The sequence below is a fragment of the Apium graveolens genome, chromosome 7 (assembly GCF_009905375.1).
Source record: "Apium graveolens cultivar Ventura chromosome 7, ASM990537v1, whole genome shotgun sequence".
Taxonomy (NCBI): Eukaryota; Viridiplantae; Streptophyta; class Magnoliopsida; order Apiales; family Apiaceae; genus Apium; species Apium graveolens.
In genome coordinates this window covers 22,880,489-22,952,577 of record NC_133653.1, presented here as the reverse complement: position 1 = coordinate 22,952,577, position 72,089 = coordinate 22,880,489, and the positions used below count along the sequence as shown (strand labels likewise).

Here is a 72,089-nt window from a genome sequence, read left to right as displayed (position 1 = left end):
GCTGCTCTAGTTTGACTGTATTAGAAATAACGGAGAATGTTGTATTTAGTTTAATGGTGAGGAAGAAGTTGTGATGGAGAAATCTAACTGGGATAAAATGAACCAAGGAGATAAAATTGAAGAGAGTGGAGATTGAATTGAAGAGAGCGTAACTTGTAAACTTGTATATATATGCACACACATGCAGGATTTGATGAATTGATGGACATCAATATAAAAATAAGCATGGGTGTCGCAGTTTTTTCTTGAAAAGGAACGTTTCTACGTCAATATATGTTGCTGAAAGTGTGTAATGGTCCAAGGGGTATGACCGAGGGTATGATGGCCCCCATGACTCTTCTTCTCACCTGCCCTGTGATTTGTCATGTAGATCCTAGTTTTGATTGAACTAGGCTGTGCTTTATTTTTTTTGTCCGACGGATTAAATCGAGTCCATCTTTTTTCATTGACAAAAAGTTTGTACAAGCTCGGGTTGGTTAAATATTCAGCTGCACGAGTTTTTATCAAACACAAATGAGCCAAGTTGAATCGATCCGAAAATGAGCCGAACACGAGTTTTATTCATCAAAATGAGTCGAGCCGAAACGAGCCGAGCTGAGGTAAAAAATTCTGGTAAAACGACGATTGACTGTTTAAATAGAAAATCAAATGCATTTATTGTTTTTTTCTATATTTTTTGTCATATTATTAAAATATATAAATCTAATATTCGTATGGTTGGATCATTCAATAATAACTAACTCTTTAACCCGTGCAGGGCACGAGTTTGTTTAAAATATGAATAAATTGTGTGATAAATAAGTTACATGATTATTGATCTTGGCGAAAATTTGTATTGTGAGATTAATTATTTTCGAGGAGTTTGTGTCGTATGATTAATAATTCTACAAATTTGCTCAATTGTTTTCTTATATACATGAAAGTTCGATATTTGTCATATATAAATATGTTTAAAACTATTAGCACTATATCGTATATATATATATATTTATATATATATATATATATATATCTTTCGATCTAATATTTGTGTACATTTGGTCTCAGTCGTATGATGACAACTATGCTTTCTTATAATAGTTTCTTACAATATTCGCATAAAAATAATTTGTGCTACTCACCGTGAAATCTTCGTATTGTGGTAACTCACCCTGAAATCTTCATATTGTGGTATTAATAATTTCCGAGGAGTATATGTCACAAGATTAGTTACCCCACAAATTTGCTCTAACTGTCTTTCTTATATACATTAAAGTATTTATATACGTTTAAAACTTTCAGCATTATATCACGTATATCTTTCAATCTAATATTTGTGTGCGTTTAGTTTTGGTCGTATGATGACATCTATGTTTTTTATAATAGTTCCTTGTACCTTTTATATAAAAATAATTTGTGCTCTTCACGCAGAAGTCTTAATACACTAAGCTATTTTTTTCTTAAAAAATAGTTTTTTATATTTAATATATTCACTCAAAATAATAAATTTTTAAAATTGTGTTATAATTATTATAAATTGTTTTAAATAATGAAATAGTAATAAATATATGTATTAATGAGTTAGACTAATTAATACATTCAAATTAGTGGTAATTAATACGTGTATATTAAATGAAAAGTTATTAACATGTATAATTATGAGGGGTATTTTAGTAATATTAAAAATAATAAAATGTCTCAATGAACCTCCTAGTTGCTCTATTATATATATAATAGATGTAAAAAAATTGAAACATGGACTAAATACTAGTTAAAATACTATTCAAACCATTAGTTTATTGTTAAAATAACAAACAAAATAATTTTTTTCCTGAAAATTTTGTCATATTACGAAAAAATAAAAATCTTGACAAGTGTAAGGTTGTATCATTCCTAGATATTTCTAAAAAAATTAAAACATCAATATGGGAGTAAAAACTAGTAAAAAGTACTTGTAAAACTATTGACTGACAGTTAAAATAACAAATTAAATACATTTATTTTTTTCTAATTTTTTTTATCATATCACTAATATATATATATATATATATCTTGATATCTGTATGGTTGAATCATTCTTAAATAATTTTAAAAATCGGAACATCAAACTGGTAATAAACACTAGTTACAAGTAGTATCAAATCACTTGTTAATTATTAAAATATCAAATTGAATAAATTTATTATTATCTGAAACTTTTTTGAGATCACTAAAATATATATCTTGATATCTATACGGTTCAAATAATTGAGAAATATTTATAAAAAATATGATTAATATTCATAATAATCCGATATATAAAATATTATATTTTTTGAATTTTTCAAGCTGAGTTCGAGAATCGAGCCGGGCCGATTTCGAGCCAATATCAAGTCGAACATGCCAAAAAGTCGTCTCGATCTTATTTTCTTAACGAACATATTTTTGTGTTCGAACTCCAACTCGAGCCCTTAACGAGTCGAGATCGAATTTTTTGTTGAACAGAATAACTTAAAAGATGTATACCCCATGCGAAACATCTAAAAGTGTAAAACTTGAATTTAAGGGCAATTAATTTAGCAAAAAAAGGTTTAAGTGCAATTGAACATATACTTTTCGTCAATAAAATAAAATAAAATTAACATATGCTAGTGGACAAATTCAATGACTAAGAACAACTTGAAACTGCGCAAAATACTTGTTTCTGATTATAAATTATTAACAAAATTAATGAACATAAAACTTGATATTTTTTTGCATACATGCCAAATTTGTAGTGAAGCTAACCTCATTGAGGTTTGATTGCTCAAAACATAAAATTATATTTTGAAATCTAGACCCTAACCTAACCGTTAATAATAATATATGCATTATTATAATTTTTTAAATTTTCCTTTCTCACCACACTTTCAATCTTTTTAAGATATTCTAATACTTTTTTTTTATAAATTTAAAACTTCTTTATTATTGTTTCTTAGCCTACATACCTGGTGCATGCTCTAACGAGAACATATATTAGCATAAAAATATAAGAATATTGCTATTCTGCAACAAAATAATGCAGTATTGCGAATATCAAAAACATGAGAAACAATTGTTCACTTTAAAATAGTGCATAAGAATTGTTCTTATTGTCGTCAAAAAAATGTCTTCACCTGAATCATACTATATTATTATTATTATTATTATTATTATTATTATTAATTTTTTTTCCACGAATATCCCAATATATTCAAAGAGTAATAACCATCTTTCGTTTATTTTTTTAATTGATATAGTATTATTTAAAAAAGTAATATACTGAAGGAAAAAATCAATCACGTATATCGAACTGTGAGAGGTTTAAAGCTACGGAGAAAGGGCACAGAGAAAGACCACATAAATTGCGACTCACTTAGGATTTTGGTAGGAAATGACCTTATTTGATAGTAAAAGAGGCCAATTAGTACGAAGTGACTTGGTGGAAATTGCTCCGTTAGAAATTACTATTTGGTAGAAATTGATGCCTTTTATTTAAATGGCTCTACTTGTCAAGCACATGGCCTGTCATGTTACCAGCCACGTCATACAAATATGGACCCCATTTGTTGAGTTGGTATGTGAGACCCATCTACAAGGCGATTCACTTGTCTTTCGACGTAGCAGTTGACTCAGTAAAGGTCTTTAGTCTAGGGTAGGTTTTGATCGAGTATTTTCTACTAGAATTTGTAGGTTTTTTTTGAAGAACAATATATTTAATTCAATAAAAAAAAAACATACGGCATCTACACAAATGATCGAGTTGAACAAATATAAAATGAATCAAATTGTCGGTCTTCATGCAAGTCTTCGTGCAGAGACCATCAAACGATATATTGAAAAAGATATATTTACATGTACGTGTTTTATCACAATCGCAACACGTTTGAGCTATCGACCATAAATGTAACCCAGTATAAACCTTCATCACTACAATAAAGGAGAGAACAAACACACTCTCACCAAGGTGGGAAAATAAACTGATAATATAAATAAAAAATTCAGACCTGAAAATAAAACTTAAAAAGAGATAATCATTTCACACTTAAATCCAATATGTTCAGCTTGAATTCAAGATGAAAGAAAACCCAAACTCTAACAATTAGATCTAAACAACAAGCTAAATAGGTAAAAAAATTCTTCTGTGAAAAGAAAGATTATTGAAAGAAACAAAAGAAATAAAACAAATCAACGAATTTGGGACTTTCCGTCGGATAAACCGACGGAAGCCCCATTAAAAGGAGGCTGATTTTTTAGAGGAGGCTAGGGTTTTTAGAATTTGTAGGTTTTAATTAAGAAATGATAGGTTTTGTACCGGAAGTCATGAAAATGGGCATATTCTACCAAACATTTTATGATCATTTAGCTTGAATGCGGTAGGAAATTGTTTAAATATGATAGGAAATGACCTGAATGTTGTAGGAACTGGACATTTTTTTTTTCAAAAAATTTATTTCGTTGATATCATTGTAGAACAAATTGCACATAAATTAATATCTAAATCATAAGCATGCAAAAATAACCAAAAATGAAAAATGCATCATAAACCACAATCCGGTCATATCAGCATATAACATAAAAAGTTAAATTTACATCTCCGTACACTACACCATATATGACCTATGGTAACCCCCTCTCGAGAAATGTTACCCGAATATGTTACTTGAGCTATGCTACTTATGCTCTAATATAACATTATATTTTTTGTGTTACCTTAGCCAAAAACCCGATGTTACATTAGTTACAAAATGTTGAAACTTGTAACATATTTGTAAAAGTGTTAGTTTAGAGTTCCAAAATATAAATATAATAATTTTTAAGCTTAAATATTACTTTAAATTAATTTTATAAGAATGTTAATATAAGCACTCATATATAATATGAAATATTGTAAATATATGAATTATATTTGTATTAAAATATATGTAAGTAATTAATTTTTTATTAAAATAACTTTTTAACCTTTTATTATAGAAATACTAATAAAATAATAAAATATAAATATATAAAATATAGAAACATTTGGATAGAGTAGCAAGTTATTTTGGACTGAAAAGCGGCAAAATTATTGGGCTCTAGCCGCCTAATATTTCGGACTATTTGAAATTTTTCGAATACACTGAGACTCTCTCTCACTTTCTCACAATTCACACACTCAAATTCTCTCTCTCTCACCTCTCTCTCTGGTTAACCTCTCTCTCACTAAACTCTCTATATTATTATCAATCTCGCTCAAGTTTATCTTTCACTCGTCACCATTATCAATCTCTGGGAAGTAAATAGGGATTTTCTGTAACCAGCTGCTTAACAGAAATGGAATAACACACAAGAACACAATAAACTAGACTGAAATCGAAAGCTTTAATTGATAAACCCTCAGGTGGCTTACAAACAAGGAAATAAAAAATAAAATAAGAGCAAAACAGTACAATCTTCACACATAGTGATCCACCCTCTTCTCCCTTTTATCAACCCACTTGCCACCTGTCAACTTAGCATTGGTCAGACTCATAACGGATTGCACACGATCCAAGACTGATACGCTATAATGGGCTAATAACATTTGGCCCAAAGGATAATAGTAACGGTAACAATAAGTAAAAGTCCTTACCCACTACAGATTATTAAATAACTAAGACAGGTTACAAATACTCCCCCCATAAACAATCCTTGTCCTCAAGGATTAAAATCTGGATATTGTTCTTGCAATGCTGCTACGTCCTCCCAAGTTGCATCTTCTGGTATGGTGTTTGACCACTAGATTAGCCATTGAGCCACTGCACTGTTATTTTTCTTGACCATCCTTCTCTGTAGTAACTTAGCTGGGTATACCAATAACTGTCCTTCACTTCCCAACCTTGGCAATGATGAAGTGACCGTATACTTGGAACCTACTTTTTTCTTCAGTAAGCTTATGTGGAAAACATGGTGAATTTTGCTCCCAGGTGGAAGTTCCAATCTGTAGGCCACTGTTCCAATCTTCTCCATTACTTGGTAAGGTCCAAAGTATTTATGGGATAGTTTCAAATACCTTCTCACAACTACTGACAATTGCTTGTAAGGTTTTAGCTTTAGGAACACTCAATCTCCCACACTTAGTGAAGTTTCCTGTCTCTTTTTATCAGCAAACTGTTTATACTTATGCTGAGCTGCTTGGATGGCCTCCTTCAGTAGATGATTCATAGCTTCCGTTTGTACTTGAAATCCCTCCACAGAGCTCACTGCTGATCTGTTGTCTTGGTTTGACACCATACAAGGCTTCAAATGGTGTAATTTTGATAGTGCTGTTGTAATTACTGTTGTATCACCATTCAGCCAACGGCAACCATTGTGCCCATTTGGTTGGCCTTTGACTGACCATAGCTCTTAAATAGTGTTCCAAACATCTATTTAACCTTTCAGTTTGGCCATCACTCTCTGGGTGGTAGGCAGTACTCATGTGAAGCTTAGTGCCTACTTCCTTAGATAGCTCCTTCCAGAACTGGCTAGTGAACAGTTTATCCCTGTCTGACACAATGGTATGGGGCATACCATGTAGCTTGTACACATTATCAAGGAACATTTGTGCGATGGAAGTAGCAGTGAATGGATGAGCAATGGCTAAAAAGTGACCACTTTTGGTTAATCTGTCAATGACAACCATGATACAATTTTTATCTCCTGATTTTGGAAGACCCTGTGAGATATCCTTCCATATCTGGTCAGGAACTGGTAAGGGTTGTAGTAAATCATAAGGAAAATGATTTCCAGTTTTGACCCTCTGGCAGACATCACAAGACCTTACATATTCAATTACTTCCTCCTTCATTGCAGGCCAGTAGAAAAATTGGCTGATTTTTTTAAGTGTCACTTCCTGACCAGAATGTCCTCCTATTGGTCCATCATGAAGCTCCCATAAAGTTTGGTTCTGCAGTCATCATGCTTCCCTATATATATTCTATTACCCACCTTGAGTATTCTATTTATATTGGGGATCTTGTTAATCTTAAGGAACAAGAAACATACATTATTAAGTTCATCCGGGATAATATGAAATTTTTCCATCTGAATATGGTTAAAATGGTAAATGGAAGGTCAATGAAGGTATTCATATGACCTTGAACCAGATCCACTATGGTTCCCTTCATGTATCTAGGGAAGTTAAGGAGAAAAGACAGCTGAAGAAAAGCCTTCCACCCAGCTGAATAACATACACTCTAATTGAAACTCAAGAGTCTCTAATATTTTTAATGGAACTCCCACTGATGAGTTTTTCCTAAAGAGAGGAATTAGGCAAAGTTGTATCCCATCCTCTTTATTTCAAAATTATCGGTGAAATATTGGCTAAGCTTATTCAATATGTAAAATCAATGAGCATTATATCATGGTTCTAATAACCTAATAGCACTTTGGAATTGACTCGTATGCAGTATGATGTCATCCTCTTTCTTTACAATAACTCTAACTCCATTTTGGGGGCTACACTGCTTTCAAATTCTTACTAGCATGAAGATAAAGCTTAGGAAAATTAATTTTTATGGCTTTAGAGAGGATTTAGGTAATATCTAACATTGGGCTTCAAATTTGGGTTATCAAGTTGGGACATGGCTCTTTAAGCATCTAGGAACAATAGTAGGGTTGCCGATTGGGATCCTCTAGTTGCAAAACTCAAACACAAGCTGGAGATTGGAAATCAGAACATCTGTCAATAGTTAGTCATTTGGTGCTTTAAAAAGCTGCTATTAACAGTCTTCTTTAATATGTTCGATGTGCATTCCACCATTTATACTCGTTTGGAGAAATATAGAAGGTAGTTTCTTTGGGTACCAAACAAGATTGGTCCTTCACTGTTAAAGGATTGATGAAACTAATAACTAATCAAACCCTTTTTACTCTTTCAAGAACTCGACTTCAAATAGATAATTGGGAATGATAACACTGTCTCTTTTTGGGAAGATTTTCGGCATAAAGATTGCCATGTTATGTCTCTTGTTCCTAGACTTTTAAAGAATCTCGAACTTGAAGTACTGTTTAGTAAATATCAATATGGTCTTGTTCGGCATGCCTGTCCCCCATTTGGAGCAGAAATTTCTTCTCTAGAGATAACCTGCAACTGAGAAGAATTATGGAAATTATGGGTTCCTTCATATTAAACCACCTAAATGATGCTTTATACAGATCCCGACCAATGGTACTTTCTGTTAACGTAATTGTGTGACTCTAGTTTATTATTTTAATCCAACTATGTAGTTACTATATATATGACTAATTAAAGCAGAGAATATAGAACTCATATAACTGGAAAAGACTATTGCTTTTTATTCAACTGCAATACAATAGATAAATAAACAAAACACCAACTACTGATCCTACAAAGTAGGACATTACACCCATGAACTCCTAATACTACTCTACCACTACTAACTTTATTCAACTCCTATAAACACGACTAAAAACCAGAGACACTAACTGGAACCACAAACACTAGCTGACTACTTCAAACTAGCCGTTAGAAAAACAAATCACATAATTAAACATGTTTGAGATTATTTTCCAACAATTTCCCCCTTCAGCTCAAACATGTCCGTTCAAGTCCTTAACCCCCAGTAACCTCCTCATGCTTTCAAACTTAACCTTCATCAAAGACTTAGTCATAATGTCCGCCCGTTGCTCACTGCTGCTCACATGCTTCAAAATAACTTTCCCACGCTCCACACATTCTCTAATAAAATGGTAGGGAATATCAATGTCTTTACTTCTTCCATGAAATATGGGATTCTTGGCCAAATCAATGGCCGATTTGTTATCTATGTAGACTACAACCGGTCCCAGAGTTTCTGAAGTAATTCGACCAAGAACATTTCACAACCAAATTTTCTAACATGCGGTTGCTGTAGCTGCCATGAACTCTGCTTCGCACGATGACAGAGCCACACACCTTAATTTATTTTTGAGAAACCCACGTAATGACACTGTCATTTAAGTAAAATACCATGCCTCTTGTGCTGCGACGATCATCCAATTGCCCTGCTAAATCACTATCCAAAAATCCTGTCAAGATATTGTTCCTGTTGTCTTCAGAGTATACCAGACTATAATGCACATTCCCTTTCACAAACCTTAAGATCCCTTTTACAGCATTAAGATGAAGTTTCGTTGGCCTTTCCATATGTCGACTAACAATGCCTACACTGTAAGCTATGTCAGGTCTTGTATGAACAAGATACCTTAAACCACCTATTATGCTTTTAAACATTGTTGAGTTCACAACTTCCCCCTTTTTATCACGTGTGATCTGCTCCTTTGGATCCATAGGGTAGCTTTTAGAATTACAATCTGACATTCCTGCTTTCTCGAGTATCTTACGTGCATACCCAGACTGTTTAAGAACAATGCTACTGCCATTTTGTTCAACTTCGATGCCTAAATAGTAGCTCAGCTTCCCTAGATCACTCATCTGGAATCTCTGATTCATCTCCTCCTTGAACCTTACTATCATTGCAACATTCAAGCCCGTCACTAGAAAATTGTCCACATACACAACAATTATTAAAATTCCCTCGTTTGTCTTCCTTGTGTACACAGCAGGCTCATGAGGGCATCGTTCAAATCCCAGTTCTTTGAGACACGAATTTAACTTCGCATACCAGGCACGCAGAGCTTTTCTTAAGCCATACAAAGCCTTTTTCAACTTGTACACAAAATGACCCTTTCCAGCTTTCTCAAACCCTTCCGGTTGGGCTACATATACATCTTCTTTAATATCTCCATTCATAAATGGCGTCTTAACATCAAGGTGTGTACCTCCCATTTATTTTTTATTGACAATGCCAATAGCAACCTCACAGTTTCTATGCATGTGACATGTGCATACACCTCATCATAATCAACCCCATACTCCTGCACATATTCTTTCGCCACCAGATGTGCCTTGTACTTAATTATTTTCCCGTCTGCATCTCATTTGAGCTTGTAAATCCATTTTAAACCGATAATTTTCTAACCAGGTGGCAAAGGCATCAATTCCCAAGTCCCGTTATCTTCAATTGAATTCATTTCTTGCCTCATTGCCTGCATCCAATTCTGATTTCTAGCAGCTTGTCTAAAATTGGTTGGTTCGTCATCCCCCATAAGATTCAATTCTTCACTCAAATCCACTGGCTCAGTTTGACCATATAGTTCACTAACAAGTCTAGATCTCCTTGGCTTTTTTGAATCATCATAATTTTCTGGATTGAGGCCAACAATAGTTGAATGTCGTACTGGAGAACCTTCCAAAAATTCCTCACCTCCATGTGCATCTTCTTCAACATGTGCATCTTCTTTAACATGTTCTTCTTCGTCTATTTTAGACTCACTTGAAATATCAAACCAAGTACCTTCAGCCTCCTTTTCACCATGTTCAGACCATGACCACGACTGTGTTTCTTCAAAACTTACATCTTGACTTACGCACACACTTTTGCTCACAAGATCATAGAGGCGATAACCTTTAGTATCTGGCTCCTTTCCCAGATTAAAAACCCTTTTACTTCGATCCTCCAACTTACTAATTGAGCTTCTAGTCAATTTCATGTATGCTACACACCCAAACACCCGTACATAGCTCAAGTTTGGTTTTCTTTCATACCACACTTTATAAGGTGTGTTTCTAGTGAGAGCACGAGTTGGAACTCAAAAAGTAAACCCACATAAATCGACTGAAATTATCAACCAATAAAAAGAAATACCTGTATCCCGAGGCCGTTTCCGGATCAATTGGTCCACAAAGATCTCCATGAACTAGTTCGAGAACCTGGCTTGCTTCATAGCTCGCCTTCCTTTGTAATTTCTTTCTAGCATGCTTCGATATAAGACATCCATCACATACCCCACTCGACATTTTGATTTTTGGCAGCCCCTTTACCATGGTTTCCTTAGACATCAGGTGTATTTCCTGATAGTTGACATGTCCGAGGTGCCTATGCCACAACCGGGAAACCTCATCCACTTTATTTAAAAAAACACTTGGATTTTTTTCTCGATAACAATTTTGTAAAGATGATTTGGTGAACGCTTTACCTTCATCAGCAGTCGATCATCTTTATCGCGAACCCACAAGTATTCCCTTCTGAGTATTACCTCATTTCCGTCTTCAGACATCTGCCCCAGACTCACAATATTGTTATACACATCGTATAACATCCTTTTTTTCTCCATTTCCGCACATCATGATCACAGTTCCTTTTCCTTCTATTTTAACTATAGAACCATCTCCGAAGTGAACCTGCCCAGTAATATTTTCATCAAGTCTTGCAAACTTCTCCTTGAAGCCTCTCATGTGGTTGCTTGCGCCGTTGTCAAGGTACCACACATTGATTTCTCCACCACTCCTTGACAACAATGCTTTTACTATCTCACAGCCATTCACCCTTAATTCTTTTGGTTCCTCTTTGATACATTTTGCGAACAATAATGCTGGCTCATCATCCTCCACGTGCGCTATATTAGCCTCATGCTTCATCTCTCTGGATTTCTTGGGTTTTCGACATTCTGCCGCGAAGTGGCCATATATTCCACAGTTATAGCACTTCACATTTCCTTTGTCTCTCCCCCTCGATTTCTAGAGCCCGAGGATCCTTCCCTATTCGTCTTCTTGAGCCACTCCCCCCGAGTCAACAACAACCTTCCTTCAGTTTTCTACCGTTTGGCCCATGCCTCCCAGACCTACTTTGCCATCTCTTTTTCTGCGAGTGACAGCAAAAACTCCTCAGGAATCCCCTGATAAATCATGGCCATAGCAACCTTGTCAGTCTTGTCTTCGACCGCATCTTTGGACTCAATGGCATTCCACACTCCTTGTGCCTTCAAATACACTTTCATCTTAAGAGCCCAAGTGGTGTAATTACTTCTTGTGAGTATTGGGTAACTCAACCCTAACGACCCACTCTTCCCTTTGCCGGTGTCCATCCTCTGTTGCCTCTTCCGTTCACCCAGAACTCCCCGCTCTGATACCAAGTGCAGTTACTATATATATAGAATAATTAAAGCAGAGAAGATAAAACCCATTTATCTGCAATAAAATAGATAAATAAACAAAATACCAACTACTGATCCTACAAAGTAGGACATTACACCCATGAACTCCTAATACTACTCTATTACTACTAACTTTATTCAACTCCTATAAACACGACTAAAAACCAGAGACACTAACTGAAACCACAAACACTAGCTGACTACTTCAAACTAGCTGTTAGAAAAACAAATCACATAATTAAACATGTTTGAGATTATTTTCCAACAAACTACTTCTCCACTATATTATTCTTTGAAGATTATTTGGAAAGGCAAGGGTTCGTCCAAATATCAAGTTTTTTCTTGGAAACTACATAGGGGCATTCTTCCAACTCATCCTTTTCTAAGCAAAAAATGCCTCTAGATAGTGAACTTTTCTCTCGGTGTCGTGTTGCTCACAGTCTATAGTGTATTTATTCTGGCTCTGGAAAGTAGTATGGTGGTCCTGGGATTTCAAAGGCAATTGGTGGTGCATTATTAATAAAATCAGTCGTTATCATCAATTTAACATGCTTGTAATTTTTATGATTCATTCAGGACCAACTTTCATTAAAATATGGGAGATTGTAGTTTCTGCTGTGCTATGGACAATTTTGCTTTCAAGAAGTGCAGTGTTTTTTTCCAAAAAATGAAATTGAAAAAGATACTGCGTCATTTTTGATATAGGAAAGGATTAACAAATAATGTAAAGCTTCTAACATTCTTCTGTTTAGTAATGGCCCAATTTAGTAATTGGGCATTTTAGAATTAAAAGTTTTATAATTGAATATTAGAATAATGGTTAATATGGCCCATTTGATGGAACATTCTAGAATTATATTTAGGGTATATAAATTCAAGTAATTACTGATTAGCCAAGATATAAGAAAACACACAAAAACTCAGCCACCTCATTGATGGAGTAGAATGTTTCACTAAGTCAAGCTTACCCAATTATTTGTTCTATTCACAATCAAGCAAATAGGTAGCCATATTGATTTGATATATGTAGTAATATTGATATTTGTCTCTTAGATTTTCCTAATGATTAATAATTGTAGGTGTTACCATTTTTCTAATGATTAATTATTGTAGGTTCAAGATGTACAAACGTGATTTATGATTTTTGCTCATAATCTTAGTTAAATTCCATTGTTTGATGTATTTTCATTTATTTATAACATAATTATTAACTGGCTTAATTATAATCTCGCCCTTAAAGTATAACACATTGTACACATAAACCCTTAAACAAAATTTTTTTACATTTTAACCCCTTAACTATAGGTGTTGTACATTTCAATCCTTTTGTTAAAAAACATTCCAATATTACCCTCACAGTTGTATATTTTCGCCCCTTAACTACGAGTTTTGTATATTTTTGCCCCTTAACTATTAATTTTGTACACTTTAACCCTTTAATAATTTTATCATAATATCATAATATTGTTTATCATATTAATTAATTCATACAATAAACTAATTTAAATAATTTATCATATTCTAATTTTGAATTTTTTATTATAAGTAGTAATTTAAATTTCTATTGGGATTCATAAAAAAGTAATATATATATATTAATAATAATAAATAGTTGATTGGATTTGAAATTATTTATATCTTAAAAATCAAAAATATAAATATTTAAATAATATATAATAGTATGTAATATATAATGTAAGTAAAAATTGTGTAGATTGAATTTTTTTCAAAATATCAAAAAATTGTAAATAAAGTTAATGAAGGTGGTATATCAAATAAAAATTCATTACTTAATAAATCCTTAAAATAACAATTAATTTGTGGACATTTGTCACTTCTTAATATACAATCATTTTTTTAAATAATATTATTTTTTGATAAATAAAAAGGGATAAGAAAATGATATGCACTATGTTGCCCTTGAAGTATACAATTGCGAACATTATAACCCTCGAGGGTGATTTCGGTAAAAATTTAAGAAAATGGTTAAAGTGTACAAATCTCATAGTTGAAGGTTTAAAATATACAATTTTTTTGTTAAGGGGTTTATGTGTACATTGTCTGATACTTTAAGGACTAAGTTATAATTAAGTCTTATTAATTCCATCAATTTAGATGTATTTTCATTTTCTATTTACAAGACATGTTTTACACCATTCTCATAATTTGGAATTGTTTAAAATTTGGGAGTCCATTACAAATGGTTGAATTAAGGCCCGACTCCTATTAGATCTAAATATGTTGTAATATTTTTGGGGTCATTCAATTATATTTGAAAAATTTCAGAAAATAATGAATAAATTGCTCCAAGAAGTTGATAGAACAAGCAAGGGCCAATCCTTAGATATTAGAGAATTATCTGAGCCCTGCCACCTGTCACGTTCATTTAACAAGAAATGATAGACTTGATGGTGAATGTATAGTAAAGGGATAGTACACACAAAGCTGAGGAATAAGCCCAATTCATGTCCTGGCTCTGTTGCTCTCCACAGACTTGCTCTTAAAATTTTCTCAGGACAATGTGAAAGCGAAGTCCATGACTGTTCATCACTAGAACTTCTTATGATAACACAAACTGCTGTTAGTCTTTTGTACAGACTCATCAAGTTGGTTCTTGCTTGAATAGATGACATCATCAAGTTGGTTCTTCTTTTGATCTGGTAGAGGGCGTTTTTAAGCTGGTTGGCAATAATTGCCTTTGAGTTTGAGATGTTGAGCTAAGCATGTAGGTCAGGTTTGCAAGAATTTGATGAAAACAGTGAGAAGGCAGATCGAGTACTCTTGTTGAATGTTACTAGTACCCCAAACTAGTGCAGGATTTGTGTTGATTTCATTATTGAAAACAATTACATATCCAACAAGGATGTATAGGGATCATCGATGAATGAGCTGTACCTAACATGACTTGGCCAATAACTACTTGGTCTAGGGAGGTGTGGTGGTAACCTGATTTTCATCACAGTACAATCCAATATACCATGATCATTTAAAATTACATGAAGTTTGCTGAGGATCAACATGTCCAGGAAAATGGAAGGCAATGGAGAAACGTGCAGGTGGAGGAAACTCCTATATTTTCTTCTCATCCAAGAAATCAGCATTTGCAAGACAAGTAGTACCTGTAACCACACCTTCTATTCTCACAGTCCCGTCCTTTCCAATCCCGATGACCATATCACCTAACACATTGAAGGGGATGTGGATTCCAATGGCGCATAATTAACTTGACTTGGTGATGGTTGCAACTTATAAGTGGTGGAACCTTAATATATGTCACACTAATTAATATGTTAAATGTAGAGCTGCAAATGAACAGAGTCGAGTCGAGTTTTGTTCGAGCCGAGCCGAGCTTAATTTTTTTTAAAACGAGCCGAGCCAGTCCGAGTTTAATAATCGAGCAGAAAGTGATGTTCAAGCTCGTCTCATTTATGAATGAGCCGAGTCCGAGCCGAATATGAGTTTGTTATTGAGCCGAACTCGAGTCGAGTCGCGTCGAGTTGTCCACTAATAGTTTGCAAATATTTTTCAATAGAACAACCTTAAATTATAATTTATAATTTTATAAGTTATATCGAGATCAACTACTAGTCTTATCTTACAATTATGTACGCGCACACTCACACTCTACACTTGTTCGTAATCTATATTATTTTATTTTTCAAGACGAGTTTTAAAACTATATACAATTTTAATTTTTGATTATTGAGATATTCATGACTTTATAAATCGCACATTACTTTTTAAAATGATGATGTCAAATTTTATTATGTTTACTGTTATATGTAAATTTGGTTTATGTAAATTTTAAGTTATTTAGTGGTGTTTATGAAATATGAAGATTTGGATATAAATGTATCATGATAACAATTTGATAGTTTCCTTACGAAAAAATCAAGTGTTAAATTCAGAAAAATAAACAAAACTTCTAAAATAATTTATTTTTTAATAAATGAAGAAAAAACATACTTATAAAAGAATTTAATTGATTAGTAATCATTTATAGTTGTAATATATATAAACTTTATCCGAGCCTAGCCGTGTTAGCGAGTTCGAGTCGAGTCCGAGCCGAGCTCGAGCTAAATGAGTCGAGTCCGAGCCGAATAGAAAAAAAGTTCGGCTCTCCTCGTTTATTTATCCAAGCTCATATTCATGTTCAATACCAGCTCATTTAAGAAAATGAGCCGAGCTGAGCCGAGTTTACTTAAACGAGCCGATCCCGAGTTTTATTCACGAACAACTCTGTTCATTTGCAGTCCTAGTTATATGTAAGCATGAAATATATAGTTGACATAGTAAAACAATTATTATTGAGATTGCACCAAAGTTGTGAGAGCACTAACTTGAGCTGAGAGAGAATCATTTGAAACTTGAAGAGAGGAGACTTGAGCGTGTAGAGACTGTATTTGCAGGTGTTGGTGGATGTGGATAGTATCGATTGTGAACTGTGAGAGAGAGAGATGTGCCAAAAGTGGCTTGCACTGAATTCCTGATTTTCTCCATCAATAAGGCTGAAAGTTCATATCTTGCTTGATGAAGTTGCTTCAACTTGACCTTTGTGTCATTGTTGCTTGTGATTTGCTGTTGGACAACCTCATGCAAGGCAATAAATGATTTCCTTAGATTCTTGATGTTGGTCTCTACACCAGTTAGTTTGAAATTGACCATCTTTTCTGCATACTTGTTGAATTTATTCTTGATCTCAACCTGAGATGGAAGAAGTGCATCAATCTTATCCATAAACATCTTTATAATCTTTTCTTGATGTCTACCCAGAGTTTGTTCCAATGCTTTTCCAAGGAAGTGAAAAGCCTTTAGCTGTGCCATGCAGACCTCTGTGATAGCATCATACACCTCCTGTGGAGTGAGGGCCTTACCGTTGCTACTCAAAATAGTTATTTATTCTTCCCTGAATCTAACCAAGTCTTCATCCATGGTAACAATGAAATTCTTAGACAATCAGGCATCAACGTTCCCATCCTGTTCAGCTTCATCAGCTATCTTGGTCTGTTGAACTTCAATTTCTTCCTTGTATGACAACAAGATGGCTTGATAATCCTGATTTGATATGTCTGATGCGAGTAACTGTTGGGTAATGTTGGCCAATCCTGCTAACTGTTCTACTAGAAGATCATCCATAGTTGTTGGTTGAGTTTCCGCATCATGTAGCCATTGAGAGATTAAGTGTTAGGTGGATGGTTGATTTGAAGTGTTTAGGTTTGGTGTTTGGTGAGATGTGTTTGAGGTAGAGGGTATGGTGACATGAACATCACCTGTAATAGATGTCACAGTTGTACTCATTATTGAAACTATGATTGTGACAGTGTGTTGTTCACCAAGAATGGAAACCTCCATTTGAATTGAAGGGGATTTGACCAGGTTACTGTCATGTACCATGGAATCAAACCATTATTCTTCTTATAAAGAAATGGCACTTGAATTTGCTAAACTTGCCTCCCCAATAGCTGGATCATTGGCAATTGTACTCCCAGCTTCAATTGACATTGTAATTTCAGCTAGGATTTTGAGGGGATTTGTTCGTACTAGAGGAACCTTCAATTGAATGGGAGAGGATTTAGATAGCTACCACCAGAAATACTACCCTCAAACCTGTCAATCTGTGAAGATTGTTTGGCACATGAAGGTGCTAGAGTGTCTTACACAGGGTCTTCAGTTAAAACTGATGAAACATCTATGTTTGTGTTGGTGTCATCAAGGTCTACCCCAACATGTAGCCTCTCACCAACTGAATGTAGTTTCTAAGTGGTGATCATATTTTCTTGAACTTTGTCACTTAATTTTGGAAAAACTTGAGATGAGGATTCAAGTTTTTCATTGTAAGAAAAAGAAATTTGTGAAATAAGATTTGTGAGATCAAAATTGATTATTGGCAACTCCTTCTGAGTAAATGAGGGAGTTTCAAATGATGTGCCATCTTTGTGTGTGCCAACCAAATCCTTTCTTTCACCAACTTGAGAGTGCTCAAGTTGGGGTGCAGACTCTTTACATATTGCATTTGGGAGAATGCTTGATTCAATAGAGATACCTTGTTGAGAAGATGCCTCTGGAGTCTGTTTATTTCCCTATTTTACAACTATATCCTTTTGGGAAGATACAGAGGTGGTTTCTTGAGTGGTTAACTCAACTGTCTTTTTCTTCTTTGGCTTTCTGACCAGGTTAGATTCTAGTTATGTTTGGTCCTCACCACTCTCAGAAATTACAGTCAATGGTGCATTATTTCTGTTCTTTTTACTCACTTCATTCCATTACGAGGTTGAAATTGTTGGTTTCCTAGCTTCTAATGATCATAAAGAAGTGGCCTCAGTTGTAGAAGGCCCCTGCTGGTTCTCCTGTGTTTGTACTTCCACATGTATATGAGCCATAACTATACTAGGTATGGCACTAGACCTCATGTCAGGCATAGGGTAAGGATAGGTTCTAAATCTCTCCAACATAAAGATAGTGAGATTTAGGCCTACCTTCACCTTATTCTTTGTAATTAGTGACCCAAATAAAATATTGGACACTTGCTTACAATTTCCTATTTTAGTTCTATCAATACCATCAAGTAAATGTATGTCTACAACTTTATGATTTAAAGTAGACATAATAAACCTAGGAAAGAAGATTTACTTACCTCCATTGGACAATGGAATTATGAGCCTAGTGCTGAGTTCTTCCAGGATCAATAGCCCCATATTATGGTTCTTGTTGTAGGCCATGGAGAACACCAGATTTTGGACCACACTGGATATATTGTCATACCCAGTCTTCCTGCAGGTGAAGGTTCTAACAATTGAGTCAAATAGAAAAGACCATTCCCTCACGAGATGCTTCTTGCACAAGCTGGCAAGGTTGATATTCTCACTATAGTTTATGAAATCCATAAACTCAGCTAGCTCCTATTGAGTTAGCACCTCCACCATGCTGTCTGTAAGGATGCCCAATATTGTTATGTTGACATCATTGTCATCAAATTCCACATGCTTTCCTTGAATTGAGCAGTTTACAATCAAGGACACAACATGATTCTCATGCACAACAGTTTGACCACAGCTGAGTTCCAAAACTCATTGAGCACATCCAGGTACAAGATAGGATTAGCAGTCAAGGCACCTGCAAGATAGGACTCAGACAAAAACTTAACAAAACTCTTGAAACTATTAGGAGCTTGGTTAACATCAGTAAAAGCTAGGTAGTTGGTACCCTCATTTGGAATAGCAGCCCTAACATTGTTTGCAGCCATTGTAAGTATATGGGTTTGAATGGGTAAGAAATTTGAGAGAAAAAGAACTTGAAATGAGAGAGAATGGTGAAGATTTGTAAAAGCCAGGTCAATTAGGATCTCGAAAGTGTAAAGAGGGGTTATGTAGATGTCTGGGTATTTATAGAAAAGATAAATGACTTGTCGAGAAGTAGGAATAAACGGTTGGGATTTGCTTATCGAGAAGTCACGTGAATTACAACACTCATATCGAGATGTCACTATCATGACTCTTATCGAGATCTAGATAGTGACTCATACAGAGAATTCTGAAATATTTATAAATTATATTTCAGTTAATTTCTAATTAATTTAAATTTAATAGAAATTAATCAGCTGCAACAGATTAGTTGAGTTCTTGCTATTAAGATGAAGAATTTAACATTCCAATTTCACTAACAAGTCTTGTAAAAGTTGCTTCATCCAAAGTTTTAGTGAAAATATCAGCTAATTGTTTTTTTATTGGAACAAAAATGAGCTCAATAGTACCATTTGCAGCATGTTCTATAATAAAATGGTACCTTACATCAACATGCTTAGTTCTAGAATGATTAACTAGATTAGCAATAATAGATATGGCACAAGTATTGTCACACATGATCGGAATTTTGTGTAACACTAGGCCATAGTCCATTAGTTGATTTCTAATCCAAAGCACTTGAGCACAATAACTTCCTTCAATTATATATTCAGCCTCAATTGTACAAGTTGACAAAGATTTCTGTTTCTTACTGTACCAAGATACAAGGCTTTGTCCCAGAAATTGACATCTTCCACTAGTACTCTTCCTATGAACACTGCTTCCAACAAAATCTGCATCTGTGTATCCAACAGCTTCAAAACCAGTTCCCTTAGGATACCACAATCCCAAGTTTGTTTTCCCTTTCAAATATCTGAAAATTCTCTTTACTTCCATCAAATGTTATTCTTTGGGATTTGCTTGAAATCTAGCACACAAACATGTTACAAACATTGTATCTGGTCTAATGGCTTTAGAGAGGATTTAGGTAATATCTAACATTGGGCTTCAAATTTGGGTTATCAAGTTGGGACATGGCTCTTTAAGCATCTAGGAACAATAGTAGGGTTGCCGATTGGGATCCTCTAGTTGCAAAACTCAAACACAAGCTGGAGATTGGAAATCAGAACATCTGTCAATAGTTAGTCATTTGGTGCTTTAAAAAGCTGCTATTAACAGTCTTCTTTAATATGTTCGATGTGCATTCCACCATTTATACTCGTTTGGAGAAATATAGAAGGTAGTTTCTTTGGGTACCAAACAAGATTGGTCCTTCACTGTTAAAGGATTGATGAAACTAATAACTAATCAAACCCTTTTTACTCTTTCAAGAACTCGACTTCAAATAGATAATTGGGAATGATAACACTGTCTCTTTTTGGGAAGATTTTCGGCATAAAGATTGCCATGTTATGTCTCTTGTTCCTAGACTTTTAAAGAATCTCGAACTTGAAGTACTGTTTAGTAAATATCAATATGGTCTTGTTCGGCATGCCTGTCCCCCATTTGGAGCAGAAATTTCTTCTCTAGAGATAACCTGCAACTGAGAAGAATTATGGAAATTATGGGTTCCTTCATATTAAACCACCTAAATGATGCTTTATACAGATCCCGACCAATGGTACTTTCTGTTAACGTAATTGTGTGACTCTAGTTTATTATTTTAATCCAACTATGTAGTTACTATATATATGACTAATTAAAGCAGAGAATATAGAACTCATATAACTGGAAAAGACTATTGCTTTTTATTCAACTGCAATACAATAGATAAATAAACAAAACACCAACTACTGATCCTACAAAGTAGGACATTACACCCATGAACTCCTAATACTACTCTACCACTACTAACTTTATTCAACTCCTATAAACACGACTAAAAACCAGAGACACTAACTGGAACCACAAACACTAGCTGACTACTTCAAACTAGCCGTTAGAAAAACAAATCACATAATTAAACATGTTTGAGATTATTTTCCAACAATTCCCCCCTTCAGCTCAAACATGTCCGTTCAAGTCCTTAACCCCCAGTAACCTCCTCATGCTTTCAAACTTAACCTTCATCAAAGACTTAGTCATAATGTCCGCCCGTTGCTCACTACTGCTCACATGCTTCAAAATAACTTCCCCACGCTCCACACATTCTCTAATAAAATGGTAGGGAATATCAATGTCTTTACTTCTTCCATGAAATATGGGATTCTTGGCCAAATCAATGGCCGATTTGTTATCTATGTAGACTACAACCGGTCCCAGAGTTTCTGAAGTAATTCGACCAAGAACATTTCACAACCAAATTTTCTAACATGCGGTTGCTATAGCTGCCATGAACTCTGCTTCGCACGATGACAGAGCCACACACCTTAATTTATTTTTGAGAAACCCACGTAATGACACTGTCATTTAAGTAAAATACCATGCCTCTTGTGCTGCGACGATCATCCAATTGCCCTGCTAAATCACTATCCAAAAATCCTGTCAAGATATTGTTCCTGTTGTCTTCAGAGTATACCAGACTATAATGCACATTCCCTTTCACAAACCTTAAGATCCCTTTTACAGCATTAAGATGAAGTTTCGTTGGCCTTTCCATATTTCGACTAACAATGCCTACACTGTAAGCTATGTCAGGTCTTGTATGAACAAGATACCTTAAACCACCTATTATGCTTTTAAACATTGTTGAGTTCACAACTTCCCCCTTTTTATCACGTGTGATCTGCTCCTTTGGATCCATAGGGTAGCTTTTAGAATTACAATCTGACATTCCTGCTTTCTCGAGTATCTTACGTGCATACCCAGACTGTTTAAGAACAATGCTACTGCCATTTTGTTCAACTTCGATGCCTAAATAGTAGCTCAGCTTCCCTAGATCACTCATCTGGAATCTCTGATTCATCTCCTCCTTGAACCTTACTATCATTGCAACATTCAAGCCCGTCACTAGAAAATTGTCCACATACACAACAATTATTAAAATTCCCTCGTTTGTCTTCCTTGTGTACACAGCAGGCTCATGAGGGCATCGTTCAAATCCCAGTTCTTTGAGACACGAATTTAACTTCGCATACCAGGCACGCAGAGCTTTTCTTAAGCCATACAAAGCCTTTTTCAACTTGTACACAAAATGACCCTTTCCAGCTTTCTCAAACCCTTCCGGTTGGGCTACATATACATCTTCTTTAATATCTCCATTCATAAATGGCGTCTTAACATCAAGGTGTGTACCTCCCATTTATTTTTTATTGACAATGCCAATAGCAACCTCACAGTTTCTATGCATGTGACATGTGCATACACCTCATCATAATCAACCCCATACTCCTGCACATATTCTTTCGCCACCAGATGTGCCTTGTACTTAATTATTTTCCCGTCTGCATCTCATTTGAGCTTGTAAATCCATTTTAAACCGATAATTTTCTAACCAGGTGGCAAAGGCATCAATTCCCAAGTCCCGTTATCTTCAATTGAATTCATTTCTTGCCTCATTGCCTGCATCCAATTCTGATTTCTAGCAGCTTGTCTAAAATTGGTTGGTTCGTCATCCCCCATAAGATTCAATTCTTCACTCAAATCCACTGGCTCAGTTTGACCATATAGTTCACTAACAAGTCTAGATCTCCTTGGCTTTTTTGAATCATCATAATTTTCTGGATTGAGGCCAACAATAGTTGAATGTCGTACTGGAGAACCTTCCAAAAATTCCTCACCTCCATGTGCATCTTCTTCAACATGTGCATCTTCTTTAACATGTTCTTCTTCGTCTATTTTAGACTCACTTGAAATATCAAACCAAGTACCTTCAGCCTCCTTTTCACCATGTTCAGACCATGACCACGACTGTGTTTCTTCAAAACTTACATCTTGACTTACGCACACACTTTTGCTCACAAGATCATAGAGGCGATAACCTTTAGTATCTGGCTCCTTTCCCAGATTAAAAACCCTTTTACTTCGATCCTCCAACTTACTAATTGAGCTTCTAGTCAATTTCATGTATGCTACACACCCAAACACCCGTACATAGCTCAAGTTTGGTTTTCTTTCATACCACACTTTATAAGGTGTGTTTCTAGTGAGAGCACGAGTTGGAACTCAAAAAGTAAACCCACATAAATCGACTGAAATTATCAACCAATAAAAAGAAATACCTGTATCCCGAGGCCGTTTTCGGATCAATTGGTCCACAAAGATCTCCATGAACTAGTTCGAGAACCTGGCTTGCTTCATAGCTCGCCTTCCTTTGTAATTTCTTTCTAGCATGCTTCGATATAAGACATCCATCACATACCCCACTCGACATTTTGATTTTTGGCAGCCCCTTTACCATGGTTTCCTTAGACATCAGGTGTATTTCCTGATAGTTGACATGTCCGAGGTGCCTATGCCACAACCGGGAAACCTCATCCACTTTATTTAAAAAAACACTTGGATTTTTTTCTCGATAACAATTTTGTAAAGATGATTTGGTGAACGCTTTACCTTCATCAGCAGTCGATCATCTTTATCGCGAACCCACAAGTATTCCCTTCTGAGTATTACCTCATTTCCGTCTTCAGACATCTGCCCCAGACTCACAATATTGTTATACACATCGTATAACATCCTTTTTTTCTCCATTTCCGCACATCATGATCACAGTTCCTTTTCCTTCTATTTTAACTATAGAACCATCTCCGAAGTGAACCTGCCCAGTAATATTTTCATCAAGTCTTGCAAACTTCTCCTTGAAGCCTCTCATGTGGTTGCTTGCGCCGTTGTCAAGGTACCACACATTGATTTCTCCACCACTCCTTGACAACAATGCTTTTACTATCTCACAGCCATTCACCCTTAATTCTTTTGGTTCCTCTTTGATACATTTTGCGAACAATAATGCTGGCTCATCATCCTCCACGTGCGCTATATTAGCCTCATGCTTCATCTCTCTGGATTTCTTGGGTTTTCGACATTCTGCCGCGAAGTGGCCATATATTCCACAGTTATAGCACTTCACATTTCCTTTGTCTCTCCCCCTCGATTTCTAGAGCCCGAGGATCCTTCCCTATTCGTCTTCTTGAGCCACTCCCCCCGAGTCAACAACAACCTTCCTTCAGTTTTCTACCGTTTGGCCCATGCCTCCCAGACCTACTTTGCCATCTCTTTTTCTGCGAGTGACAGCAAAAACTCCTCAGGAATCCCCTGATAAATCATGGCCATAGCAACCTTGTCAGTCTTGTCTTCGACCGCATCTTTGGACTCAATGGCATTCCACACTCCTTGTGCCTTCAAATACACTTTCATCTTAAGAGCCCAAGTGGTGTAATTACTTCTTGTGAGTATTGGGTAACTCAACCCTAACGACCCACTCTTCCCTTTGCCGGTGTCCATCCTCTGTTGCCTCTTCCGTTCACCCAGAACTCCCCGCTCTGATACCAAGTGCAGTTACTATATATATAGAATAATTAAAGCAGAGAAGATAAAACCCATTTATCTGCAATAAAATAGATAAATAAACAAAATACCAACTACTGATCCTACAAAGTAGGACATTACACCCATGAACTCCTAATACTACTCTATTACTACTAACTTTATTCAACTCCTATAAACACGACTAAAAACCAGAGACACTAACTGAAACCACAAACACTAGCTGACTACTTCAAACTAGCTGTTAGAAAAACAAATCACATAATTAAACATGTTTGAGATTATTTTCCAACAAACTACTTCTCCACTATATTATTCTTTGAAGATTATTTGGAAAGGCAAGGGTTCGTCCAAATATCAAGTTTTTTCTTGGAAACTACATAGGGGCATTCTTCCAACTCATCCTTTTCTAAGCAAAAAATGCCTCTAGATAGTGAACTTTTCTCTCGGTGTCGTGTTGCTCACAGTCTATAGTGTATTTATTCTGGCTCTGGAAAGTAGTATGGTGGTCCTGGGATTTCAAAGGCAATTGGTGGTGCATTATTAATAAAATCAGTCGTTATCATCAATTTAACATGCTTGTAATTTTTATGATTCATTCAGGACCAACTTTCATTAAAATATGGGAGATTGTAGTTTCTGCTGTGCTATGGACAATTTTGCTTTCAAGAAGTGCAGTGTTTTTTTCCAAAAAATGAAATTGAAAAAGATACTGCGTCATTTTTGATATAGGAAAGGATTAACAAATAATGTAAAGCTTCTAACATTCTTCTGTTTAGTAATGGCCCAATTTAGTAATTGGGCATTTTAGAATTAAAAGTTTTATAATTGAATATTAGAATAATGGTTAATATGGCCCATTTGATGGAACATTCTAGAATTATATTTAGGGTATATAAATTCAAGTAATTACTGATTAGCCAAGATATAAGAAAACACACAAAAACTCAGCCACCTCATTGATGGAGTAGAATGTTTCACTAAGTCAAGCTTACCCAATTATTTGTTCTATTCACAATCAAGCAAATAGGTAGCCATATTGATTTGATATATGTAGTAATATTGATATTTGTCTCTTAGATTTTCCTAATGATTAATAATTGTAGGTGTTACCATTTTTCTAATGATTAATTATTGTAGGTTCAAGATGTACAAACGTGATTTATGATTTTTGCTCATAATCTTAGTTAAATTCCATTGTTTGATGTATTTTCATTTATTTATAACATAATTATTAACTGGCTTAATTATAATCTCGCCCTTAAAGTATAACACATTGTACACATAAACCCTTAAACAAAAATTTTTTACATTTTAACCCCTTAACTATAGGTGTTGTACATTTCAATCCTTTTGTTAAAAAACATTCCAATATTACCCTCACAGTTGTATATTTTCGCCCCTTAACTACGAGTTTTGTATATTTTTGCCCCTTAACTATTAATTTTGTACACTTTAACCCTTTAATAATTTTATCATAATATCATAATATTGTTTATCATATTAATTAATTCATACAATAAACTAATTTAAATAATTTATCATATTCTAATTTTGAATTTTTTATTATAAGTAGTAATTTAAATTTCTATTGGGATTCATAAAAAGTAATATATATATATTAATAATAATAAATAGTTGATTGGATTTGAAATTATTTATATCTTAAAAATCAAAAATATAAATATTTAAATAATATATAATAGTATGTAATATATAATGTAAGTAAAAATTGTGTAGATTGAATTTTTTTCAAAATATCAAAAAATTGTAAATAAAGTTAATGAAGGTGGTATATCAAATAAAAATTCATTACTTAATAAATCCTTAAAATAACAATTAATTTGTGGACATTTGTCACTTCTTAATATACAATCATTTTTTTAAATAATATTATTTTTTGATAAATAAAAAGGGATAAGAAAATGATATGCACTATGTTGCCCTTGAAGTATACAATTGCGAACATTATAACCCTCGAGGGTGATTTCGGTAAAAATTTAAGAAAATGGTTAAAGTGTACAAATCTCATAGTTGAAGGTTTAAAATATACAATTTTTTTGTTAAGGGGTTTATGTGTACATTGTCTGATACTTTAAGGACTAAGTTATAATTAAGTCTTATTAATTCCATCAATTTAGATGTATTTTCATTTTCTATTTACAAGACATGTTTTACACCATTCTCATAATTTGGAATTGTTTAAAATTTGGGAGTCCATTACAAATGGTTGAATTAAGGCCCGACTCCTATTAGATCTAAATATGTTGTAATATTTTTGGGGTCATTCAATTATATTTGAAAAATTTCAGAAAATAATGAATAAATTGCTCCAAGAAGTTGATAGAACAAGCAAGGGCCAATCCTTAGATATTAGAGAATTATCTGAGCCCTGCCACCTGTCACGTTCATTTAACAAGAAATGATAGACTTGATGGTGAATGTATAGTAAAGGGATAGTACACACAAAGCTGAGGAATAAGCCCAATTCATGTCCTGGCTCTGTTGCTCTCCACAGACTTGCTCTTAAAATTTTCTCAGGACAATGTGAAAGCGAAGTCCATGACTGTTCATCACTAGAACTTCTTATGATAACACAAACTGCTGTTAGTCTTTTGTACAGACTCATCAAGTTGGTTCTTGCTTGAATAGATGACATCATCAAGTTGGTTCTTCTTTTGATCTGGTAGAGGGCGTTTTTAAGCTGGTTGGCAATAATTGCCTTTGAGTTTGAGATGTTGAGCTAAGCATGTAGGTCAGGTTTGCAAGAATTTGATGAAAACAGTGAGAAGGCAGATCGAGTACTCTTGTTGAATGTTACTAGTACCCCAAACTAGTGCAGGATTTGTGTTGATTTCATTATTGAAAACAATTACATATCCAACAAGGATGTATAGGGATCATCGATGAATGAGCTGTACCTAACATGACTTGGCCAATAACTACTTGGTCTAGGGAGGTGTGGTGGTAACCTGATTTTCATCACAGTACAATCCAATATACCATGATCATTTAAAATTACATGAAGTTTGCTGAGGATCAACATGTCCAGGAAAATGGAAGGCAATGGAGAAACGTGCAGGTGGAGGAAACTCCTATATTTTCTTCTCATCCAAGAAATCAGCATTTGCAAGACAAGTAGTACCTGTAACCACACCTTCTATTCTCACAGTCCCGTCCTTTCCAATCCCGATGACCATATCACCTAACACATTGAAGGGGATGTGGATTCCAATGGCGCATAATTAACTTGACTTGGTGATGGTTGCAACTTATAAGTGGTGGAACCTTAATATATGTCACACTAATTAATATGTTAAATGTAGAGCTGCAAATGAACAGAGTCGAGTCGAGTTTTGTTCGAGCCGAGCCGAGCTTAATTTTTTTTAAAACGAGCCGAGCCAGTCCGAGTTTAATAATCGAGCAGAAAGTGATGTTCAAGCTCGTCTCATTTATGAATGAGCCGAGTCCGAGCCGAATATGAGTTTGTTATTGAGCCGAACTCGAGTCGAGTCGCGTCGAGTTGTCCACTAATAGTTTGCAAATATTTTTCAATAGAACAACCTTAAATTATAATTTATAATTTTATAAGTTATATCGAGATCAACTACTAGTCTTATCTTACAATTATGTACGCGCACACTCACACTCTACACTTGTTCGTAATCTATATTATTTTATTTTTCAAGACGAGTTTTAAAACTATATACAATTTTAATTTTTGATTATTGAGATATTCATGACTTTATAAATCGCACATTACTTTTTAAAATGATGATGTCAAATTTTATTATGTTTACTGTTATATGTAAATTTGGTTTATGTAAATTTTAAGTTATTTAGTGGTGTTTATGAAATATGAAGATTTGGATATAAATGTATCATGATAACAATTTGATAGTTTCCTTACGAAAAAATCAAGTGTTAAATTCAGAAAAATAAACAAAACTTCTAAAATAATTTATTTTTTAATAAATGAAGAAAAAACATACTTATAAAAGAATTTAATTGATTAGTAATCATTTATAGTTGTAATATATATAAACTTTATCCGAGCCTAGCCGTGTTAGCGAGTTCGAGTCGAGTCCGAGCCGAGCTCGAGCTAAATGAGTCGAGTCCGAGCCGAATAGAAAAAAAGTTCGGCTCTCCTCGTTTATTTATCCAAGCTCATATTCATGTTCAATACCAGCTCATTTAAGAAAATGAGCCGAGCTGAGCCGAGTTTACTTAAACGAGCCGATCCCGAGTTTTATTCACGAACAACTCTGTTCATTTGCAGTCCTAGTTATATGTAAGCATGAAATATATAGTTGACATAGTAAAACAATTATTATTGAGATTGCACCAAAGTTGTGAGAGCACTAACTTGAGCTGAGAGAGAATCATTTGAAACTTGAAGAGAGGAGACTTGAGCGTGTAGAGACTGTATTTGCAGGTGTTGGTGGATGTGGATAGTATCGATTGTGAACTGTGAGAGAGAGAGAGATGTGCCAAAAGTGGCTTGCACTGAATTCCTGATTTTCTCCATCAATAAGGCTGAAAGTTCATATCTTGCTTGATGAAGTTGCTTCAACTTGACCTTTGTGTCATTGTTGCTTGTGATTTGCTGTTGGACAACCTCATGCAAGGCAATAAATGATTTCCTTAGATTCTTGATGTTGGTCTCTACACCAGTTAGTTTGAAATTGACCATCTTTTCTGCATACTTGTTGAATTTATTCTTGATCTCAACCTGAGATGGAAGAAGTGCATCAATCTTATCCATAAACATCTTTATAATCTTTTCTTGATGTCTACCCAGAGTTTGTTCCAATGCTTTTCCAAGGAAGTGAAAAGCCTTTAGCTGTGCCATGCAGACCTCTGTGATAGCATCATACACCTCCTGTGGAGTGAGGGCCTTACCGTTGCTACTCAAAATAGTTATTTATTCTTCCCTGAATCTAACCAAGTCTTCATCCATGGTAACAATGAAATTCTTAGACAATCAGGCATCAACGTTCCCATCCTGTTCAGCTTCATCAGCTATCTTGGTCTGTTGAACTTCAATTTCTTCCTTGTATGACAACAAGATGGCTTGATAATCCTGATTTGATATGTCCGATGCGAGTAACTGTTGGGTAATGTTGGCCAATCCTGCTAACTATTCTACTAGAAGATCATCCATAGTTGTTGGTTGAGTTTCCGCATCATGTAGCCATTGAGAGATTAAGTGTTAGGTGGATGGTTGATTTGAAGTGTTTAGGTTTGGTGTTTGGTGAGATGTGTTTGAGGTAGAGGGTATGGTGACATGAACATCACCTGTAATAGATGTCACAGTTGTACTCATTATTGAAACTATGATTGTGACAGTGTGTTGTTCACCAAGAATGGAAACCTCCATTTGAATTGAAGGGGATTTGACCAGGTTACTGTCATGTACCATGGAATCAAACCATTATTCTTCTTATAAAGAAATGGCACTTGAATTTGCTAAACTTGCCTCCCCAATAGCTGGATCATTGGCAATTGTACTCCCAGCTTCAATTGACATTGTAATTTCAGCTAGGATTTTGAGGGGATTTGTTCGTACTAGAGGAACCTTCAATTGAATGGGAGAGGATTTAGATAGCTACCACCAGAAATACTACCCTCAAACCTGTCAATCTGTGAAGATTGTTTGGCACATGAAGGTGCTAGAGTGTCTTACACAGGGTCTTCAGTTAAAACTGATGAAACATCTATGTTTGTGTTGGTGTCATCAAGGTCTACCCCAACATGTAGCCTCTCACCAACTGAATGTAGTTTCTAAGTGGTGATCATATTTTCTTGAACTTTGTCACTTAATTTTGGAAAAACTTGAGATGAGGATTCAAGTTTTTCATTGTAAGAAAAAGAAATTTGTGAAATAAGATTTGTGAGATCAAAATTGATTATTGGCAACTCCTTCTGAGTAAATGAGGGAGTTTCAAATGATGTGCCATCTTTGTGTGTGCCAACCAAATCCTTTCTTTCACCAACTTGAGAGTGCTCAAGTTGGGGTGCAGACTCTTTACATATTGCATTTGGGAGAATGCTTGATTCAATAGAGATACCTTGTTGAGAAGATGCCTCTGGAGTCTGTTTATTTCCCTATTTTACAACTATATCCTTTTGGGAAGATACAGAGGTGGTTTCTTGAGTGGTTAACTCAACTGTCTTTTTCTTCTTTGGCTTTCTGACCAGGTTAGATTCTAGTTATGTTTGGTCCTCACCACTCTCAGAAATTACAGTCAATGGTGCATTATTTCTGTTCTTTTTACTCACTTCATTCCATTACGAGGTTGAAATTGTTGGTTTCCTAGCTTCTAATGATCATAAAGAAGTGGCCTCAGTTGTAGAAGGCCCCTGCTGGTTCTCCTGTGTTTGTACTTCCACATGTATATGAGCCATAACTATACTAGGTATGGCACTAGACCTCATGTCAGGCATAGGGTAAGGATAGGTTCTAAATCTCTCCAACATAAAGATAGTGAGATTTAGGCCTACCTTCACCTTATTCTTTGTAATTAGTGACCCAAATAAAATATTGGACACTTGCTTTCAATTTCCTATTTTAGTTCTATCAATACCATCAAGTAAATGTATGTCTACAACTTTATGATTTAAAGTAGACATAATAAACCTAGGAAAGAAGATTTACTTACCTCCATTGGACAATGGAATTATGAGCCTAGTGCTGAGTTCTTCCAGGATCAATAGCCCCATATTATGGTTCTTGTTGTAGGCCATAGAGAACACCAGATTTTGGACCACACTGGATATATTGTCATACCCAGTCTTCCTGCAGGTGAAGGTTCTAACAATTGAGTCAAATAGAAAAGACCATTCCCTCACGAGATGCTTCTTGCACAAGCTGGCAAGGTTGATATTCTCACTATAGTTTATGAAATCCATAAACTCAGCTAGCTCCTATTGAGTTAGCACCTCCACCATGCTGTCTGTAAGGATGCCCAATATTGTTATGTTGACATCATTGGCATCAAATTCCACATGCTTTCCTTGAATTGAGCAGTTTACAATCAAGGACACAACATGATTCTCATGCACAACAGTTTGACCACAGCTGAGTTCCAAAACTCATTGAGCACATCCAGGTACAAGATAGGATTAGCAGTCAAGGCACCTGCAAGATAGGACTCAGACAAAAACTTAACAAAACTCTTGAAACTATTAGGAGCTTGGTTAACATCAGTAAAAGCTAGGTAGTTGGTACCCTCATTTGGAATAGCAGCCCTAACATTGTTTGCAGCCATTGTAAGTATATGGGTTTGAATGGGTAAGAAATTTGAGAGAAAAAGAACTTGAAATGAGAGAGAATGGTGAAGATTTGTAAAAGCCAGGTCAATTAGGATCTCGAAAGTGTAAAGAGGGGTTATGTAGATGTCTGGGTATTTATAGAAAAGATAAATGACTTGTCGAGAAGTAGGAATAAACGGTTGGGATTTGCTTATCGAGAAGTCACGTGAATTACAACACTCATATCGAGATGTCACTATCATGACTCTTATCGAGATCTAGATAGTGACTCATACAGAGAATTCTGAAATATTTATAAATTATATTTCAGTTAATTTCTAATTAATTTAAATTTAATAGAAATTAATCAGCTGCAACAGATTAGTTGAGTTCTTGCTATTAAGATGAAGAATTTAACATTCCAATTTCACTAACAAGTCTTGTAAAAGTTGCTTCATCCAAAGTTTTAGTGAAAATATCAGCTAATTGTTTTTTTATTGGAACAAAAATGAGCTCAATAGTACCATTTGCAGCATGTTCTATAATAAAATGGTACCTTACATCAACATGCTTAGTTCTAGAATGATTAACTAGATTAGCAATAATAGATATGGCACAAGTATTGTCACACATGATCGGAATTTTGTGTAACACTAGGCCATAGTCCATTAGTTGATTTCTAATCCAAAGCACTTGAGCACAATAACTTCCTTCAATTATATATTCAGCCTCAATTGTACAAGTTGACAAAGATTTCTGTTTCTTACTGTACCAAGATACAAGGCTTTGTCCCAGAAATTGACATCTTCCACTAGTACTCTTCCTATGAACACTGCTTCCAACAAAATCTGCATCTGTGTATCCAACAGCTTCAAAACCAGTTCCCTTAGGATACCACAATCCCAAGTTTGTTTTCCCTTTCAAATATCTGAAAATTCTCTTTACTTCCATCAAATGTTATTCTTTGGGATTTGCTTGAAATCTAGCACACAAACATGTTACAAACATTGTATCTGGTCTAATAGCAAAGATCAATCATTCCTCTATAGCCAGATATGTCTCCACTTTTTCCTTTTTTATCTTCTTCCAACTTGGTAGCTGTAGACATTGGTATAGATGCAGGTGAGCAGTCAACCATTCCAAACATCTTCAATAACTCTTTAACATATTTGGTTTGACTGATGAAGATGCCATCACTTCTTTGACTAACTTGAAGGCCAAGGAAGTAATTGAGCTCTCCCATCATGCTCATTTCATATTCACTCTGCATGAGTCTTGAAAAACTTTGAAATAACTTTTCATTAGTAGAACCAAAAATGATATCATCCATATAAATTTGAACTATGATAATATCATTACCATGCTTCTTGTAGAGTAGAGTCTTATCAATTATCCCCCTTGTAAATCCATGTTTGATCAAAAATTCTGATAGTGTGTCATATCATACTCTAGGTGCTTGCTTTAAACCATAGAGAGCTTTTAACAATTTATAAACAAAGTCTGGAAATTCTGGATCTTCCAAGCCAGGTTGCTGTTGCACATAGAATTCCTCTTCCAATTCACCGTTGAGGAATGCACTTTTCACATCCATTTGATACACCTTGAGGTTTGAGTGTGCAACAAATGCAAGGAAGATTCTTATTGATTCAAGTCTTGCAAATGGAGCAAAAGTTTCATCATAGTCAATTCCTTCTTCTTGTGAGTAGCCTTTAGCAACTAGTCTTGCTTTGTTTCTTGTCACAATTTCATTTTCATCCATCTTGTTCCTATACACCCATTTTGTTCCAATAATTCCGTTTCTTGGTGTAGGAACTAATTCCCAAGTTTTACTTCTCTCAAACTAATTTAATTCTTCCTGCATGGAAGTTATCCAGTCAAGATCAAACAAGGCCTCTCCAGTTTTATTTGGCTCAATTTGAGACAGAAAACATGCATGCAAACATTCATTTGCAGCAGCACTTTTAGTTCTCACTCCAGCATTGGGATCACCAATTATTGCATCTGTAGTGTGTAATTTCTATCTCACTTCCTGGTGTGATCTTGTTGACTAGAATTGTTCTCATCATTGGCATGACTTGCAAAACCACCATCATCTTCTTCCCCTGAGTTTGTGCCATCAAACTCAGATAAAATCCTTTCTTGATTAGAATTTTCATTTTCATGGATCACTTGTTCAGTTGTTTCTGGTTCCATTCTATTTTCTGTGTTGATCTCAGCATCATCCTCCGAATCACTGTCAATCCTGAGATTTTTAAACTTCAAAGTTTCAGCTTCATTTTCATGAAGGCATTCCAAGCATGGACACTTGTCATAATCAAAAGTCACATATGTGCTTTCCATAATTTTCTTCTGTTCAAGCACATAAGCTTTATAGGCAGTTCTTTCCAATGAATATCCCAGAAAAATTGCTTTAAAAATCTTAGAGTCAAATTTTCCCACATATACAGAGTTGTCTTTGACCACAAAGCATTTACTTCCAAATACATACAGATGCTTCACATTAGGCTTTCTGTTTGATAGAATTGAGTAAGGTGATTTGTCATGGTTTTTTTGATCAAATATCTATTTTTAGTGTAGCATGCAGTATTCACAGTTTTTCCCAAAAACATGTTGGCATATTTTGTATCTTACATCATTGTTCTGGAAACTTCAACTAGAGTTCTATTTTTCCTCTCAACAACACCATTTTGGTGATGTGTTCTTGCAACTGAAAATTCTTGAACAATGCCCTTATCTTTGCAGAATTCACTAAATGTTGCATTCCTGAAATCTGTGCCATTATCACTTCTCAATCTCTTTACACAATTTTGATCTTTAGCCTTCTTTTCAACTTTCTTTATGTGTTCAATGATGATGTGTGGAGTTTCTCTCTTTGAATGCATAAACTCTACCGATGTATACTGTTAGTAGTCATCCACCATCACCAGTGCATATTTCTTTCTAGAAATTGATAAGACATTAACTGGTCCAAACAAATCCATGTGAATAAGTTGTAATGGTGCACCTATGGAATTCATAGTTTTTCTCTTGTGACTGGACCTCTTCATTTTTCCTTTCTAAAAAGCTTCACAAACTTCATCTTGAGCAAATTTCAAATTTGGAATGTCTCTCACTAATTCCTTTTTCACCAAGGTATTAATTACTTTATAATTCAGGTGAGAGAATTTCTTGTGCCATAGCTTGCTTTACTCAACAGATGCCTTGGTATAGAAGCAACAAATTCCATCCTTGTTTGCTGAACTTAGAGCTGCAATAAACAAGCTTCCTTTTTTTGGCTAAATTGAATATATATAAAGACTAAAGAATATACAGGGATTACCCTGGCTCCAGGATAGGCCCTAGAGGGGGCTATCTATCAGCAATTTACAATCCAGATTGTAGATATAAAGAACAAAATAGGGAGTCCATCTAGTCTAGCCAGATACCATAATGATGTATACATGTCTATTTCATAAACCAGGGGAGGAATGAAGTATTGTTTTAATATCAATGAACATGCCTTCAAAAAGCTTTGCAGGCCCAAAGTTTCCTATGTTGTGAAGTCTCATATTTCTTTCACGCCATATGTGATAGGCAAAAATCTAAAGAGACTGGAAAGCCAATTATCGAAGAGGAGCTAGGACAAGGGATGCCCAGTGATGCATGATATCTATCCAAGAGAAGCATTGGTTATTAGTGGTGCCTACCATATAAGCCAAACGATCCAAATATTATGGCTATAGGGGCATTGCACAAATAAGTGATTTGCCATTTCTAGGCCTCCCGGGAATAAGAGACATTGTTGAGACAAATCAATGCCAAAAGAAGCTAGTCTGTCAAAAGTATACAATTTTCCCAATGCAAGAATCCATTCCAGGTGAGCATACCGAGTGATAACTAATCTGCCAGACATATGAGTGCCAATGGGTAGTTGGGAAACGAGTTTTCAATAAATCCCAAATATGCCAGGTTTTGAGTTTTTTTAGAGGTCTATTAAGCCACAAAATATAGTCTTCTTTATGTAACTCGACTTGAGGGAAATCAAAATTCTGCAACCAGAATTGAAGGAGCGGCCGCCTGTGGTGGAGGCGGAAGCCGGGACTCGGTAAAACCCAAGAGTCCAAAGTGAGAAGGGAGTGAACCATAGCTATAGAGGTTGAAATTGCTTGAGATATAATAGGATCAATAGATGTCTCAGCAAGGCATATATTGTTCCACCAGGGATCAAACCAAAGAGAAGTGCGTCTCCCATTACCAATAGTATAACAAATATAGTGCCTAGCAAAGGGACGAAGCTGCAAAACTGTTCTCCAAATCCAAGAGCAATCTATAGGTTCTTTCATAGTCCATAAATGCTGATGCTTGAGAGCTGTTGAGTGAATCCAGGAGGCCCACAGAGAAGGGGCCTTTATGATAATATGACAAAGATGACTCATGAGTTGAGCTTTGTTCCACTCTTTTGTGTTGCGAATGCCAAGACCCCCCTCTTCTTTAGGCATTGAGATTTGGGCCCACGAGACTTTAGCCCCTCCTTTAGAAGAAGCATCTCCTCTCCAAAAAAACCTGGTCATTATAATTTGCAATCTACTATGAACAACTCCAGGAAGAAGAAAATGGTTAGTCCAAAATCCAATAATCGCATTAAGAACAACCTTGATGAGTTGGGTTCTACCAGCTAGAGACAAAACAAAAGTAATCCAAGAATTCAGCCTGGTGGTGACTCTATCAACAAGTGGCATGCAATCATTGTATGATAGCTTGGAAGAAATAAGCGGAACCCCTAAAAATCTCATCGGGATGACACCGTGCAGGAAAGCAAAATTAATATCAAACCAAGTGATGAAATCACTTGTGCATCCCCCAAAAAAGTCCGTACTTTTTCTAATACTAGCATAAAGACCACTCTAAGAAGAGAACAAATCAAGGTACTGCATATTATGCTTCACAAAAGCTTCATCACCATGAGAGAAAAGAAGGACATCATCCACATAGAAGAGATGAGTGAGTTTCAGCTCCTTGCATTTCCAATGAAATTTAAAAGCATCAGGGGTCTTCAAGAGTAGACTTGACAAAACATTCATAGCCACAGTGAAGAGGTAGGGAGACATAGGGTCTCCTTGTCTAAGCCCCTTTTTTCCTTTAAAGTATCTTGCCAAAGCACTATTGATCTTGATCAAGTACATTGCAGTAGAGATGCAAGCATAAATCCAACCCAAGAATTTAGAGGGGAAACCCAATCTATGCAAGGCTTTTATTAGAAAATTCCAATCTAAAGAGTCAAAAGCCTTGTGCAAGTCAACTTTCAAAGCACACTTGGGCACCCCAGTTTTTCGAGAGTAGCCACGAAACAGCTCCTAAGCCATGAGAATGTTATCCGAGATATATCTTCCTTTAACAAAAGCAGACTGAGATATATTAATGAGAGAAGGAAGTACATGCTTTAACCTAGCAACTAGGATATTTGCTATACACTTATAAGCAATATTGCAAAGAGAGATAGGTCTAAAGTCCTTCATGTTGGTAGGAGTGGCCACTTTAGGGACCAAAGTAATCCCCGTGCTATTGAGACCCGAGTGCATGACAGAAGTGCGGAAGAAATATTCAACAGCCTCACAGAAAATAGGCCCTACAATATCCCAAGTTGAGAGATAGAATTCCACTGGAAACTGATCAGGTCCCGGGGACTTGTTGTAATATCCGGGATATCGCGTGTAATTATTTTATCAATAAATGATTTCTATGTAATTATTATGTGAATTTTGGTGAATTATTTGCTGATTGATAATAATATTTAGATGCAAATATGTGATAAAACGTGAGTGTGTTAATTTTATTATGTCCAGAATAAAATATAGATACTTAAAGAATTTCTCTGGTAAATTTTTGGAGTATTATAGGATTTTATATGGATTTATGAATTTATTAATTATTTTCGGAATAATTACAAAATTATTTTACAAAGCCGGGAATCGTCCAACCTCAACCGTTTTTATGTTTTTACAACCTGAAACTCTTCCGAAAACTCCTTCCTAACCTAATCTGGTAATTCCAGACATTTTCCGTATTTTGACTTTTTCGATCCGGATTACGGTTTGACCCGTACGAGTCCCGGCGTACAATGTTCGATACGATAATTGTTTCGATACATCAAAAAATCCCGTATTCTCGAAAGACGGGATAATATTACATTATTTTCATATAAAGTGTTTTATAAAAAGCCCTATTGGGATAATTATCCAATACGGGTATTAAATCAGATCGTTTTTGCAGTTACTTAGCGGCTAAGTAACTAATTTAACGATCCAAAACGATCCAACACGAACCAATATTCCATAAATATATATAGCCCTTTTATTATTTCCTTTTATTCTTAAAAATCATAACCAATCTGTAACGAATAAGAAATACAGAGAAAAACCCTAAAAACGATACGTTCTTGAGAATCAAACGTACGAACGAAGGCGTTATCGAATTCCGATTCGGGCGTGCAACATATCAAAACGAAGCTCTCGAAAACCTCTTCCTGAATCCACCATCTATTTTTGCCCAGATAATCAAGGTATTTTTCTAATTTAATTATTTTAATTCGAATTATTTATGAACTAAATTATGAATTTTTGTTCTTGTTGTTCTTGATGTGATTTGATGGCATAATCGGGTAGATAATCTTTTTTTGTCATTTTGATATATTATACTTCAAATTTGGAGTCCAATAACATATACAAATTGATGTTTGATTCTGTAAAAAAATGAAATTAGGGTTTATATTCATAAATAATTTCAGTTAAAACTTAGGATTTTTAGTTTAGCTGATTCTGGGTATGTTTGAGGTGCGTTAATCGATAGATCGTGTAAAAAAACACGATTCATGTAATTATCTGTGTTTTTGGACGCCTTAATCGTTTTGTTTTTATTCTGGTAGCCGTGTTTTGGGGAAGGGGGCGGCGGGTATGGCTTGTTCTTCGTGACCCGGTTCCTGACCCGTCCGTGACCCGGTTTTGATTCTTTGGGATCCAATTTCAACTTCTGAAAATTGTTTCTGGTTTATTTTATTCAAAATTCTATTTTTATTTACAAAAATTCATAATTAATTCTGGAAAATCCCTTTTAAATTCAGAGAATTATTTTAATTATTTATTTATGTAAAAATAAATCGAAATGATTTTATTAATTAATTTTAATTAATTTTTAATTAATTTTAATTAATTAGTTAATTTAATATTAATTGATTAATTATTTTAATTAACTATTAATTAATTTTAATTGATTTAATAATTAGATTTAATTATTTAAAATTGTTTTAAAAATTCTAAAAAATAGTTTCGAGCTTTAAAATATTATTTAAAATTATTTTCAAGGCTCAATAAATATTGTAAAATTATTTTAAAGTTAGATTTGGGTGTTTGAACCCTATTATTTAATTATAAAATGATCCGGAGTCCCGTTTAAATTCCGTAAAATGTTCAAAAATTTATATTAAATACCTGAAAAATCATTTTAACCCCGAACCTTCTTTGAATAATTATTTTAATTGAATGTCTTACGTGCTATGTGTCATATGTGATCTTATTGATGTATAAAATGACTATACGTGCATTGCTTGACTGTTTTATTCATAACTTGCAATCCGTATGTCAGATTTGGGTGAAACGAAGGGCAGTTAGAAGCTTGTAACGAATAGAACGAAATGAGAATGAGTATTGATAAGTACATGTGATGTTTAACAGAGGAAGCGAGACGTAGAAAGGGAAAGCAGGTAGTCAGTGAGTGGGAATCAATTGATAAGTGCTAGTAAAGTGAAAGAGAATTGATAAGGCAAGTGTTTCTTTCCTCGTAATTATATTGCAAGTATTTTGTAACGCTTTTTATTATGATGCAATTACTCTAAATGGTTATTATTCTATATTGCAAGTACTTTGAAGTACATAAGCCAAACCCTGATTTGTATTGATCTCGAGCCATAAGCCTGTTTCTTCATAAACCGTTAATTGTTGAATACACATATATAAACCACACCTATACGATACTACTCCGCAAATACATACCTACCACATACTGATTCCTGATATGAAATTGCCTATCATACCAACCCCTATATCTTGTAGCTCTTGAAGCCTTGGGTCTTCTTCTTTCTTTTTTTTTCTTTCATTGAAAACTAACCTTTATAATTTCCTAGTTATTTTATGGAAATACAGATCATCCTATGTTTCAAAGTAAATGTTGTTTATGATTCAACTATTGAGTTACATTGCTTATCACAATGTGATTCTAGAATTGGATTGTTTTTAAATATAGACCAGATTCGTGGTCGAACCAGATTCGTGGTCGGACCAGATTCGTGGTCATAATAGGCCAATGCGTGCCTTGAATCAGTATATAAAGTAAATATGGGAGCCTTGCTCGGGGTTAGTGCGTGACTGATCAGCAACATAACCTTGGTTTTTAAAATGAAAATGAATATCCAATTCTAATCATTGCTTATCAATAAACTTGATTCCTTATATCATGTCAATTGATCATTGTTAATCTCAGTTACTATCTTTGTGACTTGCTGAGCTAGTTAGCTCACTCTTGCAAAACTGTTTATATTCTTATCCAGTGAAAAAGGAAACTAGTGGTAGTGAGGATCCCCAGACAAGTGTGCGAGCTAGGTATCCAGGTTGAAATGGAATAGACTAGAAAATGATGTTTGTCTTGGTTGTGTTGATAGTTTGTAATAAATTTTAAACTTCAATTGTAAGATAAATAAACTGGGATTTGGTACGTTTGTGTAATAAATAAGATTGTGGCTTGTGGACATACTTTAAACTGCGTCGGTCCATGGATTATGGTAAGTAAGGTCCCTGCATATATATTATTATATTCATAAACAGGTTTAAATATGGTGTATATGTGTTGTGGGCCCCAAACTTCTGACCCGGGTTTGGAGGGCGTTACAGTTTGGCATCAGGGCTTTGGTTTAAAGTCACTGCCACAAGCCTAGATTGTCATGAAGGGGTAGAGGGTTAAGATTAGTATTAGGAAATAAAGAAATAGAATGTCGAGAAGTTGAGTACGACTAAATATTTGGTTTTAGTATGATTCGTGTCGAGATTCGAGATTTTTATTTAGCAACGTGATTTTCGGATAGCAGCGATGGCAGATTCCTTTATTTCGATATTGTTTACTCGGAGCCTTTCGTCGGAAGACTGTCATCTGATCCACGTCCTGCTCTTCCGCCGGTGTCAGCCATAATACCTGTTACGACGGATGCACCAATGCAAATTATTCTACCTCTAAGTGTGAAATTACCTATTCGAGGACCCCCACCTGTTGATTCCGACTTTATTGGACATTCGGCTGCGGGTGCGTCTTAGGATTCTGTTGATGATTCCACTATAAATCAGATTCTCTCCTTCCCTACTTGTGAATTTTTCTATCTAAACATTGTTTCTTTTCTCGGTGATTCTATTGGACGATTGGGACAAAAAATGCATATGCGCCGACTATTTGTCTATGTGACAAAAGGGTCTGGTGGGCCACCACTGAATTATATGTTGTGAACTATCGGTACTAAGACTGGCCATCTTATGTACTTGTATGGTTGCTCTCAGTCATACCTACATCTTCATCACTATTCTTTCTCATTCAATTTCCTTGATTTTGAAATTTATTTGGTATTTCATGCTAATGAATTTCTTCAGTAATCTCTAGTATGAGGCTATTCTTTTGGAACAAGAAGCCCTGTTGGCACAGGTCCAGGGATTTCAACAGAATATCAGGACTATAGATGTCGACCGAAATGTGAAGGAACTTCGGAATGAGATACAAGTGACCCGAGAAGTACTTGAAACTAGAAAATGGAGATGATGGGACATTTGATATGTGTATAATAATGTGGGATATGTAAAATCATACTTTTGGTAGGAATATAAGTAAATAAGACTTGCTGACTAATGGATAGGACTGTTTTATCTTTGCCTTCAATAAAATGTTCCGCGCTTGTACCACCGAACTTTGATATACACCAATACCTTTCCTTTTCAGTATGGTCATCTACTTTACTATACTTGTTTTATCTTACTGCACCCGATATGAACTTTTGTGATAACATGTACCTTTTCCCTTAACTGTTTACATTCTGTAAAGAAGCATGCAATTTACTTAGTTCAATGACTGAAAATGTTTTCAAAAAGAGATATTTCTGTTTTACAAAAATCTTTTCAAAAAAAAAGAATTTGATTTAAAGGCTAATTAAGTTGTTTGATTCTTTACAGAAAATGCCTCATAGAAGAAACACCCGTGCTACCAACCAAAATGAAGAAACCAACAACAACAATACCCAAGACAGCAATAACCAGAATATGAATCCAGGTCCTATAGACCCAGATGTTGCCCAGATTCTTCAGATCTTGACCCAACAGACAGTCCACCTGACTCAACAACAGTAGAGGTAGACTAACCCTCAGGTAACCTTTAAGACCTTTCAGGCGGTGAACCCACCCGAGTTTAAAGGTTCTGTAGATCCGATTGAGGCTAGGGTCTGGTTGAAGGAGATTGAGAAGGCATTTGCCTTAGTCAAGGTGAAAGAGGAGCAAAAGACTGAATTTACAAGTTACTATCTGAAGAATGAAGCCACCTACTGGTGGGAAATTGTTAAAGTGTTGGAAGGAACTGATAATGTTGCGTGGGATAGATTCAAGGCGTTGTTTCTAGAGAAGTATTTCCCTCAGTTTGTTCAGGACCAGATGGAATTGAAATTTCTGGAGTTAAAGCAAGGGAGTATGTCAGTGACAGATTATGAAAGAAAGTTTGAGGAGTTGTCCAGGTTTGTGCCATCCTATGTGGACACTGATAGGAAGAAGGCTAAGAGATTTCAACAAGGACTCAAGCCATGGATTCGTGGGAAGGTGGCCATATTTGAATTGGACACGTATATGGGAGTTGTGCAGAAAGCTATGATTGCGGAGACAGAAAGTGAAATGTTTCAGAAAGAGAGGGAAGGTAATAAGAGGAAGTTTGAACGGAATGAAGGAAACTCCCAGACAGGGAAGTTTCCAAATTTCAATCAGACAAAAGATAGGTTTCAGCCCGGAAGAAATATCAACAGATATAATACAGGAACCAGATGACAAGGTAACCGTCCGGCCACTGGGAACTAACCAACCCAGCAGAGGCCAGCTTTACCAGATTGTCAAGTCTGTGGAAAGAAGCATGGAGGAGTTTGCAACAAGTTGAATGTGGTCTGCTACAGATGCAACCAGAGGGGGCACTATTCAAGGGAATGTCGTAACTAGCCAGCCAAAGAGCCAGCTAATAGGGATCAGCATACCAGGAATCAGGAAGGAAAAGTTCTAGCAATTGGGTATACGTGTTTCAAGTGCGGAAAGCCAGGCACATAGCAAGGGATTGCAAGGCACCAGTTTAAGTCAATAATACACTGCGAATCATGGGAGCCCCTCCAGTGGTAAATGAACCTCCCAGAGCTAGAGTTTATGATATGTCTGTGAGGAATGTCGTAACCAGCCAGCCAAAGAGCCAGCTAATAGGGATCAGCATACCAGGAATCAGGAAGGAAAAGTTCTAGCAATTGGGTATACGTGTTTCAAGTGCGGAAAGCCAGGCACATAGCAAGGGATTGCAAGGCACCAGTTTAAGTCAATAATACACTGCGAATCATGGGAGCCCCTCCAGTGGTAAATGAACCTCCCAGAGCTAGAGTTTATGATATATCTGTGAAAGATGCGATCATGGACACAGATGTCGTGGCAGGTACGCTTACTGTGAATTCCTTATGTGCTAAAGTGCTAGTAGATTCAGGAGCAACTCGATCATTTATTTCTCGAGATTTTGTTGATAAGTTAAATTACCCAATTGAATTGTTAAGTGAGATTATGACGGTAGAATTAGCAAATTAGGAGCGTGTATTTGTGAAACAAGTGTGTAAGGACTGTGAGATTGAGATCTCTGGTAATAAATTTGACGCTGACTTGATACCATTTAAGTTAGGAGAGTTTGACGTTATTTTAGGAATGGAATGGTTATCTAAGCATGATGCTCAGATAGACTGTCGTAACAAGAAGGTAATTTTGAAGACGTTAGACGAGAAGTCGGTGATGTTTAAAGGTTAGAAGCAAGCAAAAAAGTTCTTGACGATGATTCAAGCTAAGAAACTATTACGACAAGGATGTGAGCATTTTATTACCTATGTGATAGATAGAAGTCAGGAGCCAGCAAACTGGAAGACATTCCAGTGGTAAATGAATTTCCAGATGTATTTCCAGATGAACTACCAGGACTTCCTCCAGATAGAGAAATTGAGTTTGCAATCGACTGAGCACCTGGAACGGAACTAGTATCTAAGGCCCCGTACAGAACGACGCCTGTTAAAATGAAGGAATTGGCAAAGCAATTGCAAGAACTATTGGAGAAATGAGTGATTCGACCCAGTATATCCCCATGAGGTGCACCAGTATTATTTGTTAAGAAAAAAGACGGAAGCATGAGGTTGTGCATCGACTATCGGGAACTCAATAAGCTTACAATTAAGAATAAGTATCCGTTACCTCGAATTGATGATTTGTTTGACAAGCTGAAAGGAGCTAAGTATTTCTCTAAGATTGATTTGAGATCCGGATATCACCAACTGAAGATTAAGCCTGAAGATATACCAAAGACAAATTTTAGAACACGATATGGTCATTACGAATTCTTAGTGATATCTTTTGGATTGACCAATGCCCCAACAGCCTTTATGGACTTGATGAATCGAATTTTCAAGGAATATTTGGACAAGTTTGTAATTGTGTTTATCGATGATATTTTGATCTACTCCAAGACAATGAAAGATCACGCAAAACATCTAAGGACAACTTTGGAAATTCTGAGAAAGAAGAAGTTGTATGCCAAGTTTTCAAAATGTGAATTTTGGTTACAAGAAGTTCAATTTTAAGGACACGTGGTAAGTCATGAGGGAATTAAAGTGGACCCAGCAAAGATTGAAGCTGTTATTAATTGGGAAAGGCCAAAGACACCAACAGAAGTAAGAAGTTTCTTAGGACTGGAAGGATATTATCGATGATTTGTTCAAGATTTCTCGAAGATTGCGACGCCTTTGACAAAGCTTACCAGGAAAAGTGAGAAGTTTATATGGAACGAGAAATGCGAAGAAAGTTTTCAAGAATTAAAGAAGAGATTGATCACGACACCTGTTTTGTCACTTCCAGATGATCAAGGGAATTTTGTTATCTATAGTGATGCTTCTCATAAGGGATTAGGTTATGTTTTGATGCAGCATGATAAAGTTATTGCATATGCGTCAAGACAACTGAAACCTCATGAGCAGAAGTATCCTACTCATGACTTGGAACTAGTGGCAATAGTATTCACCTTGAAGATTTGGAGACATTACCTATATGGAGAAAAATGTGAGATCTATACGGATTATAAAAGTTTGAAGTACATATTCACGCAAAAGGAGCTCAACATGAGGCAAAGAAAATGGTTGGAATTGATCAAGGACTATGATTGCACGATTAACTATCATCCAGGAAAATCGAATGTGGTGGCAGATGCGTTAAGCAGAAAGGAAAGACTGAACATGCTGACGATACCTGAATAATTATATAGGGAATTTCCGAAATTGGAATTGGAGGTCAGAATTTGCAAACCTAGTGAAGTAAAGATGTATAACATGACGTTTCAGCCCGAATTACAAGAGAAAATAAGAAAGTGCCAAGAGAAAATAATGGATCAAGATATCAATCATTTGGTTGGAGAGGAGTTATGCACTCAGAAGGACGATCAGGGTATTCTTAGATTTTCATCCAGAATTTGGATTTCACCAGTGAAAGAATTGAAGAATGAAATTTTACACGAAGCTCACAATTCAAGGTTTTCCATTCATCCGGGGAGTACGAAGATGTACAGAGATTTAAAAGAAAATTATTGGTGGCCAGACATGAAAAGAGAAATTGCAGAATGGGTTAGCAAATGATATACGTGCCAAAGAGTTAAAGTAGAACACCAGAGACCAAGCGGGTTATTACAATCTTTGGAGATTCCAGAGTGGAAATAGGAGCACATTGCTATGGACTTCATAGTTGGATTACCAAGAACGAAAGCGAACCATGATGCTATTTGGGTTATAATAGATAGACTAACTAAATCAGCTCACTTCTTGCCTATTAATGAAAGATTTTCATTGGACAAGTTCGTTTACATATATTTGAAGGAAATAATAGTTCGTCACGGAGTCCCTGTGTCTATTGTATCTGATCGAGATCCACAATTCAATTCGAGATTTCGGAGAAGTTTTCAAGAATGCTTGGGAACCAGGTTAAATTGAGTATGACTTATCATCCGCAGACGGACGGCCAAAGTGAGAGAACAATCCAGTATTGAAGATATGTTACGTGTTTGTGCTATTGACTTCAAAGGAAATTGGGACGAGCATTTACCCTTAGTGGAATTTGCTTATAATAACAGTTATCATGCCAGTATCGGAATGCCTCCCTATGAAGCTCTTTATGGACGCAAATGTCGATCACCAGTATATTGGGACGAAGTCGGAGAGCGTAAAATACTTGAACCTGAATTGGTGCAGCAGACAAAAGAGGTTGTGGAAGTCATCCAGAAAAGGCTAATTGCAGCACATGATCATCAAAGGAAGTATGCATATCAATCCAGAAAGAACATGGAATTTGAAGACGGAGATCTAGTGTTATTAAAAGTATCACTGTGGAAAGGATTGACTAGATTCGGAAGGAAAGGAAAACTCAGTCCTAGATACGTTGGACCTTTTGAAATTCTAAAATGTGTCAGCAAAGTAGCTTATGAATTGGCGTTACCCCCACACATGGAGCACATTCATAATGTTTTTCATGTATTAATGCTTAAGAAGTATAACCCCGATTCTAAGCATGTAATTGAGTATGAGCCGATAAAACTTCAGGTAGATTTATCCTATGTAGAAAATCCAATAGAGATTTTAGAAGAAAGAGAAAAGGTATTAAGAAATAAAGTCATAAAGTTAGTAAAAGTATTGTGGAGAAACCCAAATGTTGAAGAGTCAACCTGGGAATTAGAAAGTGATATGCGAGAAAAGTACCCTCAGTTGTTTACTTAGCAGATTCTGAGGACATAATCCTTTTAAGGGGGAAATGATGTAATATATGGGATATCGCGTGTAATTATTTTATCAATAAATGATTTCTATGTAATTATTATGTGAATTTTGGTGAATTATTTGCTGATTGATAATAATATTTAGATGCAAATATGAGATAAAACGTGGGTGTGTTAATTTTATTATGTCCAGAATAAAATATAGATAATTAAGGATTTTTTCTGGTAATTTTTGGAGTATTATAGGATTTTATATGGATTTATGAATTTATTAATTATTTTCGGAATAATTATAAAATTATTTTATAAAGCCGGAAATCGTCCAACCTCAACAGTTTTTATGTTTTTACAACCTGAAACTCTTCCGAAAACTCCTTCCTAACCTAATCTGGTAATTCCGGACATTTTCCGGGTTTTGACTTTTTCGATCCAGATTACGGTTTGACCCGTACGAGTCCCGACGTACAATTTTCGATACGATATTTGTTTCGATACATCAACAAATCCCGTATTCTCGAAAGACGGGATAATATAATATTATTTTCGTATAAAGTGTTTTATAAAAAGCCCGATTGGGATAATTATCCAATACGGGTATTAAAATGGATCATTTTTGCAGTAACTTAGCGGCTAGGTAACTAATTTAACGATTCAAAATGATCCAACACGAACCAATATTCCATAAATATATATAGCCCTTTTATTATTTCCTTTTATTCATAAAAATCATAACCAATCTGTAACAAATAAGAAATACAGAGAAAAACCCTAAAAATGATACGTTCTTGAGATTCAAACGTACGAACGAAGGCGTTATCGAACTCCGATTCGAGCGTGCAACATATCAAAACGAATCTCTCGAAAACCTCTTCCTAAATCCACCATCTATTTTTTCCCAGAAATCAAGGTTTTTTTCTAATTTAATTATTTTAATTCGAATTATTTATGAACTAAATTATAAAATTTTGTTCTTGATGTTTTTGATGTGATTTGATGGCATAATCGGGTAGATAATATTTTTCAGGTAATTTTGGTATATTATACTTCAAATTTGGAGTCCAATAACATATACAAATTGATGTTTGATTCTGTAAAAAAAATGAAATTAGGGTTATATTCATGAACAATTTCAATTAAAATTTAGGATTTTTAGTTTAGCTGATTCTGGGTATGTTTGAGGTGCGTTAATCGATAGATCGTGCAAAAACAACACGATTCATGTAATTATCTGTGTTTTTGGACGCCTGAATCGTGACTGCCGGAAAACCTTTGAACTCGCCGGCGTTAATGGCGAGTTCGTCGGAATCGGCGTTCCAGGGACGGTGAGATTAAACTGAAAGCATATCTGAGCTGCTGCAGGGTTGGGGAATCGATTGGCATCGAGAAGGATGACCAAAAACTTGCGAAAGGCAACGATTTTGGCTCGCCGGATTTTATTCAGGTGGCCGTGTTCTAGGGAAGGGGGTGGCGGGTCAGGCCTGTTCTTCGTGACCCGGTTCTTGACCTGTCCGTGACCTGGTTTTGATTTTCAAGGATCCAATTTCAACTTCTGAAAATTCTTTCTGGTTTATTTTATTTAAAAATCATTTTAAAATTCTATTTTTATTTACAAAAATTCATAATTAATTTTGGAAAAACCCTTTTAAATTCAGAAAATTGTTTTAATTATTTATTTATGTAAAAATAAATCGAAATTATTTATTAATTAATTTTAATTAATTTGTAATTATTTTAATTAATTAATTACTTTAATATTAATTGATTAATTAATTTAATTAACTACTAATTAATTTTAATTGATTTAATAATTAGATTTAATTATTTAAAATTGATTTAAAAATTCTGAAAAATATTTTTGAGCTTTAAAATATTATTTAAAATTATTTTCAAGGCTCAATAATTATTATAAAATTATTTTAAAGTTAGATTTGGGTGTTCGAACCCTATTATTTAATTAGAAAATGATTCGGAGTCCCGTTTAAATTCCGAAAAATGTTCAAAAATTCATATTAAATACCTGGAAAATTATTTTAACCCCAAACCTTCTTTGAATAATTATTTTAATTGAATATCTTAATTATGTATCATATGTGATCTGATTGATGTATAAAATGACTATACATGCATTGCTTGACTCTTTTATTCATAACTTGCAATCCATATGTCGGATTTGGGTGAAACGAATGGTAGTTAGAAGCTTGTAATGAATAGAACGAAATAAGAATGAGTATTGATAAGTACATGTGATATTTAATAGAGGAAGTGAGACATAGAAAGGGAAAGCAGGTAGTCAGTGAGTGGGAATCAATTGATAAGTGCTAGTAAAGTGAAAGCGAATTGATAAGGCAAGTGTTTCTTCTCCTCTTAATTATATTGCAAGTATTTTGGAACGCTCTTCATTATGATGCAATTACTCTAAACATTTATTATTCTATATTGCAAGTACTTTGAAGTACATAACCCAAACCCTGATTCTTATTGATCTCGAGCCATAAGCCTGTTTCTTAATAAACCGTTGATTGTTGAATTCACATATACAAACCACACCTATACGAAACTACTCCACAAATACATACCTACCACATACTGATTCCTGATACAAAATTGCCTATCATACCGACCCTTATATCTTGTGCAATGAAAGACCAATTCTTGTAGCTTTTGAACCCTTGGGTCTTCTGCTTTCTGTTTCTTTCCTTGATTGAAACCCAAACTTTATGATTTCATAGTTATTTCATGGAATTACAGATCATCCTATGTTTCATAGTAAATGTCGTTTATGATTTAACTATTGAGTTACATTGCTTATCAAATTGTGATTCTAGAATTGGATTGTTTTTAAATATGGACTAGATTCATGGTCGGACCAGATTCGTGGTCATAATAGGCCAATGCGTGCCTTGGATCCAGTATATAGAGCAAAGGTGGGAGCCTTGCTCAGGGTTAGTGCATGACTGATCAGCAGCCTAACCTTGGTTTTTAAAGTAGAAATGAATATCCAATTCTAATCATTGCTTATCAGTAAACTTGATTCCTTATATCATGTCAATTGATCATTGTTAATCTCAGTTACTATCTTTGTGACTTGCTGAGCTAGTTAGCTCATTCTTGCAAAACTGTTTATATTTTTTTCCAGTGAAAAAGGAAACTGGTGGTAGCGAGGATCCCCAGACAAGTGTGCGAGCTAGGTATCCAGGTTGAAATGGAATAGACTAGCATATGATGTTTGGCTTGGTTGTGTTGATAGTTTGTAATAAAGTTTAAACTTCAATTGTAAGATAAATAAACTGGGATTTGGTATGTTTGTGTAATAAATAAGATTGTGGCTTGTGGACATACTTTAAACTGCGTCGGTCCATGGATTATGGTAAGTAGGGTCACTGCTTATATATTATTATATTCATAAACAGGTTTAAATATGGTGTGTATGTGTTGTGGGCCCCAAACTTCTGACCCGGGTTTGGAGGGCATTACACTTGTTGTGTTTCATACCCTTCAAAGTCTTAAGAATAAGATCATTAGAAACCGATCCTTTAACAAAGAGAGAGTGCTCATCAGAAATGGTGGCGAAATCTAAGTCTTCAAGCATACAAGGCTGATTATGAGATGCGTTTGCAATAGTGTCAGAGAAGTACTGCACAACAACCCCTGCTACCAAGTGGTGACTAAAAATCACGGCCCCCTCTTTATTTTCAATGGCAAGAATTTTGTCACGATTTCAATATGACTTAACTTGATTGTGAAAGAAACGGTTATTGTCATCACCTAAGTTAAGCCACTTGACACGGGATTTTTGCCGTAAGAGAGCCTCTTCTTGAGTAAGACATGTCAAGGTGTTTAGTAGCACCTAGTTCTAGTTTAAACATCTCAGGTGTGACAGAGGTGCATAGAGATTGTTGGATATTATGCAAGTCAACTCTAGCCAAGTGCACACGGGAGTGAAGATTACCATGCCTCTTATTAAGAGTCACCAAGCACTACAAGAAAAATGTTAATAGACATCACACATTAGACATCGGTCACTGATGCCACTGATGTCTCAAACATAATAGACATCACCCCGCGTTGATTCGATGACTTTATATTTCTAAGACATCGTCTATTTGAAAACCGATGTTTTAAGTTGAGTTTTTAAAAATTGAACGCGCGGCCTCCCTAATTCTTTTACCCCTTAACAAAATTTTTATTCCCTCCTTGACAATTTTTGGTTTCCGCCTCTCAAATAATATAAAAGCTAAAAACTCTCTCGTTCTCACTCTCTCTCACATGTATCTCTCTCACATCTCTCTCTTACAGCTCTCTCTCTCTCACAACTCTCTCTCCGTCAAGAACACACCCTTCTCATCTCTCACTCACTACTGCTCACCACCTTTCATCACATCTGCTATGCTCTCTTTTCCTCTCAGCTTTCTCTACTCTATTCTCTCATCAACTCTCTCTTTCAATTAGGTTATTTCTCTTTTCATTTTCATATTATAAAGTAAAATTAATTGGTCTTCTTTGCATTATTCGAAACCCTAGTTTTTTAAATCGAAACCCTAGTTTTTTAATCAAAATCCTTTAAATCGAAACCCTAGCTTTTAGAATTGGGGATTTTTTAAAATAAAAATCCAAATTGAAGTACTGTATGGTGTTACTAATTATTTTGAATTTGTTTTATACAGGACTTGCAAACCAAGCCTGATACGTGGCTTCAAGTTCTGGATATTCTTTCTATCATGCAAAAGCTAAATATGAAATTCTTTGTGATCTAGGTCCGTTTAATGTCATACTTAGTTTTATGTTTTTTAATTTGATTTGTTAGAATTAACAAAGGAGAGATGGCTCGATATGACAGAGCAATGACCGTGTTCTCAGCGGACGGTCATCTACTTCAAGTGGTGTACGCTCTCGAAGCTGTTCGTAAAGGTATCGCCTCCGTCGGTGTTAGAGGTAGCGATCTAACACACATTTTAATGAATTAATACCGATGTCAAAAAAAAAACTGTACATCACTTTTAATGAATAAATACTGATATCTCAAAAGCAATTATACATCACTTTTAAAGAAGAAAAACTGATGTCAAAAAGTTAATGTACATCGTTTTTCTTGTAGTATAGGTACCCTTTACATACTTTAGATTTTTAGATAGGATAACCATAGGATCCCCAAACCATGGTTCATTCCAAGCAGTTACCACGGCTTCCATGAAATCGTCTAGATCACTCATATAATTGAAGTACTGAAAAGATTTAGTTAAACGCTGCAGTTGCATGGGAACACAGTGTATTAGAGGGGAGTGATCCATGAGGCCCCTAGGGTGCACATGGACAAAACCTTCAGGAAAAGTAGTAATCCACTCCTGGTTGCCTAAAAGATGGTTTAGATGTCTGAAAATAGGAGAATTGGGTCTTTTATTCATCCAAGTAAACAGAGGCCCCATGGTGCGTAAAGAACTAAGCCTAGCATCTGTGACATAATCCAAAAAATCCTGCATATCTGGGGTCCAATGCTGTCTACCTCCTTGAGCCTCAGAAATTCTAAGTAAACAATTGAAATCTCCACCAGCATATCAAGTCCCCTGAATCAATTGACTTAGCCGAAACAAATCATGCCAGAGAGTCTATGCTGAGGTTTGTTGTGAGCATAAATGAAAGTAACCGTGAAATGAAGTTGCTTCTCAAAAAAAGTAACATGGCATGTAACATGTTGATCAGTATTAGAAATGACATTAACCATCAAGCAATTAGGGTCCCAGCCAACCCAAATGCGGCCCAAAAAATGATGCTCATAATTGAAAATCCAAGACCAATTTCTATTAATATGCTTAGGAATGGCCAAACAATTTGCTTCTTTAACTTTAGTCTCAATACAACATATAAAAGTAAGATTATGTCTCGCAATATAACTAGTAACTTCTTTTTAATGAGGGGCTTTATTAAGTCCCCTACCGTTCCAAACAGAAAAATTCATCTAAAAAGAGGAGTTGAAAGGCTTACCCGCCCTCCGAAGGATTTTCTTGGAAATAACAGGGGTGAAACCATCTTTGTCACTCTTTTGTTTAGTTGTAATAGGATGCACTATTGGGAGACCATGAACAGCTATTCCCAAATCAACCACCAATTCACGGTCCATTTTGGGTGATTTTGTGTGTTTGCGTTTCCTTTCTGAGGATTTTTCAATCGACCTAATCAGGGCGTCTTCTTCTATAGCTTCAATTTCTCCTTCTTCAAACTGAGCAAGAGTTGCAAAATAGTTTGTAGTGTTGGGCTCATCTAGAGAATCTTTTTGCAAGGGATCGGTTTGAGGGGCCAAGTCACAATATCCTAAGTCAGCATTATTTTGCATTGAGGCGCCAAAAAGTTGTCTAACAACATAAGGCGCCATAGAATTGTGCAGATTTTCAACAAAGTTTTCAGCGACTACAGTGTCGCCAATTAGAAGTTGGGGCTCATTTGTATCTCTAGCGGACTCATTAGTGGCTCGAGGTTGCTCGACATCAACGCAGAACGGTTCGATCATGGATTCCGCCAGCGCACCATGTGAAGTAGTCCCAAACAGCCTCCCCGCATATTACGGTTCAGTCGTGTGCTCCATCGTGACTCGATTGGACTCGTTGGCAGTGTGCAACCTATTTCAGCCAATGTCTCATTATATTTGCAAACTCCCAACTTTGGCTCACTAACTGCCTTTTTAAAAAGGTGAGTTAGGTGATTTATTGAGCCACATTTTTGACACTGCTTCCTGGGAGCATCTACAACAAAAACATAGTTGTTGCTCTTATTCACACCTATTTTTCTGTTCCTGTTCTTTTTCTTTTTCCCAACATTCTCAGTTTTGACTTCCTTGGTTGGTGTCTTGATAACTTGAGTGGCTATTGGCTTCTTTTTAGTTTTATTTATTGGAGTGGTTTCTGCATCTTTCTTTTCACTGTCTTCATCTGCAAGTTCTTGCTCGATGACCAACTCAACCTCACTGAAATTAACCTTACATGCCTTGAACATATGTGCATTTACTTTTCTCAGCACACTTGGGACATCTTGATCTGCAATTTCTTTTTCTTTGTCACCTTTATTTTTCTTGTTTCTATTTAAGGCATCATAATCCAAACCAATAGCTACATTAGCACATGATTTAATTTTCTCATGGTATTTTCCAACCAACACAGATGCATTCTTGAAGGACTTCAACTTTACTTCATTCTCTTCTAATTTTTCCCTCACCACTGCTTTAATTTCACTTACACACTTGAGCTTATTTTTTAGATATTCATTATCTTGCTTGACTATTTCAAGATCAACAAGCTACAACTCTTATAACATCCGGGATATAGCGTGTAATTATTTTTATCAATAAATGACTATTATGTGAATATTATATGATTGTTATGTGAATTTTAGTGAATTATCTGATGATTGATAATAATATTTGGATGTTTATATATGATAAAATGTGAATATATTAATTTTCATATGTCCAAAATAAAATATAGATAATTAAAGTATTTTTCTGGTAATTTTTGGAGTGTTATATGATTTTATATTGATTTATGATTTTATTAATTATTTTCTGAATAATTACAAAACCATTTTATAAAGCTATGGATGGTTGATAGAAGCAAGTTCAAATGCTACAATTGTGATGAGGTTGGGTACTTTGCCACTAAATGCAGAATGTCCCAATAAGCTAATGACAAGGGAAAGGTTTATCATAAAAGGGACTCTAGCAGCTCAAAGAAGTATCCATTGAAATCTTACATAGCTGAAGGAAAAAGTTGAGATTACACTCATTATGGAGAAGAGCAATTTGGAAATATAGCACTAATGGTATAATCTTATAAACATGTACAATTTCTAATTTTTCGTACTTTACTTAGTGATAATCTATGTGAGAATGAACACTGTGTTACTTGTAGAAAAATTTTCCTAGTGTATGACAATGCAATTTCTTATGATAAATATAAGATATAATGCAAGACTAAGGAATGTGTCGAGCAATATACTTCCTTAAGAGAAGTCTATAAAAATGTTTGTAATATACTAAGGTGCACCACATAGACTGTAGGTGAATTAGAGGAAGAACTGATGAAACTCCAAATTGAAAATGATAAGTTAGTTTTTGATAATGTCACTTTGGAAAATCTTAAGTAGACAAATCAATATTTAGAGCTTAAGATTAAAAAGCATACATTCACTAATAAAAAATAGCATGCTTTCACTGATGTTACTAATCATGCTAAGAAACTCATAGCTGATCAAGTAGTTGGTAGAAAAGTTGGGATATGTCTAGACTATGACGAACCTAAAAAATCTTTTAAGAAGTGAGTAGTTAAGGATGACCCTAAAGAGAAAGTTATTAATCCCCCTAGTACACCTCATGTTCTTAAGAAAGCTACTGTTGATCCCTTTGATGAAGATAATCTTTATATTCATCATGAGATGCTTGTTGAGTATCTTGAGAGCTCAAGGAGATAAAATGAAAAGAAACCTATGTATGTTGCTAGTGACACTGACCAATATTGTGCTGGACTAGGTTTTACTTCCAAGACTAAGAGAAGCAGGAATATAAATGGAATGATAGAAGTTAATGGCCCTATAAAATTATGTAATAATTATGGTTCTGCTGGTCACCTTACCATGCTTGTAGAAAGGTTAAAGTAGATAATGCTAAGAATGCTTATGTGCATAAAATATCAAAATGCCAAAATCTTCCAAGTATAATAACTGTGTTTGCATGCCATGTGTAGTTTCTTTCATTGACACTTATCTTGATTCCACACACTCACATAATATATCTCATAATCATAATAAGAATGCTCATAAGAACACTGGTAGATCAAAGACCGTGAGATCTTCTAAAGCTTGGAAAGTAGCACATGTCACCAAGCACAAGAGCAAGTATGTTGGTGCTTCTGCAAGTGGCAATGAATCAGTCAATAATTAAGAAAAGAATGTTATGCCTATGAATTCTGTTAAGAAAAATATGAAATATTCAAATGCTTCTAAGTCTACTAGACCCAACTTAGTTTGGGTACCAAAGAAAACTTAATCCCCTTTGTTTTTAGAGCGTTAAGAAGAAGAAAGTCATGTGGATTCTGGGCAGTGGATGTTCAAGGAATGTGACTGGAGATAGAGCCCTTCTATCAAATGTGGTTGAGAAAGCTAGCCCGATGGTTACTTTTCGAGATGACAATAAAGGTTATACAACGGGATATGGCTGTTTGGACATTGGCAATGTCATCATTGATGAAATCTCTCTGGTTGAAGGTCTTATGCATAATCTCCTTCGTATTAGCCAATTCTATGACAAGGGATGTGAATTTTTGTTTAATAAGGAAAAATTCTTGATCTCTAATCATAAAATTGAAAAGCTTACTCTCAATGAAGTGAGAAAGGGTGATTTATTTGTTGTTGACTAGAATTCTGCTAAAGATGGTTAAGTAAAGGGTTTCTATTGTAAAGCTTCTCCAGATGAAAGTTGGTTATGGCATGGGAAACTCTCCCACTTAAATTTCAAGACCATGAATTCTTTTGTTAAGAGGAAATTGGTGAGAGGTCTGCCCGAGATGGAGTTCAGTCCCGATGGACTTTGTGAAGTATATGAGAAAAGAAAGTCATTAGAATATCACACAAGAAGAAGACAATGACTAAGATCGCTGAACCACTACAACTACTTCACATGGATTTGTTTGGTCTAGTCAACATCATGCCTATACCAAGAAAAAGATATGGCTTAGTGATTGTTGATGACTATTTCAGATACACGTGGGTGTTATTCAAACATTCAAAGGATGAGGCAACTGATATGATTATTGATCATATCAAGAAAATTAAGTTTGAAGCTGGAGTGCATGTTTGTATCATCATATCAGAAATGAAATAATATCAGAAATGTAAAGTTTAATGATTTCTGTATCGAGAAGGGCATCTCAATACATATTTCAGGACCAAGGATACTATAATAGAATGGAGTGGTTGAGAGGAAGAATCAAATATTGGTTGAAGCTACAAGGACTATGCTTAATGAAGCCAATCTTTCTAACTACATATAGCCTAAAGTAGTTAACACTGCATGGCATACTTAAAATAGAACCCTGATTAACAAGATGTATGATAAGACCCCTTATGAGTTAATGGCCAACAAGAAACCATCAGTAAATACTTTCACGTCTTTGGAGGAAAGTGTTTTGTGCTTAAAGATAATGCGCATCTTGGAAATTTTGATGTTAAGGCTGAATAAGGTATTTTTCTGGGCTATTCTATAGAATCAAAATCTTATAAGGTATGTGTGATTAGTGATTAAAAGGTTGTGGAGAAATTTAACGCAACTTTTGATTATGCCAAGCTCCCAAGTAATCAGAAGGAAGATAGTTTAGATAATCTTGATGTAGAAGATCTTTCTAATGATGAAGACGAACCTGTGGTTGTTCCAGATGGTAATGACAATGGATATGATCCTTATAATAATCATAATTTTGATACAGACTCTGATGGTACTGATGATAGTGGAGACAGTGGAAATGCAGAAGAGTAGAGTCACATTATTTCGAAAACAGGTCCTCAAGTACCCTATTATAGAGATCAAGCTAGAATTAACTCAAAAAGAGAATAACAAGAAGAAGAACAAGGATCCCCTAGTCAGAATGATCAGAATGAAGAACATGCTGAATCATCAAAAGCTAACTTGCCTAAAGCAATCAGGTGGAATAAATCTCATACTCTTGATTTGATCATTGGCAATGCAAAAACAACTGTTGAGACTAGAAGAGTTACCGCAAATGAAAGTCTTATTCTGGATTTCTATCTCAAATGAAATCATAGAAAGTAGGTGAAACTCTTTATGCAAGAAGAACTCAATCAGTTTGAAAGACAGAAAGTGCAGAAGCTTGTACCCAGGCCTAAAGATAAATATGTGATTGGTACCATGTGGGTTTTTTGAAATAAGCTTGATGAAGATGGAATTGTTACAAGGAATAAGGTGAGACTGGTTACTAAGGGACATTCTCAAGAAGAAGGAATTGACTACGATAAAACCTTCACACCAGTTGCTAGACTTGAAACCATCGGGATGTTTTTAGCATTTGCAGCATATTCATATTTCAAGGTATATCACATGTATGTGAAAAGTGCTTTCCTGAATGGTGAACTTGAAGAAGAGGTCTATATGGAGCAACCCCCTAGCTTCATAGATCCTGAATTACATGATTTTGTTTATTTACTCTTCAAAGATCTTTATGGTCTTAAGCAAGCGCTAAGAACATGATATGATACTCTCTCAGAATTTCTTCTTGAAAATGGTTTTACTAGAGGTGTCATAGATAAAACTCTGTTTCATTAATCACATAAAAATGATATCATTCTTGTGCAAGCATATGTTGATGATATTATATTTGGATCTACGAATGATGCACTTTGAGTAAGATTTTCTAAGCTTATGTAGATTAGGTATGATGGGTGGGTCGAATTTCTTCCTTGGATTATCATTTGTCAAACTAAGTACATCATGGATATTCTGAAGAAATATAAGTTGGAAGATTCAACATCTGCAAAGACTCCGATGGAAACTACCATGAGAATTCTGGTGAGAAGGTGGATATCACTAACTACCGAGGCATGATTGGATCACTGTCTACCTGACTGCGAGTTGTCCCATATATCATGTTTGCAACATGCTTGTGTGCATAGTTCCAAACTGATCCAAAGGAATCACATATGATAGTCGTCAAAAGAATTTCAAATATCTAAAGCGTACACCTAATCTAGGCATCATTTAGATTCCACATCTACTGCTGAAGCTGAATACATTACTGATGGTAGCTGCTATTCTCAACTTCTCTGGATAAGAACAAACTCCAAGAATATGGACTTGACTTAAAGAATATTTCTATTTACTGTGACAACACAAGTTCCATAGCAATTTTAGACAAACCTGTTCGGCACTCTAGGGCCAAACATATTGATATAAGGTATCATTTTATAAGAGAGCATATAATGAATGGTATTGTGGAACTTCATTATGTTCCCACAATGGTGAAAGAGATGTGTCCTAAGTCCAATCATGTATGATGATTTAGGAATAACTTTTATGTAATCTGTTTTGATTTCAATTATTAATAAAAGACTTTTTTTGTTTTTATTACGGGCTTTATCTATTTCAGTATTTAAATAAGATATACCATAGTTTAGAATAAAGCTTTTTATGAATTATGATGAGAACATAATAATGAGACCTAAAAGATGATAACTCTGAACTTAAATAGTTCCTGGTTGTAGGATTACTAACTGATAATTAGTAATCCGCAAAGATCGGTACATACTATGATTGCTTCATTATGAAGGATGTCTATTCCCATAGACATTTGTGTGGTGACACTATAGCTAGTATGTAGGTGCTTATTATATAATAAGTTCACTGAACATGACTTGCACAACTGAACAACAGATGGAGTTCACTCACGTGTCAGCAGTTGTTCACATAGTGATAGTTGGAATTATTTTCTAAAGAGTTTAGAAAAATGATAAATGATTAAAAGGGGTTCTAATTATTAATTAATGGATTAATGAGATTAATCAAAATATGGGGTAAATAATTATATGGAAAATTTCAGCTGAAATTTTGTCTATAAAGACACCATTATAAACCCTATTTATCTAACCCTAATTTTTAAGAAGAAAAGAAAAAGGAGGCAACCATAATTCTCTCTCGGCCTCCATCCAGTGCTTTGATCTCTTGGTAGATATCGTTAAAGTACTTCACACTTGAGAAGCAGCTGCTGGAGATCTTCATTCATCATCCTTGGGTCGCTTTTAAAGGTTAGTAATCGATCCCTCAATTTATTCACGTATTGTATGCAATTTATATGGGTTTTAGGCAATTTAAATGTTACACATGCTTCCGTATATACAATAAAACCCAAAAATGGTATCAGAGCATAGGTTGTATGCATCTAGATTCGTGATAAAAATTTCAGAATATTATTATGTTGTATGAATTTTTTATCGATTTATTGGTGTTTGGGACTATATCGATTTAATTGTGAATTAAATATGAATATGTTATAATTTTTTTTTAATCTCAGAATATGAATCTACAATTGTTGTAGATCAGTAGGATATTTTTTTCTGATTTTTGTGATATACAGATTATTTAATTTTGATTTATTAAAGTGTTTTTGAATTAAAAAGTAAATAATCTGTAAATATATATAATTATGTGATGATTAATGTAGTCATTGCACAGATTTCCGTGCACAGCATATGGAAAAACAAGAATTCAGAAAAAGGACAGAAATTCAGCGTAGCAGATGATACTCCCGACGGCTGTTTCAAGCGCGCGAGGCAACGCGCCTGGCTGATTGACTGTTTTTTTAGCTCGTTTGGTTGCGTCCGAACTCCGATTGAGACGAGTAAGGTACCGTTGGATTCGTTTTTTCGAGACACACCTGTTGGGATTATTTAATATTTTTAATAATTTTATTTGTAACTGATTATATCCCTTAAAGTGTATTTAATACTTTATTTGATAATATTAAATGCGTAAATAATTCGTACAATTATATATAATTGCGCTACATATTATGACATGCCTAGATATATGTTCTTTTATATTTTTATATGTGACATATACTCGCGTTATCATGCAATGATAGATTTAGGTGAACTTAATTGACACAAGGCATATGTTAGACGATCTAGGTTTAGTGGAAGTGTTCCATGACTATAATATTAATATTATGCATACAATCATGAAATTCTTATATTTATGAAACAAAGAATAAAATTTTATTTTGATGTTGGATATGGAAGTTCTGGCTAGGCCGTTGGATTTTAAGCGGGACCGATGTGACCCCTCCGACCACCTGTGAATTGTCCATTGATATATCATTATTTTATTTCGTTCAAGAAAAAGAAAATCTCTATATAATTTGATTATGGTTATAATATAATATAATCCCTCATAAAATAATATCAAGTAGTAAATTGGCCAATGATATAATAGGATTGTGTCGGTCATAGCCTTCCAGCATAACAAAAAGTAGAGTTCTTATTTTGAGACATTATCGTTTCGTGCTACAGCCGAGGGCTTTGTTCTGAGATTAATAGATGCTTTTCTATTACATGAGATGTGTATGATAAATTGGGTTCTAATAGTCATTATGTGCCACAACTGTGGGCTATTGAAAGTCAAATTTAATTATATAAGATGTTGGGTTTGACTTGACTTAGAATATTGAGTGAGTCGTGCTACAGCCGAGACTCAATGATTCAAGAGGCTAAAAGATTATAGGGAATAACATGAGATGTAATTGACAAGAGTTGTCTAGCTATAGAATATTACATTGTGTTTCGTGCCACAGCCGAGTTGATGTAATGAAAAATATGATCCTTATTCTCACTAGCGTTATGAATGCTTAGTTATACATTTAGAGGGTTGTATAAAATAGATTAAATAGTGGGAGCCACCAGGATAAAGACTCGATTCATATGATTGAATAATAATTAAATTATTTATGTGCTTATGTTGTTATGTGTTTTTATTTTCAGATTTTATAGATATCATGTCTTCTGCACTATCACTCTATAGCATACTTGATGCTAACAAGTTGACTGGTCCCAACTTTGTTGATTGGCTTCGAAACTTGAGAATTTTTTTTAAGTATGAGAAGATGGGATATGAGCTAAACTCACCATTGCCTAAAGCCCCATATGATGATACAACTTATGAAGAGCATCAAAAACATCATAAATGGATAGATGAGGCAAATGTTGCCCAATGTATTATGCTGAAATCTACGAACCCTGAGCTTCAGAAGCAACATGAACACATGGATGCATACACTATCCTAGTGTATTTGCAAGAGTTGGATAATGTAGAGGGGAGGACAACTCGATATGAGATATCAAAAGAGCTATTCCGTAGTAAAATGGCAGAGGGGACATCTGTGAATGACCATATGCTTAAAATGATCAATTTGATTGAAGGTTTGGGGCAACTTGGTTTTTCCATGGATGGGGAGCTTAGCCAAGACTTGGTCTTGCAATCACCTCCAGATTCGATCTCACAGTTTGTTATGAACTTTCACATACATAAGATGGATGACAGCTTGCCTGAACTCCATAACATGTTTAAAACTGCCGAGTCAAATTTTCCTTCGAAGAAGAGTTTTGTTCTTCTTATTGGAGAAGGCTCAACTTCCAAGAAAAGGAAGAGGACATTTCCCAAGAAAAAAAAGAAGATTGGTGAGAGTAAGCCAACTTTAGCAAAGGCTAATGTAGACCCCAAAAGCAATGTTGTTTGCTTCCACTGTAACAAGGTGGGTCACTGAAAGAGAAACTGCAAGGCTTATCTTGCAGAGTTGAAAAAGAAGAAGGCTAGTGAGACTACCCCTTCTGATTTAGGTATGTTCATGAACGAAGTTAATATATCACTATGTCAAATTTCTACCTGGGTATTAGATACCGCCTGTGGTTCTCATATTTGCAATTTGTTGCAGGGACTAAAGGGAAGTAGGACTCTTGAAGAAGATGAGGTGATTCTACGTATGGGAAATGGAGTAAGGGTTGCCTCCATTTCTATAGGATCATTTAGTTTACATATGCCTACAGGAAAGACTATTATTTTGAATAATTGTTATTATGTTCCCTCTATTGTGAGGAATATTATTTCTATTCCTATATTGGATTTGGATGGTTTTTCATTTATTATTAAGAATAATGAATGTTCTATTCTTAGAAATAATGTTTTTAATAGTTGTGGTACTTTAAATAATGGCTTGTATGTATGTGACTTAGGAAATGATTTACTTCAGATTGAAAAAAACTAATAAAAGAAAATGAGATGATGAAAATTTGACCTATTTATGGCACTGTAGGCTAGGATATATTAGTGAGAAAAGATTACGCTAATTACTCCATGATGAGTTACTTGAACCATTTGATTTTGAATCTTATCCGGTATGTGAATCTTGTCTCATAGGTAAGATGACCAAATCTTCATTTAATGGACATGAAGAGAGAGTTGTGGACGTGTTAGGCTTGGTACACACAAATGTATGTGGACCAATGTCAATACAAGCTATTGGAGGATTTTCATACTTTATTACTTTTACCGATGATAATTCTAGATTTAGATATGTGTATTTAATGAAATACATTTCCAAATCTTTTGAAAAGTTCAAAGAGTATATATATGAAGATGAGAAACAAACCAAAATAAGTAATAAAATTCTTCGATCAGATCGAGGAGGTGAATACTTAAGTGGGGAGTTTCTAAATCATCTCAAAGAAAACGGTATACTATCACAATGGACACCTCCTGCAACTTTATAATTCAACGAAGTTTCTGAAAGGAGGAACCAGACTTTTTTGGACATGGTTCGTTCCATGATGAGCTATACAAATCTTTCAGTATCCTTTTGGGGTTAAGCCTTAGAAACTTCAGCATATTTACTGAACAAGGTACCTTCTAAATCTGTTCCGAAAACTCCATATGAGATATGAAAAAGAGGGAAGCCAAGTCTTAAACACATTAAGATTTGGGGATATCCGGATTTTGTCAAGAAAGTTGAACCTGAAAAGCTGGAATCAAGATCCGTAAAATTTAGGTTTGTGGGATATCCAAAAAAGACTTTAGGATATTACTTTTACACCGAACAAAGGGTATTTGTTTCCAGACACGCGACCTTTTTGGAGAAACAGCTTATCCTTGAAGGGAACAGTGGGAGCAAGGTTGAACTTAATGAAGTTCAAGAAGCACAACCTACAACGGTTCAAGAGGAAGTACCTATTCAAAAAGTATAACCTTCTGTAGAATAGCCTGTACGTAGGTCAAATAGGGTATTTTGTCAACCTTGGAGGTATTATGTCCTTGTCATTGAGAATGACAATAAATTGTCACTTTTTGATGGAAAAGACCCTATGACCTATGATGAGGCTATGAGTTGTGATGACTCAGAGAAATGGCAGAGTGCCATAAAATCTGAAATGGACTCCATGTATGCCAACCAAGTGTGGACTCTGGTTAAAGCACCTGAAGGTGTTAAGCCTATTGGGTGCAAGTGGGTATATAAGAGAAAGATTGGAGCAGATGGCCAGGTAGAGACCTATAAGGCTAGGCTCGTGCCAAAAGGATTTAAATAAAAACAAGGGATTGACTTTGATGAAACCTATTCGTCGGTAGCCTTGCTTAAATCCATTCGGATTTTTCTCGCGATTGTGGTTTACTCAATGGGAAATGGACGTGAAAATGGCCATCCTCAATGACTATGAGATCTGGCAAATGGACGTGAAAATGGCCATCCTCAATGGGAAACTTGAAGAGGATGTGTATATGACACAACCAGAAAGATTTGTTTCTAAATGAAATGATTATCTAGTTTGTAAACTGAATCGATCTATATACGGACTGAGGCAAGCTTCTCGCACATGGAACGCCCCTTTTAATGAGACAATCAAAGATTTTGATTTCATCAAAAATATGGATGAAGCATGCATCTACAAGAAGGTTAGTGGGAGAACGGTAACATTCGTAATACTGTATGTGGATGACATACTTCTCGTTGGGAATGATATACCGATGCTTCAATTAGTCAAAGTGTAGTTATCTAAGAACTTCACGATGAAGGACTTGGGAGAGGCATCTTACATTCTGGGAATGAAGATCTATAGAGATAGATCAAAGAGAATGTTAGGCTTGACCCAAAGTACATACATCGAAAAAGTGCTACAGAGATATAACATGGAAAAATCCAAGAGCGGACTCATTCCCATGAGTCATGGAGTTTCTCTTTCCAAGAAAATGTCTCCAAAGATATCTGAGGAGAGAGAGCGTATGAGTAGGATTCCTTATGCTTCTGCAATAGGATCTATCATGTACGCGATGTTATGTACTCGGCCTGATGTTCCTCACTCACTTAGTGTGACAAGCATATTTCAGTCCGATCCAGGTGAAGAACACTGGAAAGCGGTGAAAAACATCCTAAAGTTCTTGAGAAGGACTAAGGAATTTTTTCTTGTATATGGTGGTTCTGAGTTGAAAATAGAGGGGTATACAAACTCTAGTTTTCAGTCAGAAATAGATGATAGTAAACCCATGTTAGGGTATGTGTTTACCCTAAATGGTGGGGCAATTAGTTGAAATAGTTCCAAACAGTCAATGACGGCTGACTCCACAGCACAAGCAGAATATATAGCTGTAAGTGAAGCTGCAAAAGAAGCTGTTTGGATGAAGAAATTTGTTTCTGAGTTGGGAGTTATTCCTAGCATAGAAGAGCCAATAATGTTGTACTGTGACAACAATGTGGCAATAGCACAAGCTAAGGAACCAAGATCTCATAAGAATTCCAAGCATGTCCTGCGGCGCTTTCATCTAATTAAGGAGATTGTAGAAAGAGGAGATGTCAACATCAAAAGAGTTGACACACATAACAACATAGTAGACCCATTAACAAAGCCACTTTCTCAAAGTCACTTTGATCGTCATAAAGACAAGATGGGTATTAGGTACTAGAGTGATTGGCTTTAGTACAAGTGGGAGATTGAAAGAGATGTGTCCCAAGTCCAGTCATGTATGACAATTTAGGAATAACTTTTATGTAATCTGTTTTGATTTCAATTATATTAATAAAAGACTTGTTTTGTTTTTATTATGGGCTTTATCTATTTAAGTGTTTAAATAAGATATACCATAGTTTAGAGTAAATCTTTTTATGGATTATGATGAGATCATAATAATGATACCTAAAAGATTATAACTTTGAACTTAAATAGTTCCTGGTCGTAGGATTACTAACTGGTAATTAGTAATCCGCAAAGATCGGTACATACTATGCTTGCTTCATTATGAAGGATGTCTGTTCTCATAGACATTTGTGTGGTGACACTATAGCTAGTATGTAGGTACTTATTATAGAATAAGTTCACTGAACATGACTCGCACAGCTGAACAACTGATGGAGTTCACTCACGTGTCAGCAGTTGTTCACATAGTGATAGTTGTACAAGTGTCCTTAGACTTGAGGTCATCATAGTCATCTTGTGTAGATGCAGGTGAGCAGTCAACCATTCCAAACTTCTTCAATAACTCTTTAACATATTTGGTTTGACTGATGAAGATGCCATCACTTCTTTGACTAACTTGAAGGCCAAGGAAGTAATTGAGCTCTCCCATCATGCTCATTTCATATTCACTCTGCATGAGTCTTGAAAAACTTTGAAATAACTTTTCATTAGTAGAATCAAAAATGATATCATCCACATAAATTTGAACTATGATAATATCATCACCATGCTTCTTGTAGAGTAGAGTCTTATCAATTATCCCCCTTGTAAATCCATGTTTGATCAAGAATTCTGATAGTGTGTCATATCATACTCTAGGTGCTTGCTTTAAACCATAGAGAGCTTTTAACAATTTATAAACAAAGTCTGGAAATTCTGGATCTTCCAAGCCAGGTTGCTGTTGCACATAGAATTCCTCTTCCAATTCACCGTTGAGGAATGCACTTTTCACATCCATTTGATACACCTTGAGGTTTGAGTGTGCAACAAATGCAAGGAAGATTCTTATTGATTCAAGTCTTGCAAATGGAGCAAAAGTTTCATCATAGTCAATTCCTTCTTCTTGTGAGTAGCCTTTAACAACTAGTCTTGCTTTGTTTCTTGTCACAATTTCATTTTCATCCATCTTGTTCCTATACACCCATTTTGTTCCAATAATTCCGTTTCTTGGTGCAGGAACTAATTCCCAAGTTTTACTTCTCTCAAACTAATTTAATTCTTCCTGCATGGCAGTTATCCAGTCAAGATCAAACAAGGCCTCTCCAGTTTTATTTGGCTCAATTTGAGACAGAAAACATGCATGCAAACATTCATTTGCAGCAGCACTTTTAGTTCTCACTCCAACATTGGGATCACCAATTATTGCATCTGTAGTGTGTAATTTCTATCCCACTTCCTGGTGTGATCTTGTTGACTAGAATTGTTCTCATCATTGGCATGACTTGCAAAACCACCATCATCTTCTTCCCCTGAGTTTGTGCCATCAAACTCAGATAAAATCCTTTCTTGATTAGAATTTTCATTTTCATGGATCACTTGTTCAGTTGTTTCTGGTTCCATTCTATTTTCTGTGTTGATCTCAGCATCATCCTCCGAATCACTGTCAATCCTGAGATTTTTAAACTTCAAAGTTTCAGCTTCATTTTCATGAAGGCATTCCAAGCATGGACACTTGTCATAATCAAAAGTCACATATGTGCTTTCCATAATTTTCTTCTGTTCAAGCACATAAGCTTTATAGGCAGTTCTTTCCAATGAATATCCCATAAAAATTGCTTTAAAAATCTTAGAGTCAAATTTTCCCACATATACAGAGTTGTCTTTGACCACAAAGCATTTACTTCCAAATACATACAGATGCTTCACATTAGGCTTTCTGTTTGATAGAATTGAGTAAGGTGATTTGTCATGGTTTTTTTTGATCAAATATCTATTTTTAGTGTAGCATGCAGTATTCACAGTTTTTCCCAAAAACATGTTGGCATATTTTGTATCTCACATCATTGTTCTGGCAACTTCAACTAGAGTTCTATTTTTCCTCTCAACAACACCATTTTGGTGATGTGTTCTTGCAACTGAAAATTCTTGAACAATGCCCTTGTCTTTGCAGAATTCACTAAATGTTGCATTCCTGAAATCTGTGCCATTATCACTTCTCAATCTCTTTACACAATTTTGATCTTTAGCCTTCTTTTCAACTTTCTTTATGTGTTCAATGATGATGTGTGGAGTTTCTCTCTTTGAATGCATAAACTCTAACGATGTATACTGTTAGTAGTCATCCACCATCACCAGTGCATATTTCTTTCTAGAAATTGATAAGACATTAACTGGTCCAAACAAATCCATGTGAATAAGTTGTAATGGTGCACCTATGGAATTCATAGTTTTTCTCTTGTGACTGGACCTCTTCATTTTTCCTTTCTAAAAAGCTTCACAAACTTCATCTTGAGCAAATTTCAAATTTGGAATGTCTCTCACTAATTCCTTTTTCACCAAGTTATTAATTACTTTATAATTCAGGTGAGAGAATTTCTTGTGCCATAGCTTGCTTTACTCAACAGATGCCTTGGTATAGAAGCAACAAATTCCATCCTTGTTTGCTGAACTTAGAGCTGCAATAAACAAGATTCCTTTTTTTTTGGCTAAATTGAATATATATAAAGACTAAAGAATATACAGGGATTACCCTGGCTCCAGGATAGGCCCTAGAGGGGGCTATCTATCAGCAATTTACAATCCAGATTGTAGATATAAAGAACAAAATAGGGAGTCCATCTAGTCTAGCCAGATACCATAATGATGTATACCTGTCTATTTCATAAACCAGGGGAGGAATGAAGTATTGTTTTAATATTAATGAACATGCCTTCAAAAAGCTTTACAGGCCCAAAGTTTCCTATGTTGTGAAGTCTCTTATTTCTTTCATGCCATATGTGATAGGCAAAAATCTAAAGAGACTGGAAAGCCAATTGTCGAAGAGGAGCTAGAACAAGGGATGCCCAGTGATGCATGATATCTATCCAAGAGAAACATTGGTTATTAGTGGTGCCTACCATATAAGCCAAACGATCCAAATATTATGGCTATAGGGGCATTGCACAAATAAGTGATTTGCCATTTCTAGGCCTCCCGGGAATAAGAGACATTGTTGAGACAAATCAATGCCAAAAGAAGCTAGTCTGTCAAAAGTATACAATTTTCCCAATGCAAGAATCCATTCCAGGTGAGCATACCGAGTGATAACTAATCTGCCAGACATATGAGTGCCAATGGGCAGTTGGGAAACGAGTTTTCAATGAATCCCAAATGTGCCAGGTTTAGAGTTTTTTTAGAGGTCTATTAAGCCACAAAACATAGTCTTCTTTATGTAACTTGACTTGAGGGAAATCAAAATTCTGCAACCAGAATTGAAGGAGCGGCCGCCTGTGGTGGAGGCGGAAGCCGGGACTAGGTAAAACCCAAGAGCCCAAGGTGAGAAGGGAGTGAACCATAGCTATAGAGGTTGAAATTGCTTGAGATATAATAGGATCAATAGATGTCTCAGCAAGGCATATATTGTTCCACCAGGGATCAAACCAAAGAGAAGTGCGTCTCCCATTACCAATAGTATAACAAATATAGTGCCTAGCAAAGGGACGGAGCTGCAAAACTGTTCTCCAAATCTAAGAACAATCTGAAGGTTCTTTCATAGTCCATAAATGCTGATGCTTGAGAGCTGTTGAGTGAATCCAGGAGGCCCACAGAGAAGGGGCCTTAATGACAATATGACAAAGATGACTCATGAGTTGAGCTTTGTTCCACTCTTTTGTGTTGCGAATGCCAAGACCCCCCTCTTCTTTAGGCATTGAGATTTGGGCCCACGAGACTTTAGCCCCTCCTTTAGAAGAAGCATCTCCTCTCCAAAGAAACCTGGTCATTATAATTTGCAATCTACTATGAACAACTCCAGGAAGAAGAAAATGGTTAGTCCAAAATCCAATAATCGCATTAAGAACAACCTTGATGAGTTGGGTTCTACCAGCTAGAGACAAAACAAAAGTAATCCAAGAATTCAGCCTGGTGGTGACTCTATCAACAAGTGGCATGCAATCATTGTATGATAGCTTGGAAGAAATAAGCGGAACCCCTAAAAATCTCATCGGGATGACACCGTGCAGGAAAGCAAAATTAGAATCAAACCAAGTGATGAAATCACTTGTGCATCCCCCAAAAAAGACCGTACTTTTTCTAATACTAGCATAAAGACCACTCCAAGAAGAGAACAAATCAAGGTACTGCATATTATGCTTCACAAAAGCTTCATTACCATGAGAGAAAAGAAGGACATCATCCACATAGAAGAGATGAGTGAGTTTCAGCTCCTTGCATTTCCAATGAAATTTAAAAGCATCAGGGGTCTTCAAGAGTAGACTTGACAAAACATTCATAGCCACAGTGAAGAGGTAGGGAGACATAGGGTCTCCTTGTCTAAGCCCCTTTTTTCCTTTAAAGTATCTTGCCAAAGCACTATTGATCTTGATCAAGTACATTGCAGTAGAGATGCAAGCATAAATCCAACCCAAGAATTTAGAGGGGAAACCCAATCTATGCAAGGCTTTTATTAGAAAATTCCAATCTAAAGAGTCAAAAGCCTTGTGCAAGTCAACTTTCGAAGCACACTTGGGCACCCCAGTTTTTCGAGAGTAGCCACGAAACAGCTCCTGAGCCATGAGAATGTTATCCGAGATATATCTTCCTTTAACAAAAGCAGACTGAGATATATTAATGAGAGAAGGAAGTACATGCTTTAACCTAGCAACTAGGATATTTGCTATACACTTATAAGCAATATTGCAAAGAGAGATAGGTCTAAAGTCCTTCATGTTGGTAGGAGTGGCCACTTTAGGGACCAAAGTAATCCCCGTGCTATTGAGACCCGAGTGCATGACAGAAGTGCGGAAGAAATATTCAACAACCTCACAGAAAATAGGCCCTACAATATCCCAAGTTGAGAGATAGAATTCCACTGGAAACCGATCAGGTCCTGGGGACTTGTTGTAATATCCGGGATATCGCGTGTAATTATTTTATCAATAAATGATTTCTATGTAATTATTATGTGAATTTTGGTGAATTATTTGCTGATTGATAATAACATTTAGATGCAAATATGTGATAAAACGTGAGTGTGTTAATTTTATTATGTCCAGAATAAAATATAGATACTTAAAGAATTTTTCTGGTAAATTTTTGGAGTATTATAGGATTTTATATGGATTTATGAATTTATTAATTATTTTCGGAATAATTACAAAATTATTTTACAAAGCCGGGAATCGTCCAACCTCAACCGTTTTTATGTTTTTACAACCTGAAACTCTTCCGAAAACTCCTTCCTAACCTAATCTGGTAATTCCAGACATTTTCCGTATTTTGACTTTTTCGATCCGGATTACGGTTTGACCCGTACGAGTTCCGACGTACAATGTTCGATACGATAATTGTTTCGATACATCAAAAAATCCCGTATTCTCGAAAGACGGGATAATATTACATTATTTTCATATAAAGTGTTTTATAAAAAGCCCTATTGGGATAATTATCCAATACGGGTATTAAATCAGATCGTTTTTGCAGTTACTTAGCGGCTAAGTAACTAATTTAACGATCCAAAATGATCCTACACGAACCAATATTCCATAAATATATATAGCCCTTTTATTATTTCCTTTTATTCGTAAAAATCATAACCAATCTGTAACGAATAAGAAATACAGAGAAAAACCCTAAAAACGATACGTTCTTGAGAATCAAACGTACGAACGAAGGCGTTATCGAATTCCGATTCGGGCGTGCAACATATCAAAACGAAGCTCTCGAAAACCTCTTCCTGAATCCACCATCTATTTTTGCCCAGATAATCAAGGTATTTTTCTATTTAATTATTTTAATTCGAATTATTTATGAACTAAATTATGAATTTTTGTTCCTGTTGTTTTTGATGTGATTTGATGGCATAATCGGGTAGATAATCTTTTTTTGTCATTTTGGTATATTATACTTCAAATTTGGAGTCCAATAACATATACAAATTGATGTTTGATTCTGTAAAAAAATGAAATTAGGGTTTATATTCATAAATAATTTCAGTTAAAACTTAGGATTTTTAGTTTAGCTGATTCTGGGTATGTTTGAGGTGCGTTAATCGATAGATCGTGTAAAAAAACACGATTCATGTAATTATCTGTGTTTTTGGACGCCTTAATCGTGTTGTTTTTATTCCGGTAGCCGTGTTTTGGGGAAGGGGGCGGCGGGTATGGCTTGTTCTTCATGACCCGGTTCCTGACCCGTCCGTGACCCGGTTTTTATTCTTTGGGATCCAATTTCAACTTCTGAAAATTGTTTCTGGTTTATTTTATTTAAAATTCTATTTTTATTTACAAAAATTCATAATTAATTCTGGAAAATCCCTTTTAAATTCAGAGAATTATTTTAATTATTTATTTATGTAAAAATAAATCGAAATGATTTTATTAATTAATTTTAATTAATTTTTAA

General features: G+C 35.3%; 1 protein-coding gene across 1 annotated transcript; it reads right to left on the bottom strand.

Annotated features, from left to right (window-relative positions):
• Nucleotides 1-36,811: 36,811 nt before the first annotated feature.
• On the bottom strand, nucleotides 36,812-53,514 carry LOC141673397 (uncharacterized). The gene is made up of 6 exons (XM_074480141.1): nucleotides 52,992-53,514; nucleotides 52,151-52,362; nucleotides 50,810-50,989; nucleotides 50,505-50,646; nucleotides 37,343-37,533; nucleotides 36,812-37,261 (listed from the first exon to the last, which is right to left on the bottom strand). Exons 1-6 carry the CDS (start codon nucleotides 53,512-53,514, stop codon nucleotides 36,812-36,814), a joined length of 1,698 nt encoding a protein of 565 aa, XP_074336242.1.
• Between the last annotated feature and the right edge of the window lie 18,575 nt (nucleotides 53,515-72,089).

What these genes read in the sequence shown, in the direction of transcription:
- LOC141673397 (XM_074480141.1), bottom strand. Translation starts at nt 53,514, where the DNA reads ATGATCGAACCGTTCTGCGTTGATGTCGAGCAACCTCGAGCCACTAAT. An exon ending in GAAAATCCTTCGGAGGGCGG is followed by an intron (nt 52,363 to 52,991) that starts GTAAGCCTTTCA and finishes ACCATCTTTTAG; the next exon opens with GCAACCAGGAGTGGATTACT. An exon ending in CATGGTTTGGGGATCCTATG is followed by an intron (nt 50,990 to 52,150) that starts GTTATCCTATCT and finishes TTTTTCTTGTAG; the next exon opens with TGCTTGGTGACTCTTAATAA.